Raw genomic sequence first — 72,089 nt, 5'->3', positions numbered from 1 at the left:
CACAGTTCTTTTTGACAGACATTTTAGTGAGGGTCAAACCATCATGGCTTGGTGGAAACTCTGGGTTTATGGTAATGAATGGAATAGCCTACTTGATTTGATGTTTAGTTTGTGAACTTACATTCATATTTTGGTGAAGTATTATTCAATAAATATATTCATAAAGACTTTTTGAATTGTTGCTATTTTTAGAATATTTTTTAAAAATCTCACATACCCCTTGGCATACCTTCAAGTACCCCCAGGGGTACGCGTACCCCCATTTGAGAACCACTGCTCTAGAATGCCTTATCGGCTACCTCGGTAGAAGCAATTAAGTCCCACCTATAAATTCATCCATATACTCTAGCTTTTAAATACTCTGTTTCAAACCAGTTGACCTGCTGCTGGGCCTGGGTCGATAACAAATTTTGCTTGACGATATAGTGACTTACAAATTATTGGCGATAAGCAATATTATTGCCATTATGTTATGGTACCAAATTAACCATTGCTATAATGATAATACATCATAATACTGCTTGTATAGCCTCTTAAATGCAATAAATTTGTATGTATTGTATTTTTAACATATCCAAGTAATTAAAACAAATAATACAGAACCAAAACAATAAATGAAATGACTAAAAGTATTGACAAACAAAGTTGAACTTCAATATTGAACATGTAGGCAGAGGGAGAGTTGAACATTACATAACTGACGAACCAGTTAGGACCTTCTTAAACAAAAGTGCAAAGTAACAATACAATCACTACAGTCCAAACAGATGCATTAACAGGTCATATGCAAAACTAAATTAAGTTTGGCAGATTCCGAGTGAGGAACACTGACATGACAACATGACACTGCACAAAAAGTCAGAGTCAGAAGATGCCATTGTGGTTTGTGCAGCTCTTTGAGGCACTTGTGATCAAGGGTTATATAAATAAACTTTGATTTATTAACTCACACATGCATTAAGACACACTAACTCACATGTGTGCACTAAAACAAACACACAATATGTCACTTAGTAACTCACACACTAACTCCCTCACACATGCACGACGACACATGAACACACACGTGAGCACTGACGCACAAACGCACGCACTAAGTGACTCAGTCCCACTTACTCACGCATGCAAATGCATCACAACTCATTAAGAACTATTTATCAATGTGAACTTCAGTGTTTAATTATGTGTTTATTTGTGTTACAGATTGAGTACAAAGAAGTGAAATAATGTGTGACATATGTCAATGAAATTGACAACGTGTAGGACTATAAAGGCTTTGCTTCTTCCTACTCCTTTTAGGACATGTTAAAATGTGAAACTATAATGTACCATATTGTAACTGTATGCATGTTCGGGAAAAAAACTAAAACATAATATTAACCATAACCATGCACTATCTCACATGAACACACACACATACACTAACATACGCAAACCTATGCACAAAATCACACACAAAACACATTCTACAGTAGCTCAAGTACACAAACACACTAAGTCACACATTAAGTCATACAGTGACGCACACACTAACTCGCACGGAAAAACACACACACACACACCGATTTACATGAAATCCAATCAGGGCCGGCCCGTGGCATAGGCTGTATAGGCAAATGCTAAGGGCGCCGTCCATCAGGGGGCGCCACGCCAGTGCCACAAATGTTGGAGAAAAAAATAAAAATAAAAAAAAGTTGGTACTATTATTTCTAAATACAAAAAATAATCCCACGTTTATTAAAATGTAAAGTAAAGCCTATTTAATAGAAATATTATTTGTTACAACAGCACAAATAGAGAACTCTGTAGGATCCCCTTTTTTTGTAATATATTTGTTAAAAGTCATACTGGTTTGATATCTTGTTTTGTGCAGTGCCTTTTTTATATTGTATTTTTAATTTATTTTATGCAACTTGTTGACACGTTTTATTTTCTGTTTATGTATGTAAAAAATATTGTATTTCATATATTCATTTTTTATTTTTTGTATTCATTTATTTATTCATATTTTTTTTTTATCTTGTTAACTATTCTGATTGTTAATTTGCTTTCTTTAAGTAAAAAAAAAAAGGTCAAAGACAAAGCTATTCGGTTTCTTGTGAGTATATACACTTCACTGCCGATGTGGGGGGGGGGGGGGGGGGGCGCCACCTAAAATCTTGCCTAGGGCGCCAGATTGGTTAGGGCCGGGCCTGAATCCAATGATGCCATGTTACGGTAACTGGGTTGCACGTGACGTCACGTCCAGTTGCAGACAATGGATGTAGCGATAAACGATAAACAATAATAATAATAATAACAAAAACAAAACTCTAAATAGTTAATATCAGACTGTTGCTCATCAAACACTTATTTGGAGCATCCCACAGGTGAACAGGCTAATTGGGAACCGGTGGGTGCCATGATTGGGGCAAGGATTGGGCGAGGGTCACCACTTTGTGAACAAATGTGTGAGCATATTGTCGAACAGTTTAAGGACAACAATTCTCAACGAGCTATTGCAAGGAATTTAGGAATTTCACCATCTCCGGTCCGTAATATAATTAATCAGAGAATCTGGAGAAATCACTGCACGTAAGCGGCAAGGCCGAAAACCAACATTGAATGCCCGTGACCTTCGATCTCTCAGGCGATACCGCATCAAAAAGCGTCATCAGTGTGTAAAGGATATCATCACATGGTTAGTATCACCGTTTTAAATTAAACTGATGGAAAACCGTGACTAATAACTGCACGTATATAAGCTCATAAATTGATTGACGCTAGCTTCAGTGTTAACATGAAAACAAGAAACATTGACGTATTTTCCCATTAAGAAAATACATACCCCAATCTGTTTGAGCAACTACGCTATTTTCAATTGCGCACATTAAACCTACAAGCTGTACTGTTATAGCACAGAACGATCGATCAGAGTAAAACAAAACAGACGTGGTCTTAAGTTAAAGTTAAAGTACCAATAATTGTCACACACACACTAGGTGTGGTGAATTTTTTCCTCTGCATTCGACCCAACCCCTTGTTCATCCCCTGGGAGTTGAGGGGAGCAGTGGGCAGCAGCGGTGCCACGCCCGGGAATCATTTTTGGTGATTTAACTCCCAATTCCAACCCTTGATACTGAGTGCCAAGCAGGGAGGCAATGGGTCCCATTTTAATAGATCTCTGGGCGGACACTCTACCCACTCGTCCAGTGTTTTTCAACCTTTTTTGAGCCAAGGCACATTTTTTGCGTTGAAAAAATCCGGAGGCACACCACCAGCAGAAATCATGAACTCAGTTGACAGTAAAAAGTCACAATTGTTGGATATGACTTTAAACCATAACCAAGCATGCATCACTATAGCTCTTGTCTCAAAGTAGGTGTACTGTTACCACCTGTCACATCATGCCATGACTTATTTTGACTTTTTTGCTGTTTTCCTGTGTCTAGTGTTTTAGTTCTTGTCTTGCGCTCCTATTTTGGTGGCTTTTTCTCTTTTTTTTGGTATTTTCCTGTAGCAGTTTCATGTCATCCTTTGAGCGATATTTCCCGCATCTACTTTGTTTTAGCAATCAAGAATATTTCAGTTGTTTTTATTCTTCTTTGTGTGGACATTGTTGATTGTCATGTCATATTCGGATGTACATTGTGGATGCCGTTTTTGCTCCACAGTAAGTTTTTGCTGTCGTCCAGCATTCTGTTTTTGTTTACTTTGTAGCCAGTTCAGTTTTAGTTTTGTTCTGTATAGCCTTCCCTAAGCTTTAATGACTTTTCTTAAGGGCTTTTTCTTTATTTTTGGTTTAAGCATTAGACACCTTTTTACCTGCATTTACTAAGCAATTAGCTACCGGCTGCCACCTACTGATATGGAAGAGTATTACACGGTTACTCTGCCGAGCTCCAGACAGCACCGACACTCAACAACAACACATTATTTGCAGACTATAATTACTGGTTTGCAAAAAATGTTTTCAACATAAATATGTGAAATTACATAATCTCTCACGGCACACCAGACTGTATCTCACGCCGCGGCACAGTGGTTGAAAAACACTGCACTAGGCCACTGAGTAGGTGCTTACGGTGCGTTCAAGGACCACTGAAAAGAGTAAGACAACCAGAGTAGAACACCCGCCAGAAATAATAAATAATAGATTGTATTCGCAACACACATTTTTCATTTAAATACTTCTTAAAGTGCTAAAGTACAAACCAAAAAAAGTTTAGCCAAACCACTAAAACACTATCAGTGAAGGATAAGAAACATAAAACATGCAAAATAGTGGGTTTTTTCAACGATATGTTTATCTATTTTAGTTCTTTAAAAAAAAAAGAAATCAAAGGATTTCAGTGTGTGTATGAGTACTTTGGCCACAATAACCGTGATATAAAAGTTTCATATCGTTACACCTTCAACTCTAACCCTTGGCCATCATTCCAGCAGCAAAACGGCCTCTAATTTTCAATGCTAACAAAATAAAAAGACTCAAAAATGTAACGTAATAATAAAACAAGATTTAACAACTGGACAGAAGTTATCCTAGATAGCTCATTTTAAAATGTTCCAATAGAAAATGAGATGTTATTCAAAACAATTAATATTTAAAGGGGAACATTATCACCAGACCTATGTAAGCGTCAATATATACCTTGATGTTGCAGAAAAAAGACCATATATTTTTTTAACCGATTTCCGAACTCTAAATGGGTGAATTTTGGCGAATTAAACGCCTTTCTAATATTCGCTCTCTGACGTCACATCGGGAAGCAATCCGCCATTTTCTCAAACACCGAGTCAAATCAGCTCTGTTATTTTCCGTTTTTTTCGAATGTTTTCCGTACCTTGGGGACATCATGCCTCGTCGGTTTGTTGTCGGAGGGTGTAACAACACGAACAGGGACGGATTCAAGTTGCACCAGTGGCCCAAAGATGCGAAAGTGGCAAGAAATTGGACGTTTGTTCCGCACACTTTACCGACGAAAGCTATGCTACGACAGAGATGGCAAGAATGTGTGGATATCCTGCGACACTCAAAGCAGATGCATTTCCAACGATAAAGTCAAAGAAATCTGCCGCCAGACCCCCATTGAATCTGCCGGAGTGTGTGAGCAATTCAGGGACAAAGGACCTCGGTAGCACGGCAAGCAATGGCGGCAGTTTGTTCCCGCAGACGAGCGAGCTAAACCCCCTGGATGTCTTGGCTCACACCGCCCCTTATGCCACCGAAGATGATCAAGAGAAGAATATCGACCCTAGCTTCCCTGGCCTGCTGACATCAACTCCACAACTGCACAGATCAGCTTTCAGGAAAAGAGAGCGATTGAGGGTATGTCTACAGAATATATTAATTGATGAAAATTGGGCTGTCTGCACTCTCAAAGTGCATGTTGTTGCCAAATGTATTTCATGTGCTGTAAACCTAGTTCATAGTTGTTAGTTTCCTTTAATGCCAAACAAACACATACCAATCGTTGGTTAGAAGGCGATCGCCAAATTTGTCCTCGCTTTCTCCCGTGTCGCTGGCTGTCGTGTCGTTTTCGCTTGCATACGGTTCAAACCGATATGGCTCAATAGCTTCAGTTTCTTCTTCAATTTCGTTTTCACTACCTGCCTCCACACTACAACCATCCGTTTCAATACATGCGTAATCTGTTGAATCGCTTAAGCCGCTGAAATCCGAGTCTGAATCCGAGCTAATGTCGCTATATCTTGCTGTTCTTTCCGCCATGTTTGTTTGTATTCACTATGTGACGTCACAGGAAAATGGACGGGTGTTTATAACGATGGTTAAAATCAGGCACTTTGAAGCTTTTTTTAAGGGATATTGCGTGATGGGTAAAATTTTGAAAAGAAACTTCGAAAAATAAAATAAGCCACTGGGAACTGATTTTTAATGGTTTTAACCATTCTGAAATTGTGATAATGTTCCTCTTTAATAATACACAAAAAAGTACCGAAAATTGGAACAGTTGAGTACCGGTATTGATTCACAGGTACCGGTAATTGGTACTGTATCGGTTCAAATGTGAAAGGTACCCATCCCTAACACACACACACACACACACACACACACACACACACACACACACACACACACACACACACACACACACACACACATGCAGGCTGTCAGTGTGTGAGTTTTTGAGTGCACGTGTTCCAGCCAATGCACACAGCCTGCAGTGGATGGCGCGCTGCCAGCCGAGGGCAGATAAGATCTGCAAAGAAACATTACAGAATCACATTCCCATTTCAAATTGCTCAAATGTTTATAGCAACCAGCGTCACAACAGGTGGAGAAAAGGCGACGAGCAGGTCTCTCTCTGCAAGGAGCCGAGCGGTTTGATGCGCAATGACAGCATGTCAAGAGGAGCTGACTCACTCGAGCATGTCTTCAAATATAAAGAAGGTTTTGTTTGAAACGCGCGTGCACACACACACACACACACACACACACACACACACACACACACACACACACACACACACACACACACACACACACACACACACACACACACACACACACACACGCACAAATGAACGAAAGGACCCGATAGATGTGATGAAAGGAGAAAACCTGCTCCTGTTTTCAGTAAACGCCTGCAATAGTGAAGATGTAATGGACAAGATTGTACTTGTAACAGTGGTCATCCTGCAGAGTACAACCTTGCACACGCTGAACTTGAACCAAACCACGTTAAACCCAGATTCCGATCCAACAAAGGTCTTAACTCATTCTCCTTCTATGCCACATCAATATGGAATGCACTCCCAACAGGTGTAAAAGAAAGTGCATCTCCATCCTCCTTCAAAACCGCACTAAAACAACACCTATAGGCAACTTCAACCCCTGACTAACACCCTCCCCCCACCACATCCCACCTCCCCGGATTGTAAATAACCAAATGTAAATAATCAAATGTATTTCTTATGTATATACTTGTTCTTATGCTATCTGAACTCACTATGTTCTCTGCTCGCTGTACATATCCTACCAAGTCAGACCTGCACTGTTTCAATGTCCATTTCTCAGATGATGCAATTGGTGATGACTGAAGTGCTGATATCAACCAAATCCTCCCAACCCCACCCCCCGGATTGTAAATAATGTAAATAATTAAATGTATATACACTGATGATTAACTTGTGTGATGACTGTATTATGATGATAGTATATATTTGTACAATGAATTGATTTACGTGGACCCCGACTTAAACAAGTTGAAAAACTTATTCGGGTGTTACCATTTAGTGGTCAATTGTACGGAATATGTACGGTACTGTGCAATCTACTAATAAAAGTTTCAATCAATCAAAAAAAAAAACAGCGTCCACACAGCTACAGTATATGAGCTGTGCTTAAGGCATCAGAATGTGACTTTATCGCAACATACTATCGCACAGCCACGCCTTTCAATAATTTAAAAACTCCTGTACTATTTTAGAGTGAAATATATGGAACTTATTGCTTATATTTCTTTAAATAAGGGCATGATCTACTGGACTAATTGTGAGCGCCAACATTTTTTTTTTTTTTTTTTTTTTAAATGAAGTATTTTAACTGTTAATCTGTTTTATCTAAATGTAATCTATTTTTTAATAGTTGTAATGTGTCGTTATGTTTAGAACAGCATTTCATGATATTGTGTATATGACCAGAACAGGACAAATACAGTGATCTGTATCTAAATGAGGGACTATAAAAGATTTAACTGATACATAGGAGACAAATTATTTAATAATTAATTGAATTAATTATGAAAAAATAGATAAGCAGTATATAAAATGAATGAATGGATGATGAAAAAATAGCTTCACTGTACATTTGCCTTCAGGAAATTATAGACTTTATAAATCCAAAACCCAAAACCAGTGAAGTTGGCACGTTGTATAAATAAAAACAGAATACAATGATTTGCAAATCGTTTTCAACCTATATTCAATTGAATAGACTGCAAAGACAAAATACTTAACGTTCAAACTGGTAGACTTTATTTTTTGCAAATATTAGCTCATTTGGAATCTGATGCCTGCAACATGTTTCAAAAAAGCTGGCATAAGAAAAAAAAAGACTGAGAAAGTTGAGGAATGCTCATCAAACACTTATTTGGAACAACCCACAGGTGAACAGGCTAATTGGGAACAGGTGGGTGCCATGCTTGGGGAAAGGATGTGGCGAGGGTCACCACTTTGTGAACAAATGTGTGAACAAATTGTCGGTAATATCATAAAAAGGTTCAGAGAATCTGGAGAAATCACTGCACTGCGGCAAGGCCAAAAACCACCATTGAATGCCTGTGACCTTCGATCCCTCAGGCGGTACTGTATCAAAAACAGACATCAGTGTGTAAAGGATATCACCACATGGGCTCAGGAACACTTCAGAAAAACACTGTCAGTAACTACATTTTTTTCGCTACATCTGTAAGTGTAAGTTAAAACTCTACTATGCAAAGCGGAAGCCATTCATCAACAACACCCAGAAACGCCGCTGGCTTCGCTGGGCCCAAGCTCATATAAGATGGACTGATACAAAGTGGAAAAGTCTTCTGTGGTCTGACGAGTCCACATTTAAAATAGTTTTTGGAAACTGTGAATCTCGTGTCCTCCGAACCAAAGAGGTAAAGAACCATCCGGACTGTTACAGACGCAAAGTTCAAAAGCCAGCATCTGTGATGGTATGGGGGTGTATTAGTGCCCAAGGCATTGGTAACTTACACATCTGTGAAGGCACCATCAATGCTGAAAGATACATACAGGTTTTGGAATAACATATGTTGCCATCCAAGCAACTTCTCTTTCATGGCCGCACCTGCTTATTTCAGCAAGACAATGCCAAGCCACATTCTGCCTGTGTTACAACAGCATGGCTTTGTAGTAAAATAGTGTGGGTACTAGACTGGCCTGCCTGTCGTCCAGACCTGTCTCCCGTTGAAAATGTTTGGCGCATTATGAAGTGTCAAATACGACAACGGAGACCCCGGACTGTTGAACAACTAAAGCTGTATATCAAGCAAGAATGGGAAAGAATTCTACCTGAAAAGCTGCAAAAATTGGTCATCTTCAGTTCCCAAACATTTGCTGAGTGTTGTTTAAAGGAAAGGCCATGTAACACAGTGGTAAAAATGTCCTGTGCCAACTTGTGTTGCTGCCATTAAATTATAAGTTAATGATTATTTGAAAAAAAAAAAATGTTTCTCAGTTCGAACATTAAATATATTGTTTTTGCAGTCTATTCAATTGAATATAAGTTGAAAAGGATTTGCAAATCATTGTATTCTGTTTTTATTTACGATTTACACAACGTGCCAACTTAGCTGGTTTTGGGTTTTGTAGCATAATTAATTAACTAGTGTACTCAGAGAGCACAGACTTCAACCAGGCCCTAGCTCCCAGTCGTAAAAAAGTCTTGGATTCAGACAGTCATCCGGATCAGCCATAAATTGTAACCACTCGTTCTTTATCCAATGTTGGACATTTTCTGAAGGTAGATAAAATATCAACCCATAACTTTTTGAGCCGTTCATAGCAGAATGAGAGAAACACGGTGAAGACTCTTGTCAGTCACCCACTGTTTTTGTCTCTGTGGGTGGAGGCGGGGCCGCTAGCTTCAACACATAGAAGTTGAGGCTCCCAACGTAAATATAAAAAATGATCCAGACAAGCCCAAAAATGTAATCACTTGTTTCGTATCCCATTTTGAACATTTCCTGAAAGTTTATGAAAATCCACCCATATTTTTTTCTAACTTATTTTACTATTTAACAGACAAATCCACACCAACAATTACATAAGCTTGTGGTGGAGGGGGAAAAAAAGGACAAATGACTGCATCAAGCATGTACGTATATATTTTTCAAAACCGAATGCGAACCAAAGAACTCCGGCTTATTAGTGATTCTCAGAGCCCAAAAAAAGTCTGCGGGCTATAGAGCGTTTTCTATTCGGGCTCCAGTACTCTGGAATGCCCTCCTGGTAACAGTTAGAGATGCTACCTCAGTAGAAGCATTTAAGTCCCATCTTAAAACTCATTGGTATACTCTAGCCTTTAAATAGACCCCCCTTTTTAGACCAGTTGATCTGCCGTTTCTTTTCCTTTCTCCTCTGCTCCCCCCTATCCCTTGTGGAGGGGGAGAGACACAGGTCCGGTGGCCATGGATGAAGTGCTGCCTGTCCAGAGTCGGGACCCGGGGTGGACCGCTCCCCTGTGCATCGGTTGGGAACATCTCTGCGCTGTTGACCCGTCTCCGCTCGGGATGGTTTCCTGCTGGCCCCACTATGGACTGGACTCTTACTATTATGTTGGATCCACTATGGACTGGACTCTCACAATATTATGTCAGACCCACTCGACATCCATTGCATTCGGTCTCCCCTAGAGGGGGGGGTTACCCACATATGCGGTCCTCTCCAAGGTTTCTCATAGTCATTCACATCGACGTCCCACTGGGGTGAGTTTTTCCTTGCCTTTATGTGGGCTCTGTACCGAGGATGTCGTTGTGGCTTGTGCAGCCCCTTTGAGACACGTGTGATTTAGGGCTATATAAATAAACATTGATTGATTGATTGATTGATTGATTTCCCATCTTGTAATTTCCTCCACTCGCTTGTCTCACGACACACACACTGAACTACCATGACTTGATTAACGTGCACCCCGACTTAAACAAGTTGAAAAACGTATTCGGGTGTTACCATTTAGTGGTCAATTGTACGAAATATGTACTGTACTGTGCAATCTAATAATAAAAGTTTCAATCAATCAAAACGTTTTGCATGATTGTTTTAATTTCCCGCATTATAAAAGCACAAGCAGGGTCTTTTTTTTCTCCCCCCATTTAGCCGACGAAAATAATCCTGTCAGGCTGTATGATTTGTAGTCGACGGTTGTTGTTCATGGCAATTAAGTAACAAGTGGTAACTTTTCTTCTGAATAAATAACAGGTGAGTCATGCATACCTAAGCTGCCGGCTCAGAAACGGCACAAAAACAATCAATCATAAATCATCATGATTGCATGGCAGTGGAATAAAAAGGTCCTGTTTATCTTTTTGTCATTCACAAAAACATGACCCCGCCCCTTTCAGGTAAACCACGTCCCCCAAATGTTGCCAGCTGACCCCCGGCTGCTCCCAACGCATCGCTGACATGTTCCGCTGTCAGCGGCGTTGACATGGGAGAACTAAGAAAATAAAAGCTCCTTACAGGGTGACAATCACCAGATAAGAACAAGTCGTCATATTTTTCTTCCACTGTGGAAATATTTGAAGAGGGGGGACGGGGGGGGCGCTGGAATTGGCTTTGCTGAGATCATTACCTGCCTGCTGGCTCAAGCCATCCCGCTTAAAAGTGACGTTAAGCCTTTACACACACATACACAAACAGGCTTATCATCAGTGTTCACCCATGGCAACACAGGAAGACCTTTCTGTCAGCACAGGAAATCATCCCCGTGCAGGATTTATGTCAAAAACTTTATTGACAGCATCCAGTGATAAGCTCGCACACTTACAGTGCATACTGTACGTGTAGAAATGTGTCTGACCTATGCAGCAGGCTTTCAAAAAATAAACAACGGCTCAGTCATTTGGCCTACGTGACACAGCTGGCAGCATATGCATGAACTGTAAACCCCATCCCTTGTCACATTGACATGTCACACCATTATATATATTCACAAACTCCTTCATTCCGCACTCCATCCAGCATACAACAATAGACGATATTTGTCTACTACCTGACCGCTTCTATGTTAGCTACCTCTCTTTCTTTATAATGTATACTCTGTATTTAATGCTGGCCTTTTTTTTTTTTTTTTTGCTGCAGCTGTTACATCAATCAATCAAAGTTTATTTGTATAGCCCTAAATCACGAGTGTCTCAAAGGGCTGCACAAGCCACAACGACATCCTTGGCTCAGATCCCACATCAGGGCAAGAAAAAAGTCAACCCAATGGGATACAATGAGAAACCTTGGAGGGGACCGCAGATGTGGGGGGCCGATGCAATGGACGTCGAGTGGATCTAGTCAATAGTGTGAGAGTCCAGTCCATAGTTACAGTCCATATTACAGTATATTACAAAGCCCGTTTTCATATGAGTTGGGAAATTGTGTTGGATGTAAATATAAACGGAATACAATGATTTGCAAATCCTTTTCAACCCATATTCAATTGAATGCACTACAAAGACAAGATATTTGATGTTCAAACTCATAAACTTTTTTTTTTTTTGCAAATAATAATTAACTTTGAATTTTATGGCTGCAACACGTGCCAAAGTAGTTGGGAAAGGGCATGTTCACCACTGTGTTTCATGGCCTTTCCTTTTAACAACACTCAGTAAACGTTTGGGAACTGAGGAGTCACATTTTTTAAGCTTCTCAGGTGGAATTCTTTCCCATTCTTGCTTGATGTACAGCTTAAGTTGTTTAACAGTCCGGGGGTCTCCGTTGTGGTATTTTAGGCTTCATGATGCGCCACACATTTTCAATGGGAGACAGGTCTGGACTACAGGCAGGCCAGTCTAGTACCCGCACTCTTTTACTATGAAGCCACATTGATGTAACACGTGGCTTGGCATTGTCTTGCTGAAATAAGCAGGGGCGTCCATGGTAACGTTGCTTGGATGGCAACATATGTTGCGCCAAAACCTGTATGTACCTTTCAGCATTAATGGCGCCTTCACAGATGTGTAAGTTACCCATGTATTGGGCACTAATACACCCCCATACCATCACAGATGCTGGCTTTTCAACTTTGCGCCTGTAACAATTCGGATGGTTCTTTTCCTCTTTGGTCTGGAGGACATGACGTCCATAGTTTCCAAAAACAATTTGAAATGTGGACTCGTCAGACCACAGAACACTTTTCCACTTTGTATCAGTCCATCTTAGATGAGCTCAGGCCCAGCGAAGCCGACGGTGTTTCTGGGTGTTGTTGATAAACGGTTTTTACCTTGCAAAGGAGAGTTTTAACTTGCACTTACAGATGTAGCGACCAACTGTAGTTACTGACAGTGGATTTCTGAAGTGTTCCTGAGCCCATGTGGTGATATCCTTTACACACTGATGTCGCTTGTTGATTCAGTACAGCCTGAGGGATCGAAGGTCACGGGCTTAGCTGCTTACGTGCAGTGATTTCTCCTGATTCTCTGAACCTTTTGATGATATTACGGACTGTAGATGGTAAAATCCCTAAATTCCTTGCAATAGCTGCTTGAGAAAGGTTTTTCTTAAACTGTTCATCAATTTGCTCACGCATTTATTGACAAAGTGGTGACCCTCGCCCCATCCTTGTTTGTGAATGACTTAGCATTTCATGGAATCTACTTTTAAACCCAATCATGGCACCCACCTGTTCCCAATTTGCCTGTTCACCTGTGGGATGTTCCAAATAAGTGTTTGATGAGCATTCCTCAACTTTATCAGTATTTATTGTCACCTTTCCCAACTTCTTTGTCACGTGTTGCTGGCATCAAATTCTAAAGTTAATGATTGTTTGCAACAAAAAAAATGTTTATCAGTTTGAAAATCAAATATGGTGTCTTTGTAGCATATTCAACTGAATATGGGTTGAAAAGGATTTGCAAATCATTGTATTCCGTTTATATTTACATCTAACACAATTTCCCAACTCATATGGAAACAGGGTTTTTACATATACTGTGATATTGTACATGTAAAAATATAATATAGTATAAAAATATTTAAGTTTATATTATATACTGTATATATAATATGTAAATATTACATATATGTTATAATTTATATTGCTACTATGGTACATTTTTACCATTTGTTTTCGCCCTCTTTTTGTGCCCTTGTGTGCGTCATCCTTTCCATCCTTTGTCAATGAGCTACGGTGTGGAACAATTTCCCTTGTGGATCAATAAAGTTTGTCTAAGTCTAAGTCAGTATTAATATGTTGTGCAAAATCATAAAAGGTAGTCATAAATAAGTGAAACTAAAATAAATAATCACTGTTTACTTTTGTCAAAGATCTTCTATATAACAGGAGAATGGCACTTTTTTAAAGACCGTTTCCAAAAATTGCAATACCAAGATCCTCTACATGCCAGGAATGTTTGTCATTTTAAGGACCTACTGTTAAAAAGAAAAAAACAATATTCAAACATCCTGACATGACAAGAGCGCTTTGCAGTTTTTTAAATTGTTACAGCGGTGTGAACAAAGAGCGAGTCAAAGATATTCTATTTGAAAAGAGCCTGATGCTGTTTTTAAGGACCGACCGTACAAAAATGATAGCCGAAGATCATCTATTTGTCAATAGGGGTATGCTTTTTTAAGCACCTACTCTGAAATTGCTAGTCAACGATCCTGTATACGACAAGAACCTTCCGCTGTTCTTAAAGACTTACTTAAAAAAAACAGCAATCAAAGATATTTTATTTGACAGCAGAAATCTGCTGTTTTTAGAGACTTACTGTAAAAAAAATACAAATCAAAGATTGTCTGTTTTACAAACCTAGTCAAAGATCTTATATATGACAGGAGCATTCTGCTGTTTTTAAAAGGTCCACCAGTACTGTAAAAATGCTAGTCAAAGATTATCTATCTGTTTTAAAGGACATAATGTAACAATTGTTAAACATAAATCAAAGTTTTTCTATTTGACAGGAGCAATCTACTGTTTTCAAAGACCCAACTTTAAAAACAAAAAAAAAGTGAACTCTATATGACAAAAGCTCTCGTGTATTTTTAAGGACCAACTGTAAAAAAAAAATTTAAATCATAAATCAAAGTTCTTCTATTTGACAAGAGCCCTCTTCTGTTTTGAAAGGACCTATTGTAAAATATATATATATATATATATATATATATATATATATATATATATATATATATATATATATATATATATATATATATATATATATATTCTATTTGACAGGTGGAATCTGCTGTTTTTAGAGACCTACTGTAAAAAAAAAAAAAAAAAAAAAATACCAAACAAAGGTCTTCTAAGGCTATGTCGACACTAACCCGGATAACCCCTAAAACCAGGGGTCCCGAAACTATGTCCGAATCCGGCCCGCCAGCGTCCAAAATCAGGCCCGCGGGAAGTCCCAAGTATATAAAAAAAAATAAAAATAAAAATAATAAATTTAAAAAATTCTTTCTTTTCTTATCCACTTTGTAACGCTTGCTACTCACGGTGTCTCCTAGCCGCTCAGGCAAATCATATTGTCTAAAAATGAATTTTCTCATTGATAACGTGACCTCATCGCGCACGTGGAAAGTGCGCTATATATATCAAATATACAGTATATATATCTAATATATCTATGTATGCATGCATGCATACATACATATGCATAATAATATATATATACATATGTATGTATGCATGCATGCATATTATATATATACACAGCCCGGCCCGGCCAAATTGTTTTAACCCATTGCGGCCCCCGAGTCAAAAAGTTTGGGGACCCCTGCCTTAAACAAATAATTATTTAGCCTAAGCCCCGTTTCAGCCACACTACACTATCGTTCTTGAATCTCCGGCTCTTAGCTTTGTATGGACTCATTGATCGTTTACAAACTGAGTTCGGAGAGGAAGTGACGCCAGAAAGGCCGCGCTCCACACAGGGAGTGACATCAGAAAGAACACGCCACAGCCAGCTTCATAATAAAGTGGTTTTGTAACTCGGAGCTAACCACTGGAAATATGGAGGGGAGTCATCCAGACATGCCCTTGTTTCTCCTTCCGTCTGTACAGACGCTTGTGGAAATCACACATGAATACCTAAAGAGAAAGCGATTGCAGCTATTTGGGATACAACACATCTCAGACGGCAAGAGAACTTTCCAATGTCCAGGTCAGCTGTGATTCTACTTACCGAAAAACTTTGTCCATTTGTCAAAGGAGAGTCAACGAGAATGTGGGCTCCCATGGATGTGATAAAAAAAGTAGCGTGTGCTTGTATTATCTGGCCGTCGAGGGAAGACTACGGAAAACGGCGAATGCTTTTGGACTGGCAAATCAGACTGTATCAGTTATTGTCCACCATGTATGTCGCGGACTCAACGTCTAGGTCCAGAGTATATAAAGTCACCAAAAACAAATGGACAATGAAGGTGAAGGCAAAAGAGTGAAGAGTGTCCTGACCAGATATCTAGATCCCTAGATTGATTGATGTTAAATGTTCTTTATCACATTGTTTACGTGTCTAATAAAGATTTGATTAATTTATGATGGCTCAAGTGTGATTCACTACAATAGGGCCCCACAGCACACTGGATTTCAGTTAATTGAAATACCACAACACCGGATATTGTTCAGATAAGGTAAATTTAAGAACTTGCATACAAAGCAACACTGGAGGTGACTATGACGTGCGCATTTTCCGCGCATGCGTATTAGGTCGCGTTGCGCTGGTGGACGGCGGACGGAGCTGGAGTCTTAAACGGTGGCATTGTTGTGTGTGGACACAGTTTAGGTTAGGTGGGATTTACCCTGGATAGCTTTATCCGGCTTAGTGTAAACAGGGCCAATCACGTGCGCATTTTCCGCGCATGCGTATTAAGTTGCGTTGCGCCGGCTGACAGAGGGGTTCTTAAACGACCATTGTGTGTGTGTGTGTGTGGACAAGGATAAGGTTAGGTGGGATTTACCCTGGATAACCTTAGCCGGCTTAGTGTAGAAGGGGCCTAATTAAATTACAGACCTAGTCCAAAAGGTGCAGGTCAAAGATCTTCTATACGACAGGAGCACTCTGCTGTTTTAAAAGGTCCAACAGTACTGTCAACAATTGCTCGTACAAAATCATCTACAATCCTCTACAGCTGTTCTTAAGGATATAGTGTTAAAACAAATTTTAAACGTAAATCAAAGTTTTTTTTATTTGACAGAATCATATTAATTTTTTCAAAGGACCTATTGTAATAAAAAAATTAGTTAAATATAATCTATATCATCTATGTTTTGAAGGATCTGCTGAAAAAAAATGCTGGTCAAAAACTCCTCCATATGACAAGAGCCCTCTGTTTTTAACGGAGCTACTAAAGAAAAACACCAATCAAAGATCCACTATAAGACAACACCCGCTGCTGTTTTTAGTGACATAATGTAAAAAAAATATATCAATCAGACATCTTCTAAATGACAGGAGCACACTGCTGTTTTTACAGACTTAGTCCTAGCTTCTACTGCCGTTCTGAAGGACCAACCACAAAAAAAATGCTCGCCAAATATCCTCTTTATGACAAGAGCCCACCTGCAATTTTTAAGGCCAAGTGAAAAAAACACCAAATAATAGATATTCTATTTGACAGAAGCAATCTGCTTTTTTTTTAAGAACCTACTGTCAAAATTGTAGATAAAGATCCCCAATGAGACAACAGCCCGCTGCTGTTTTTAAGGATATATATATATGTTAAAAAAAATAAAAATAGACTAGATGAGGCAATTCCTGAAGGAATTGCATGTGAATGCTCCAATGCTGAAGTTGAACTGAAATGCTGACAGAATTTAGTATGAATGTAAGAATAGTTTGAATGTTGGAATTGTTTGAATTTTGAAGCATTTTAATTTCCAGGTAAACCGGAATTTGGTTTGGAACTTGTGAAAGTATTAGTTTGAATGTCCAGGGTGAGTGGAATGTGTTGAATAGGTTGAAAAATGTGGGAAATTTGAAAGTGTAAAAAATGGAAAATTCATTGTGAATGGGAACAATGTCCCTAAAAACTGAGAATTCTAGGAAATCTGGGAAGTTGTTTTTACAATTGTTGAAAAAGAGCACACAATTTCTGAACAGGTTGAATATTTTGAAGTTGAAACGGTTTGAATCGGATAAAAAAAAATGGGGGAGTTGTGGAACATTCATTTAATGGAAATTTGGGAATTTCGGGAAAAGAGGGAATTTTTGGGGAAAATGCCAAAAAAATTGAATTTTCTGAACGATTGGTGTTGGAATTTTTCAAATCGGTAGAGAAATGTTGAAGTGGGAACATTTTTATTTGAGAAATGGTATTACGGAATTCCTGGAATTTTGGTAAAACCGGGAATTTTTCCAGTTCAAAAAACAACTTTGTTTTTTGTCCTGATTAGGAGAAATGATTTGTCAGGTTGAAGTGGGTTGAAAAATGTGGAAGGAGTAGTCGACAGAAAAAAGTGGGGAAAAAAGGATTTGCAAAAAACGGGAATTCTGCAAATTCCTGGAATTTTTTGGAACTTGAAAAAAATGATAGTTTGAATGTGCAGGATGAGTTGAATATGTTGAAGGTGCAATGAGCTGAATCGGTTGAAAAAATTTGGAAAATGGTGGAAGTTTGAAAAATGGCCAAATTCTTCTGGCTGGGATGATGTCCCGGAAAATCTGGAATTCTGGGAATTTTGTCAAGGGAAAGCCTGCGATTCCCGAATAGGCTGAACAGTTTGAAGTTGGAACGGTTTGAATCGGTGAATGAATCGAATGCTTTGGAGCATTCACTCAAATAAATAAAAAATAAAAAATCCAAGATCTTCTATGAGAGGAGCACTCTTCTGTTTTTGAAGGACCTACTTACTGTAAATGCTCGTCAACAATCCTCTATATGTCAAGAACCCGTTGCTGTTTTTAAAGACCGACTGTAAAAAAAATTTTTTTTAAAAAGACACCGTTCAAAGATCCTCTAAATCAGTGTTTTTCAACCTTTTTTGAGCCAAGGCACATTTTTTGCGTTGAAAAAATGCGGAGGCACTCCATCAGCAGAAATCATTAAAAAACGAAACTCAGTTGACAGTAAAAAGTTGTCGTCGCAATTGTTGGATATGACTTTAAACCATAACCAAGCATGCATCAATGTAGCTCTTGTCTCGAAGTAGGTGTACTGCCATGACTTGTCACATCACGTCCTGACTTATTTTGAGTTGTTTGCCGTTTTCCTGTGTCTAGTGTTTTAGTACTTGTCTTGCGCTCCTATTTTGGTGGCTTTTTTTTCTTTTTTTGGTATTTTCATGTCTTCCTTTGAGGGATATTTCCCGCATCTACTTTGTTTTAGCAATCAAGAATATTTCAGTTGTTTTTATCCTTCTTTGTGGGGACATTGTTGATTGTCATGTCATGTTCGGATGTGCATTGCGGACGCCGTCTTTGCACCACAGTAAGTCGTTGCTGTCGTCCAGCATTCTGTTTTTGTTTACTTTGTAGCCAGTTCAGTTTTAGTTTCGTTCTGCATAGCCTTCCCTAAGCTTCAATGCCTTTTCTTAGGGGCACTCACATTTTGTTTATTTTTGGTTTAAGCATTAGACACCTTTTTACCTGCACGCTGCCTCCCGCTGTTTCCGACATCTACAAAGCAATTAGCACTGGCTGCCACCTACTGACATGGTAGAGTATTACACGGTTACTCTGCCGAGCTCTAGACAGTACAGACACTCAACAACAACACATCATTTGCAGACTATAATTACTGGTTTGCAAAAAATATTTTTAGCCCAAATAGGTGAAATTAGATAATCTCCCACGGCACACCAGACTGTATCTCACAGCACACCGCGGCACAGTGGTTGAAAAACACTGTTCTAAATGACAGGAGCACACTGCAGTTTTTAAGGTCAAACAGTAAATAGTGCTAGTCAAAGATCTCCTATATGACAGGAGTGAGTGGTTGTCTTTAAACGTCCTACAACATAGCAAAAATAATCCTGGTCAAAGATCTTCTATTAAACAGGAATAACGTGCAGTTTTTAGGACCGAGTCAAAGATCATATGTGACAAAACCGTTTTGCTGTTAATTAAGATGCGCACAATAGTGATGGGTCCGGCAACACCGATGCATCGGCACATGCGTCAAGCTCGTAGAGCAAAACCCTGTGTTGGTGCGCGTACCGCTTTTAGAAAGTCACGTGACCGATCATGAGCTGTTTCGGTCACGTGACCGATACGCGAACTGTGTCGAACTGACGCCTGCGCGCCAAACTGTGTTTATAAGGAAGCGCATCTGTCAACGAGATGCTGCTGCCAACAGAATCGCCGCACTTCTGTCGTTGGTCATTTCTAATTTATCGTCGTCGGAGATTTTGCCTCAGGCAAAAAGAAAGATTTCCGCCGTTTTGATCATATATCGGAAAAAAATTTATTTGTGTTCATTTCCTTGTCATTTCATCCTGTTCTCTCAACGTTTCCACTTGATCTATTAGAATTCAAAATCTCTTCAAAATAATTCTTAATTTACTATTCATATTTTCTGCAGGTCAAATGTTGCATTTGTACGACAGAATTGTCGTACATTAACAAATCCACCTCCTCAATGCTGAGGCATTATAGGGCCAGGCATGAAAATGAAGTTCCAGGGACACCCAGGATAATAACTAAGAAGAGAAAATGTCTACAATTTAATACGTTGGAAAAACTGTTTTTTTTGTGTTTTTTTTATAAAAATGTGGAAAAAAAAAAAAAAAAAAAAATTCCCAGTCCACAAGCATCACAACAAGTTCTCTTAGATTTCCATGCTATGATACATGTTCACATTATTTATTGACTGTATCTAAAAAAGATAAAAATATATTTTTATTTAAATGAAGATATGAAATAATCCTAAATGAAATACAATGACTTGGTTTATATTATTGTATATACTAGGTCAGGGGTAGGGAACCTATGGCTCGCGAGCCAGGTGTGGCTCTTTTGATGACTGCATCTGGCTCTCAGATAAATCTTAGCTGACATTGCTTAACACGCTAAGTAATGAATAATTCAGCTGGTAATCACAGTGTTAAAAATAACGTTCAAAATATAATACATTCTCATGCATTTTAATCCATCCGTTTTCTACCGCACCTGTTCAAGAAGTCGCATTAATGCTAAGAAGTATTTTATTTATTATTGGTTAGCTTCAGAATAACAATGTTATTAAAAAAGAATAAGAGACTTATTATACTCTAAAAATGTTGGTCCTACTTAAAAATGCACGCATTTAGTTGTATTCAGTGTTAAAAAATATTATATGGCTCTCACGGAAATAGATTTTAAAATATTTGGCTTTCATGGCTCTCTCAGCCAAAAACGGTTCCCGACCCCTGTACTAGGTCATAAAATTAGTGTCAGTTGAGTCGGTCCATAGGTTGCTTGTAGGGATTTTTAATGTCCAGCAGATGTCAGTATTTAGTGACACAGTATCGACACAATATCAATACAGTTTTGCAATGTGTCGAAACGCTTCATGATGCCTCATCAACCCATCACTAGCGCACAATATATGGCGTGAACACAATGCATACATGAAAACAAATGAAAGCGGCGCAAACAAATTAAGATTAACACAAATCATTGATTAAAACAGTATAATTATAAAAAAAATATGTAAATATAAAGACTTACCAGTAATATTTTCATAATTGTTCCGTCTCTATCTGTGCTCATTAAAATTAATATATTTGATTTGTTCTTTCACCCACGTCCACTAATCCTTGGAGTGTTACCACATGGCTGATGCGCTTCCTGCTTCCTGTTTGTACAGGAAGTAGACACAAAGGGCAACATGAAAGCCCAAACAAACATTAAGTGTGAACGATGTTGGAGGCCATGTATGGTGCATGTTTACTATCACAACAGATGAGGTAATATATTAAGTAATTTCCCATTTTATAAACATTAAATAAGAAGGCAGCCAGGGTTTTCTTACTCTACCGGGTGATTAGCACCGTGCCACTTACAGGACGAGGATGGAACCACGTTTCAAACGTTGACTTCCTCGCGACCTCCTCATTAAACCCTGCAAATATTGACTTCCTACCTTTGAAGACCTGTGTTCATTCATATACATTCAGTAGAGAGATACGGCAGGTTGATTTACAGGCAGGAGTGGAAAGCAGTGTCATTTTCGGACAGACGTGTGCAATCAAAGCAGACAGAGAGGCGGGAAGCACTGCTATTAGCTCCTTAAATGCATTAAGCACAAAGGGTCCCTCAGTGCATTAATAAGGATAAACTGGCACATGATGTACGCTTACAATTTGGATTCATCCGGTGCTTGGAAACTATGCTTTTGAAATTGACTTAAAAAATAAATAATAATGCAAATGTACATTATATGCTTTAAAAACTTTAAATTACCCCGATAAATGCTTGATAAATTTATTTGCAGCACTATGGTGGCTATTATTTTATTTATAGTGTGTTTTTTTATTTTAAATTTAGAATATATATATATATATATATATATATATATATATATATATATATATATATATATATATATATATATATATATGTACAGTCGCGATCAAAAGTTTGCATACACTTGTAAAGAACATAATGTCATGGCTGTCTTGAGTTTCCAATAATTTTTGCAACTCTTATTTTTTTGTGATAGAGTGATTGGAGCACATACTTGTTGGTCACAAAAAACATTCATAAAGTTTGGTTCTTTTATGAATTTATTATGGGTCTACTGAAAATGTGACCAAATCTGCTGGGTCAAAAGTATACATACAGCAATGTTGATATTTGTTTACATGTCCCTTGGCAAGTTTCACGGCAATAAGGCACTTTTGGTAGCCATCCACAAGCTTCTGGCAAGCTTCCGGTTGACTTTTTGACCACTCCTCTTGACAAAATGTGTGCAGTTCAGCTAAATGTGTTGGTTTTTTGACATGGACTTGTTTCTTCAGCATTGTCCACACGTTTAAGTCAGGACTTTGGGAAGGCCATTCTAAAACCTTAATTCTAGCCTGATTTAGCCATTTCTTTACCACTTTTGACGTGTGTTTGGGGTCGTTGTCCTGTTGGAACACCCAACTGTGCCCAAGACCCAACCTCCGGGCTGATGATTTTAGGTTGTCCTGAAGAATTTGGAGGTAATCTTCCTTTTTCATTGTCCCATTTAAAGCACCAGTTCCATTGGCAGCAAAACAGGCCCAGAGCATAATACTACCACCACCATGCTTGACGGTGGGAATGGTGTTCCTGGGATTAAAGGCCTCACTTTTTCTCCTCCAAACATATTGCTGGGTATTGTGGCCAAAAAGCTAAATGTTTGTTTCATCTGACATCACATGGACGAAGATAAGACCTACTGGAGGAAAGTTTGTGGTCAGATGAAACGAACATTGAGCTGTTTGGCCACAATACGAAGCAATATGTTTGGAGGAGAGAAGGTGAGGCCTTTTTTTCCCAAGAACACCACGCCTACCGTCAAGCATGGTGGTGGTAGTATTATGCTATCGGCCTTTTATGCTGCCAATGCAAGTAATGCTTTAAATGGGACAATGAAAAGGAAGATTACCTCCAAATTCTTCAGGACAACCTAAAATCATCAACCCGGAGGTTGGGTCTTGGGCGCAGTTGGGTGTTCCAACAGGACAATGACCCCAAACACACGTCAAAAGTGGTAAATAAATGGCTAAATCAGGCTAGAATTAAGGTTTTGGAATGGCCTTCCCAAAGTCCTGACTTAAACGTGTGGACAATGCTGAAGAAACAAGTCCATGTCAGAAAACCAACAAATCGAGCTGAATTGCACCAATTTTGTCAAGAGGAGTGGTTAAAAACTCAACCAGAAACTTGCCAAAGGTTGTGGATGGCTACCAAAAGCGCCTTATTGCAGTGAAACTTGCCAAGGGACATGTAACCAAATATTAACATTGCTGTATGTATACTTTTGACCCAGCAGATTTGGTCACATTTTCAGTAGACCAATAATAAATTCATAAAAGAACCAAAATTCATGAATGTTTTTTGTGACCAACAAGTATGTGCTCTAATCACTCTATCACAAGAAAATAAGAGTTGTTGAAACTATTGGAAACTCAAGACAGCCATGACTATATGTTCATTACAAGTGTATGTAAACTTTTGATAGTGACTGTAATATATATATATATATATATATATATATATATATATATATATATATATTACAGTCACTATCAAAAGTTTACATACACTTGTAATGAACATATTGTCATGGCTGTCTTGAGTTTCCAATAGTTATATATATATATATATATATATATATATATATATATATATATATATATATATTATTATTATTATTATTTTTTTATTTTATTTTTTTTAATGTTATGATTATTTGTTTGTATTGGCTCTTTTAAAATATTTTGTAGACCTTATTCAATCATGATTTATGAATTCCGGCAATATTGATGTTATGTTTACCTCACACACAAAAGAATGTTGGGTTAAAAAATAACCCAATTTTAACCCAACTGCTGGTTCAGAAAAGGACGAACACTTTATTTGAGTTTTGGGTTAATTTTTTTCAACCCAACTTTTGTGTTGAATTATTTAACCAAAAAGTTGAGTTATGATAACTTAATGTTGGGTTCTTCCCAACCAAACTATATGGAGTTGAATTATTTAACCTAAAAGTTGAGTTATGCTAACTCAATGTTGGTTTATTTATAACCTAACTATTGGGTTGAATTTATTTAACATAAAAGCTGAGTTATGCTCATTACAGTGTTCCAAACCCAACTATTGGATTGTGCAATTTAGCGCTCCTTGACCCAATAGTTGGTTAAAAATTATGTATGATAGTTGAGTATGTTATTATTAATTATTAGTTAGAACATTTCCGCTTTTTTTAGTATATACCGATTTTTTAATACTTTTGTTTTATATTTTTACTGTTATTTTTATATGTAAAAATATAATAAATAATAATAATAATATAATTGCGTAAATGCATAGCCTGGTGTGTCAAAAATGTGGCCTGTACGAAAATATTAATGTTCCGTTACATATTTCACAGTGTTTATAATTGTTGTTGTATTTTTTTCAAATTGATTACTTAGTTATATTGTATTTTTTTGATTATTCAACTAACTAAACTTTGTTTATATTTAAAATGTATTTTATTTGTATTTTGAGAGCTTCTAATATTTTAGCTCTGGGCTGTCTAAACTTTTAAATGCTTAAAAAAAAAAGGAAATAATATATATTTAAAGAACAAATTTTGTGTTATAGTTAACTAAGTATATTATTATTATTTAATTTTTTTTTAAATGTCAGCTTTTTCTCATTACATTTCGATTCGAAGACTTCTATGGAAATGCAAGAACCGAGACTCAGATTTCCCTCGCCCGGACGCGGGTCACCGGGGCCCCCCTCCGGAGCCAGGCCCGGAGTTGGGGCACGATGGCGAGCGCCTGGTGGCCGGGCCTGTCCCCATGGGGCCCGGCCGGGCACAGCCCGAAGAGGCAACGTGGGTCCCCCCTCCAATGGGCTCACCACCCATAGCAGGGGCCATAGAGGTCGGGTGCAATGTGAGCTGGGCGGTAGCCGAAGGCAGGGCACTTGGCGGTCCGATCCTCGGCTACAGAAGCTAGCTCTTGGGACGTGGAACGTCACCTCGCTGGGGGGGAAGGAGCCTGAGCTAGTGCGCGAGGTAGAGAAGTTCCGGTTGGATATAGTCGGACTCACCTCGACGCACAGCAAGGGCTCTGGAACCAGTTCTCTCGAGAGGGGATGGACTCTCTTCCACTCTGGCGTTGCCAGCAGTGAGAGGCGACGGGCTGGGGTGGCAATTCTTGTTGCCCCCCGGCTCAGAGCCTGCATGTTGGAGTTCAACCCGGTGGACGAGAGGGTAGCTTCCCTCCGCCTTCGGGTGGGGGGGACGGGTCCTGACTGTTGTTTGCGCTTACGCGCCAAACAGCAGCTCAGAGTACCCACCCTTTTTGGATTCACTCGAGGGAGTACTTGAGAGTGCTCCCCCGGGTGATTCCCTCGTTCTACTGGGGGACTTCAACGCTCATATTGGCAACGACAATGAAACCTGGAGAGGCGTGATTGGGAAGAATGGCCGCCCGGATCTGAACCCAAGTGGTGTTTTGTTATTGGACTTTTGTGCCCGTCACGGATTGTCCATAACGAACACCATGTTCAAGCATAAGGGTGTCCATATGTGCACTTGGCACCAGGACACCCTAGGCCGCAGTTCTATGATCGACTTTGTAGTTGTGTCATCGGATTTGCGGCCTCATGTTTTGGACACTCGGGTGAAGAGAGGGGCGGAGCTTTCTACCGATCACCACCTGGTGGTGAGTTGGCTGCGATGGTGGGGGAGGATGCCGGACAGACCTGGCAGGCCCAAACGCATTGTGAGGGTTTGCTGGGAACGTCTGGCAGAGTCTCCTGTCAGAGAGAGTTTCAATTCCCACCTCCGGAAGAACTTTGAACATGTCACGAGGGAGGTGCTGGACATTGAGTCCGAGTGGACCATGTTCCGCACCTCTATTGTCGAGGCGGCTGATTGGAGCTGTGGCCGCAAGGTAGTTGGTGCCTGTCGTGGCGGTAATCCTAGAACCCGTTGGTGGACACCGGCGGTGAGGGATGCCGTCAAGCTGAAGAAGGAGTCCTATCGGGTTCTTTTGGCTCATGGGACTCCTGAGGCAGCGGACAGGTACCGACAGGCCAAGCGGTGTGCGGCTTCAGCGGTCGCGGAGGCAAAAACTCGGACATGGGAGGAGTTCGGGGAAGCCATGGAAAACGACTTCCGGACGGCTTCGAAGCGATTCTGGACCACCATCCACCGCCTCAGGAAGGGGAAGCAGTGCACTACCAACACCGTGTATGGTGCGGATGGTGTTCTGCTGACCTCGACTGCGGAAGTTGTGGATCGGTGGAGGGAATACTTCGAAGACCTCCTCAATCCCACCAACACGTCTTCCTATGAGGAAGCAGTGTCTGAGGAATCTGTGGTGGGCTCTCCTATTTCTGGGGCTGAGGTTGCTGAGGTAGTTAAAAAGCTCCTCGGTGGCAAGGCCCCGGGGGTGGATGAGATCCGCCCGGAGTTCCTTAAGGCTCTGGATGCTGTAGGGCTGTCTTGGTTGACAAGACTCTGCAGCATCGCGTGGACATCGGGGGCAGTACCTCTGGATTGGCAGACCGGGGTGGTGGTTCCTCTCTTTAAAAAGGGGAACCGGAGGGTGTGTTCTAACTATCGTGGGATCACACTCCTCAGCCTTCCCGGTAAGGTCTATTCAGGTGTACTGGAGAGGAGGCTACGCCGGATAGTCGAACCTCGGATTCAGGAGGAACAGTGTGGTTTTCGTCCTGGTCGTGGAACTGTGGACCAGCTCTATACTCTCGGCAGGGTCCTTGAGGGTGCATGGGAGTTTGCCCAACCAGTCTACATGTGCTTTGTGGACTTGGAGAAGGCATTCGACCGTGTCCCTCGGGAAGTCCTGTGGGGAGTGCTCAGAGAGTATGGGGTTTCGGACTGTCTGATTGTGGCGGTCCGCTCCCTGTTTGATCAGTGTCAGAGCTTGGTTCGCATTGCCGGCAGTAAGTCGGACACGTTTCCGGTGAGGGTTGGACTCCGCCAAGGCTGCCCTTTGTCACCGATTCTGTTCATAACTTTTATGGACAGAATTTCTAGGCGCAGTCAAGGCGTTGAGGGGATCCGGTTTGGTGGCTGCAGGATTAGGTCTCTGCTTTTTGCAGATGATTTGGTCCTGATGGCTTCATCTGGCCAGGATCTTCAGCTCTCACTGGATCGGTTCGCAGCTGAGTGTGAAGCGACTAGGATGAGAATCAGCACCTCCAAGTCCGAGTCCATGGTTCTCGCCCGGAAAAGGGTGGAGTGCCATCTCCGGGTTGGGGAGGAGATCTTGCCCCAAGTGGAGGAGTTCAAGTACCTCGGAGTCTTGTTCACGAGTGAGGGAAGAGTGGATCGTGAGATCGACAGGCGGATCGGTGCGGCGTCTTCAGTAATGCGGACGCTGTATCGATCCGTTGTGGTGAAGAAGGAGCTGAGCCGGAAGGCAAAGCTCTCAATTTACCGGTCGATCTACGTTCCCATCCTCACCTATGGTCATGAGCTTTGGGTTATGACCGAAAGGACAAGATCACGGGTACAAGCGGCCGAAATGAGTTTCCTCCTCCGGGTGGCGGGGCTCTCCCTTAGAGATAGGGTGAGAAGCTCTGTCATCCGGGGGGAGCTCAAAGTAAAGCCGCTGCTCCTCCGCATCGAGAGGAGCCAGATGAGGTGGTTCGGGCATCTGGTCAGGATGCCACCCGAGCGCCTCCCTAAGGAGGTGTTTAGGGCATGTCCGACCGGTAGGAGGCCACGAGGAAGACCCAGGACACGTTGGGAAGACTATGTCTCCCGGCTGGCCTGGGAACGCCTCGGGATCCCCCGGGAGGAGCTGGACGAAGTGGCTGGGGAGAGGGAAGTCTGGGCTTCCCTGCTTAGGCTGCTGCCCCCGCGACCCGACCTCGGATAAGCGGAAGAAGATGGATGGATGGCATTTCGATTTGTTGCTCTTTTTTGTAAAATTTGTACTGTTGTTTTTTTTTAAATTATTATTTGAAAACACAATTTTTTTATTTTATTTTAGCAGAGACATATACATTTGCACAAAGTATCATTATCGGCTCGGTATCGTCAATACCAGCCTGAATTTTACTCGGTATCGAATCGGACAGAAATCGCACATCACTAGCTGAAACCATATTTAGAAGGTTATTAACAGCTCCAAATTCTCTAGCTATGAATCTATTTGTTTAATAATTATTCATTCTTACTTTGCATAAATTAATTTACCATCAATTAACAGCAATAAACAAGGTTTTACTGTAAAATATGCACAATTTGGGTGCAGATCTGGATAAAAGTGTGTCTTGATCTTTTCCGTTACAGTCTACTTGCATTGGGCCCAAATGGTTCAGCAGCCTGGCGAATGGAGTTGAGGTTGTTGTTTCATGTCCATGACACCGGCGTCACCTCAACCTTCTTTCACTGTCGTACTCGATCCACATAATAGACGCACTGTTCTCTTGACAAGTTGTCAAAAAGGGATACTTATTGCATCCGATCGTGACGTGCGAGGCACGCTTTTGTGTCAGCATGAGGCGCAGCTGGCTGGCAATTAACTTGCACTGCTCACGGCGACACTTCCTTTGTGGCACATGCTCGACATATTTGAATTCCAAGGCAGCGCTATATTTAATCGGCTGTTGCATCTTGGTCATATTGCATTTGTTCATGCTTGCATACTATTGTCCATAACCTACAGCATAAGAGAGACAAGACAGCTTAATTTCCAATGTTTGTATTTTAATATAATAAATAATAATAGTATTGTTTCTTGAATGTAAATGACAGACTCTATGGATACGGTTTGACTTGAAAGAAAGACCAAACAACTGTTTAATGACTTAATAATTTAAAAGCACCTAGAGGAAGATTGAAGTACATAACATTTGTTAAAAAAATACTACCAGGATGGCAAAAGTGTGCATGATTAAATTGCTTAATAATTATAATGATAATGCATTTGGACATAAACAATATAGAGTAGTACATACAATACAATTTCTGAAAGTCTCACCTCCTAGTAGTCAAATTATAAGTCATATTTTGTATCACAATTAATTAGTCAGATGAATTATATATATATATATATATATATATATATATATATATATATATATATATATATATATATATATATATACAGCAACAGTTTGGACACACCTTCTCATTATTCACTGTGTTTTCTTTATTTTCATGACTATTTACATTGTAGATTGTCACTGAAGGCATCAAAACTATGAATGAACACATGTGAAAAAGGTAAAATAACTGAGAACATGTTTTCTATTCTAGTTTCTTCAAAATAGCCACCATTAACTCTGATTACTGTTTTGCACACTCTTGGCATTCTCTCAATGAGCTTCAAGAGGTAGTCACCTGAAATGGTTTTCACTTCACAGATGTGCTTGAACCACTGTGTTTTGGGCAGGTAAAATGTTATAAAGGGTATAACACCTGCGTTTGATTTTGTTTTGGAAAATACATTTTAGAGATAGATTCTTGAAAAAGTGACGTCTTTTCTTTTTGTAGTCGCCTTATAATCGGATCAAAATTATATTTCACAATTGCGCTTGTTGCAGGCAATAAAAAGTAAAGAGTAAAGTTTTTCTGATTCATCTTAAAACATATGTTTTGTGTCTTGAAAACATGTGTCGTCTTATATTCTAGTAGTTCCCTTATATTTGGATCAAAATGGTAATAAACAGTCTTAATTCATCATGCTTGGTGGAAGTAATGATGTTGTTCAACAGAGTACAACTTTGATTTTGTCTTGGCAAACAATGTCAAAAGCAGCTCTTGAAAAAGAGTTGTTTTGTATTCTCATAATCGTCTTATATTGGATCAAAAATATAATTCAGAGTCACACCTGTTGGAGGTAATAATGTTGTTTAAAGAGAGAAGTACCTCTGATTTTGCCCCCAAATTATGTTTTGTTTCCTGAAACATTACGTTGTCTTATATTCTAGTAGTTCCCTTATATTTGGATCAATATGGTAATAAACAGTTTTAATTCATCATGCTTGGTGGAAGTAATAATGTTGTTCAACAGAGTACATTTTTGATTTTGTCTTTGAAAACAATGTCAAAAGCAGGTCTTGAAAAAGAGTTGTCTTGTGTTCTCATAATTGTCTTATATTAGGATCAATAATACAATTCAGAGTCACACTTGTTGGAGGTAATAATGTTGTTTAAAGATAAAAGTTCCCAAAAATTATGTTTTCTTTCCTGAAAAATTATGTCGTCTTATATTCTAGTATTTGCCTTATATTTGGATCAATATGGTTGTAAACAGTTTTAATTCCTCATGCTTGGTGGAAGCAATAATGTTGTTCAACAGAGTACAACTTTGATTTTGTCTTGGCAAACAATGAAAAAAGGCAAGTCTTGAAGAAATGTTGTCTTGTATTCTCATAATCTTACATTAGGATAAATAACATATTTCACAGTTTGTTGGAGGTAATAATGTTGTTCAAAGAGAAAAGTGCCGCTGATTTTGCCCCAAAAGTATGTTTTGTTTCCTGAAAAAATATGTCGTCTTATATTCTAGTATTTGCCTTATATTCGGATCGAGATGACAATGCAGTATTTCACCATTGTGCTTGTGGGAAATTAAATATTGCTCAACAAAGTACAACAAATGTATTTGATTTAGTCTCAAAATAGGTCTTGAAAAAGGGTTGTTTTGTATTGTAATCATCGCCTATTGTTCGAATTAATAATATATTTCACAAATGCACTTGTTGGAGGTAATAATGTTGTTTAAAGAGAAAAGTGTCTCCGATTTTGCCCCAAAAACATGTTTTTGTTTTCCTGAAACATGATGTTGTCTTTTATTCTAGTATGTGCCTTACATTTGGATCAATATGTTAAACGGTTTTAATTCATTATGCTTGGTGGAAGTAATAATGTTGTTCAACAGAGTACAACTTTGATTTTGTCTTTGAAAACAATGTCAAAAGCAGGTCTTGAAAAAGAGTTGTCTTGTGTTCTCATAATTGTCTTATATTAGGATCAATAATAGAATATAGAATAATAATAGTCACACTTGTTGTAGGTAATAATGTTGTTTAAAGAGAAAAGTTCCCAAAAAATATGTTTTGTTTCCTGAAAAATTATGTCGTCTTATATTCTAGTATTTGCCTTATATTTGGATCATTATGGTTATAAACAGTTTTAATTCATCATGCTTGGTGGAAGCAATAATGTTGTTCAACAGAGTAAAACTTTGATTTTGTCTTGGCAAACAATGTCAAAGGCAGGTCTTGAAAAAGTGTTGTGCTGTATTCTCATAATCGTCTTATATTAGGATAAATAACATATTTCACAGTTTGTTGGAGGTAATAATGTCGTTCAAAGAGAAAAGTGCCGCTGATTTTGCCCCAAAAGTATGTTTTGTTTCCTGAAAAATTATGTTGTCTTATATTCTAGTATTTTCCTTATATCCGGATCAATATGACAATGCAGTATATCACCATTGGGCTTGTGGGAAATTAAATAATGCTCAACAAAGTACAACAAATGTATTTTATTTAGTCTCAAAATAGGTCTTGAAAAAGGGTTGTTTTGTATTTTAATCATCGCCTTATGTTCAAATTAATTATATATTTTACAAATGCACTTGTTGGAGGTAATAATGTTGTTTAAAGAGAAAAGTTCCCCAAAAATATGTTTTATTTCCTGAAAAATTATGTCGTCTTATATTCTAGTATTTGCCTTATATTTGGATCAATATGGTAATAAACAGTTTTAATTCATCATGCTTGGTGGAAGCAATAATGTTGTTCAACAGAGTACAACTTTGATTTTGTCTTGGCAAACAATGTCAAAGGCAGGTCTTGAAAAAGTGTTGTGTTGTATTCTCATAATCGTCTTATATTAGGAATAAAAACATATTTCACAGTTTGTTGGAGGTAATAATGTCGTTCAAAGAGAAAAGTGCCGCTGATTTTGCCCCAAAAGTATGTTTTGTTTCCTGAAAAATTATGTTGTCTTATATTCTAGTATTTGCCTTATATTCGGATCGAGATGACAATGCAGTATTTCACCATTGTGCTTGTGGGAAATTAAATATTGCTCAACAAAGTACAACAAATGTATTTGATTTAGTCTCAAAATAGGTCTTGAAAAAGGGTTGTTTTGTATTTTAATCATCGCCTTATGTTTGAATTAATAATATATTTCACAAATGCACTTGTTGGAGGTAATAATGTTGATTAAAGAGAAAAGTGCCTCTGATTTTGCCCCAAAAACATGTTTTTGTTTTCCTGAAACATGATGTCGTCTTTTATTCTAGTATGTGCCTTATATTTGGATCAATATGTTAAACGGTTTTAATTCATTATGCTTGGTGGAAGTAATAATGTTGTTCAACAGAGTGCAACTTTGATTTTGTCTTTGAAAACAATGTCAAAAGCAGGTCTTGAAAAAGAGTTGTCTTTTGTTCTCATAATTGTCTTATATTAGGATCAATAATACAATTCAGAGTCACACTTGTTGGAGGTAATAATGTTGTTTAAAGAGAAAAGTTCCCAAAAAATATGTTTTGTTCCCTGAAAAATTATGTCATCTTATATTCTAGTATTTGCCTTATATTTGGATCAATATGGTTGTAAACCGTTTTAATTCCTCATGCTTGGTGGAAGCAATAATGTTGTTCAACAGAGTACAACTTTGATTTTGTCTTGGCAAACAATGTCAAAGGCAGGTCTTGAAAAAGTGTTGTGTTGTAGTCTCATAATCGTCTTATATTAGGAATAAAAACATATTTCACAGTTTGTTGGAGGTAATAATGTCGTTCAAAGAGAAAAGTGCCGCTGATTTTGCCCCAAAAGTATGTTTTGTTTCCTGAAAAATTATGTTGTCTTATATTCTAGTATTTGCCTTATATTCGGATCAAGATGACAATGCAGTATTTCACCATTGTGCTTGTGGGAAATTAAATATTGCTCAACAAAGTACAACAAATGTATTTGATTTTGTCTCAAAATAGGTCTTGAAAAAGGGTTGTTTTGTATTTTAATCATCGCCTTATGTTCGAATTAATTATATATTTCACAAATGCACTTGTTGGAGGTAATAATGTTTAAAGAGAGAAGTTCCCCAAAAATATGTTTTCTTTCCTGAAAAATTATGTTGTCTTATATTCTAGTATTTGCCTTATATTTGGATCAATACGGTAATAAACAGTTTTAATTCATCATGCTTGGTGGAAGCAATAATGTTGTTCAACAGAGTACAACTTTGATTTTGCCTTGGCAAACAATGTCAAAGGCAGGTCTTGAAAAAGTGTTGTGTTGTATTCTCATAATCGTCTTATATTAGGAATAAAAACATATTTCACAGTTTGTTGGAGGTAATAATGTCGTTCAAAGAGAAAAGTGCCGCTGATTTTGCCCCAAAAGTATGTTTTGTTTCCTGAAAAATTATGTCGTCTTATATTCTAGTATTTGCCTTATATTCGGATCGAGATGACAATGCAGTATTTCACCATTGTGCTTGTGGGAAATTAAATATTGCTCAACAAAGTACAACAAATGTATTTGATTTAGTCTCAAAATAGGTCTTGATAAAGGGTTGTTTTGTATTTTAATCATCGCCTTATGTTCGAATTAATATATATATTTCACAAATGCACTTGTTGGAGGTAATAATGTTGATTAAAGAGAAAAGTGCCTCTGATTTTGCCCCAAAAACATGTTTTTGTTTTCCTGAAACATGATGTCGTTTTTTATTCTAGTATGTGCCTTATATTTGGATCAATATATTAAACGGTTTTAATTCATTATCCTTGGTGGAAGTAATAATGTTGTTCAACAGAGTACAACTTTGATTTTGTCTTTGAAAACAATGTCAAAAGCAGGTCTTGAAAAAGAGTTGTCTTTTGTTCTCATAATTGTCTTACATTAGGATCAATAATACAATTCAGAGTCACACTTGTTGGAGGTAATAATGTTGTTTAAAGAGAAAATTTCCCAAAAAATATGTTTTGTTCCCTGAAAAATTATGTCGTCTTATATTCTAGTATTTGCCTTATATTTGGATCAATATGGTTGTAAACAGTTTTAATTCATCATGCTTGGTGGAAGTAATAATGTTGTTCAACAGAGTACAACTTTGATTTTGTCTTGGCAAACAATGTCAAAGGCAGGTCTTGAAAAAGTGTTGTGTTGTATTCTCATAATCGTCTTATATTAGGAATAAAAACATATTTCACAGTTTGTTGGAGGTAATAATGTCGTTCAAAGAGAAAAGTGCCGCTGATTTTGCCCCAAAAGTATGTTTTGTTTCCTGAAAAATTATGTTGTCTTATATTCTAGTATTTGCCTTATATTCGGATCGAGATGACAATGCAGTATTTCACCATTGTGCTTGTGGGAAATTAAATATTGCTCAACAAAGTACAACAAATGCATTTGATTTAGTCCCAAAATAGGTCTTGAAAAAGGGTTGTTTTGTATTTCAATAATCGCCTTATGTTCGAATTAATAATATATTTCACAAATGCACTTGTTGGAGGTACGGTAATAATGTTTTTTAAAGAGAAAAGTGCCTCTGATTTTGCCCCAAAAACATGTCTTTGTTTTCCTGAAACATGATGTCGTCTTTTATTCTAGTATGTGCCTTACATTTGGATCTATATGTTAAACGGTTTTAATTCATTATGCTTGGTGGAAGTAATAATGTTGTTCAACAGAGTACAACTTTGATTTTGTCTTTGAAAACAATGTCAAAAGCAGGTCTTGAAAAAGAGTTGTCTTGTGTTCTCATAATTGTCTTATATTAGGATCAATAATACAATTCAGAGGCACACTTGTTGGAGGTAATAATGTTGTTTAAAGAGAAAAGTTCCCCAAAAATATGTTTTGTTTCCTGAAAAATTATGTCGTCTTATATTCTAGTATTTGCCTTATATTTGGATCAATATGGTTATAAACAGTTTTAATTCCTCATGCTTGGTGGAAGCAATAATGTTGTTCAACAGAGTACAACTTTGATTTTGTCTTGGCGAACAATGTCAAAGGCAGGTCTTGAAAAAGTGTTGTGTTGTATTCTCATAATCGTCTTATATTAGGAATAAAAACATATTTCACAGTTTGTTGGAGGTAATAATGTCGTTCGAAGAGAAAAGTGCCGCTGATTTTGCCCCAAAAGTATGTTTTGTTTCCTGAAAAATTATGTCGTCTTATATTCTAGTATTTGCCTTATATTCGGATCAAGATGACAATGCAGTATTTCACCATTGTGCTTGTGGGAAATTAAATATTGCTCAAAAATGTACAACAAATGTGTTTGATTTAGTCTCAAAATAGGTCTTGAAAAAGGATTGTTTTGTATTTTAATCATCGCCTTATGTTCGAATTAATAATATATTTCACAAATGCGCTTGTTGGAGGGAAAATTGTCGTTGAATAAGTAAAGTTCCTCTTATTTATCTTAAAAACTTTCCTGAAAAAAGAAGCCTAACTATATATTCAGAGTACAACCCGTAATTACGTATTCAGCCTATAAAAATGAAAACAAATCTGCACTGTAGTACAGTTTTAGCCCTGACTCGGGAGCACAAAGGAGGAGTGTAATATTCGTTGGTGGATTAGCAAACCCATAATTCAGTCCAGCATCCTGCAAGGTCGGTGTGGCTTAACTTGTCACAGCCTCACATGTTTTTGTTTTTTTTAAAAAGAAGCGACTCGCTGCCAGGCGGGTGACGACAGAGTGACACGTCCTCCTGAGCTTCATTCACATCACATGTCCTGAACACGCAGCTCGTGAAGAGGCGACGCTCATGCTTCAAAAAACAATGGGCATCTTTGTCTGAAAGCATCCGCCTTTATTTACTCAAGTCAAAACCGTCCAGAGTCAACATTCAGAAACAACTTCCTCTGTCAAAGGAGTCGTGCTACGCCCACTTAGTGTGTCACTCGGCCACTAATTGCCCGAGCTTAGCCGCCAGGTGAAGGTGCGCGATGGATGTCTAGTGGGTGGCTGGCTGGGTGGATACTTGGGAGAGGAGCGGGGGGAAGGATCAGGGCTCTCAGGCGCAGGGTGACCTGCAAATGAACTTGGACCTGTGAGAAAATAACAGGTTCTCGCTGGTGTCTCTCTCTGGTTCTTACCTCGCAGCACAACAATTAGCCTGCAGGGCCTCTCCTGCACAGACCTGCAAAGTGCACAATGTTGCAACCTTGCCAGGCCAACACATCGGCGTTCTCAGGGGAATGTTTGTCTGCAAACGACAACGGATGCCGCTGATACTATAAGTGCTTAAAAAAAACAACAAAAAAAAACATCCTTGTATCAGTTTCAGTGTATCGGTAACGTTGGCGGGGCAATTATGGTTACGGCTTTGTCTCGAACGTTCAGTCGCAAAATGACGCATCGCATATTTACAACGTGTCCAAAAAAGAGGAGGAAGAGTCAGAGTTTATTTAATCCTACCCCTTTCCGTTTCAAATTAAATATAATAATTGCTGTACATTCATGAGTAGCAGTTTGCAGTACATTATGCAATAACACAAAGCAGTTGAGAATATAAAGTGACTATTTCATTTTCTACTGTTTGGATGACAAATGTATGTCCAAAAGAGTAAAAATGCAGCTAATGCATTGAAAAAAAAATAACTGGGCATTAATACGTTTAATAAACATGATTGAAACTGTGTGGCTGTAGGCGACTACAACATACACAACCGGGCATCCTCAAGTTGTACATCATAAAAAAGCAATATTTAAATACATTTTAAAAAACACCACTTGAGTATTCAATCACACTTCCAAGCAGTGATAGTGGCTGCGTTGTTTAAATGCACACTTATGAAGAATAAGAGTGTTTATTTAAGGCGTTAAAGCTCATCACTCACTGCTAACCAGCACTGTTTGCTTTAGAAATCGTCCACGTCCGGCGATTGCCACTAAAAATACACTTTAGAGACGTCTTCGCTTGCTCGGGGGTCAGAGTGTGAGCCCCTTGAGGTGCGCTACAGGTTGTACAGATAAAGATGACAAATGTCACAAACCGGGACTGCTAAATGCTTTGTTCCCTTCCGTGTGATTTATGACTTGTGACGACTGGAGCTCAATTACACGCGTCTTACAATTATATATATATATATATATATATATATATATATATATATATATATATATATATATATATATATATTAGGGATGTCCGATAATGGCTTTTTGCCGATATCTCATATTCCGATTTTGTCCAACTCTTTAATTACCGATACCGATATCAACCGATATATACAGTCGTGGAATTAACACATTATTACGCCTAATTTGGACAACCAGGTATGGTGAAGATAAGGTACTTTTAAAAAAAAAATTAATGAAATAAAATAAGATAAATAAATTAAAAACATTTTCTTGAATAAAAAAGAAAGTAAAACAATATAAAAACAGTTACATTGAAACTAGTAATTAATGAAAATTAGTAAAATCAACTGTTAAAGGTTAGTACTATTAGTGGACCAGCAGCACGCACAATCATGTGTGCTTACGGACTGTATCCCTTGCAGACTGTATTGATATATATTGATATATTTTGTAGGAACCAGAATATTAATAACAGAAAGAAACAACCCTTTTGTGTGAATGAGTGTGAATGAGTGTAAATGGGGGAGGAAGGTTTTTTGGGTTGGTGCACTAATTGTAAGTGTATCTTGTGTTTATGTTTATTTAATAAAAAAAATAAAAAATAAAAAAAACGATACCGATAATAAAAAAAAACGATACCAATAATTTCCGATATTACATTTTAACGCATTTATGGGCCGATAATATCGGCAGGCCGATATTATCGGACATCTCTACTTGTGGCCATAAACCGGTGAACAAGAGTATGGGTCAAAATGCAGAGATTAATTTCACCACACCTAGTGTGTGTGACAATCATTGGTACTTTAACTTTTAACTTTAATTTTGACGTTCTACTTATACTCAAGAGATGGCAAGAAAGACATGAAAGGACGCTCGTTTACGTCCACTTTTTTTGTCTTAATTTGCGTAAAGATAATGATTAATTCTTCATCTAATCGGGAAGATATAAACATCCCGTCAGTCGGCATCATAGGGAGCAGATATTGTACAGTAAGTGATTGTTTTATTAAGATCTTGTTTAGCACTTAGCAATCATGCTACATACTGAATCGGACATCACTAATATATATATATATGTTTATATATATATATATATATATATATATATATATATATATATATATATATATATATATATATATATATATATATATATATATATTAGTGCTGTCAAGTGATTAGTTTTTTTCACCAGATTAATGACACTCTGAACCTGTGATCAACCATGATTAATCACAGGTTATTATTTGCTTGCATAAACAATTGCTGAGGACTAAACCCCAATATTTGGGTACAAATGCAATTTAGTAGTCAGAACATTATACAGGCAGGTTTTTTAAAATGTTTTACTGGACTGTAAGTCATTGATTTGCTCAAAAAGCAATACTTTTGCAAACAAAGTACAGTTACCAATCGATAATGTAGTAAACACACTCATAAGCAACTTAACATAGTGCACCATTTACTTTTCTTTAGTTCAAACCAGGGGTGTCAAACTCATTTTAGCTCAGGGGCCGGCCGTACGGAGGAAAATCTGTGCACACGAGAGGCCGGACTATTAAAATCATGGCATTAAAACTAAAAAATAAAGACAACTTCAGATTGTTTTCTTTGTCTTACTTTGGCCAAAAATAGAACAAACACATTCTGAAAATATTACAATAAAAATATAGAAAAAAAAATACCTGCAGCGGTAAAGTTTAGATCCATGAAGGAAAGAACAAATAAAAGAATGAATGTTTATAATTGAATACATTTACATATGCGTAAAAATGTGTTGTCTTTTGTATTATTTTTTTTTTAATGAATTAAGTAACGTTTATGACAACCTTTTTCCAAAACACAATATAGAATGTGAGATATAACAGGATAATGCATACATTTATCATTTGTTTTCAAAACGGTTACAAAAAAGTGGGACCCCAAAAAGTTACTGCGGGACCCCCATTTTTATGATTTTGAAAATTCATAGCGCCAACACTGACGGAGTATTGGTGCGTGCAAAACAGCAGCAGGCGGCTGTGGCCTGCGGGCCGGTTCTAATACTAATCAAATATCATCATTTGCGGGCGTTGACTTTGACACCCCTGGTTTAAACAGTTGTTGAAACAAACACGTTTGTTTACCTTGTTCAGATGACAATGCTGATCTCGTTTTTTTTGGTACAAAGTGACCTCAGCTCGTTGTGACTACTTACAAATGTCCACAAATCAAAATCAATTCTAATTTAGTCTGTAGCTGCAAGTTGATGCTCTTGTTTGTGTAGTACAGTTGGTTCATCCTTGCTGTAATTGTGCCTCCCCTAGGTAATGTACGACAGATCAGCTGTGGTGATATGAATGACATCTTCTTGGAGGACTTGGTCTTCACAGATGTTAGATGTCCTAAATGCGGTGGCTGTCCGTTTAGCAAAGGCATATGTTTAACTCAGTGGCGGGCCGTGTGTTTCCCACCTAGGCCTTCAGTGATGTCTGACTTCAATGATTTTATCTCAAAATACCATAATTGATGTCACCACATGACCATTGCTGGAGAAATACTATACAGGAACACATTTACGCACTACTGCACATTGAAACACATCAACAGAGTACAAAACAGGTTATTTTCTGGCGCATTTGAAAATCAATAAACCCGCATCAGCAATTAAAACATATCTTATGTGGTACTGTCAAAATTAAAATTGCAAAAAACAATAAATGTGAAAAAATAACGAAATAAAATATTTGAACTCACAATTCGTATAAGCCAGTGGCACCGATTCGAGTGGAAATGGCGGGCATTTCCCCATTTCATCGCCGACATCTTCTCACAAGATGTAGTTTCTCTTTAAATATCCTTCTTCAAAATGGCCTTGCAAATATATATCTGCCACTGAATCAATGTTTGGTGCTCCTTCTTTGTGGGTCAACACTTCCTGCTTCCTGCTAAGGTGCAACTTGTGATTCCACTCACTTTGGAATGACAAGTGAGTATCCAATCACAGTCTCGTTAACATCAGGCTACTTGGATAGGCTACTGTCAACAACTCGTGATCTGATTGGCTATCGCAACTGTCTCTCAACTCTGTGTTCTCAAATTCATCCGCCAATGGTCCCGGTGAGTTTCCAATCACAGGACGCGTAAATGTCACGTTCAATCTTTGGCCATCCAGAAGGCTTTACTGACAACAACTCGTGATCTGATTGGCTATCGCAACTGTCCATCAACTGTATGTCCCTGATCACTTACAGTGCACAGACGCTTGCATTGTTGATTCTGAAGACCCCGGGCAGATTTGGTACAGCATGGCAACATAAGCCAGCTGAATTCTGATTGGATAAAAACTCTAACCTAAAAACAACAGCACTGGAAGGAGCATAATATGAAATAAAAAGAAAATATGAATACTTTTAGATATTTAGGGAAAGTCAATTAAAAAAAACTTTTATATTTAATCATGATCATGATTTCTGATTATGTTAGGCCAGCAGAAAAGGCCTTGCTGGCCCTGACGGCACACCACTGATTTAACTAAACTGTACTACTTTTGTTGACAACATTGAATCAGTAAACTAGAGATGTCCGATAATATTTGCCTGCCGATAAATGCTTTAAAATGTAATATCGGAAATTATCGGTATCGGTTTCAATAAGTACAATTTATGACTTTTTAAAACGCCGCTGTAAGGAGTGGTACACAGACGTAGGGAGATTTGCGTGCCGGCCCAATCACATAATATCTACGGCTTTTCACACACACAAGTAAATGCAATCCATACTTGGTCAACAGCCATACAGCTCACACTGAGGGTGGCCGTATAAACAACTTTAACACTGTTACAAATATGCGCCACACTGTGAACCCACACCAAACAAGAATGGCAAACACATTTCGGGAGAACATCCGCACCGTAACACAACAGAACAAATACCCAGAATCTCTTGCAGCCCTAACTCTACCGGGACACTACAATATTTTACAGATGTGGCTGTAGGCAACCACCCGGTGTAATTTTTTTCGATCGACTCAACAAGACGGCAGCAGATGAATTTGAAATATCATACCCAGCTCATACCATCTCTGCATGCGCCTTAATTAAACATTGTTGTTTACAATGAAATTGTCAGCAGTATAAATGCTGACTGAGCAGTTTGCTCCTTAGCGCTATTACAACATTGGTTCTGTTGCAGCTGTGTTACAATATACTTATAAATGACCATGTTGTAAAAAAAACAAAAACAAAAAATACAAAAATGTATTTTACTTGAACTAAGCAAAATTATCTGGCAATAGAACAAGAACATTTGGCTTGTCAAGACTTTCCAAAACAAGTAAAATTAGCTAACCTCAATGAACCCAAAAATACCTTAAAATAAGTATGTTCTCACTAATAACAAGTGCACTTTTCTTGATAGAAAAAAGAAAATACCTTTTTTGTCAATATGTTGAAAAATATTCTTAGATTAAGGAAATGCTAGTGCCATTATCTTGACATAATGATATGCGCTCGGCATTACATTTCTTGAAACCAGCAAACTTAGATTAAAAACATAGTTTATTGTTCTTAATGGAAAGGCAACAAGGCAACCACTTGTTACTCTCGGGGTCTACTAGCCGCTCAGGCAAATCATATTGTCTAAAAATGCATTTTCCCATCGATAACATGACATCATCGCGCCAAGTGTGTGCTCTTTCAGTCAATTAGTGCGTGAGGAATATCTATCTATATATATATATATATATATATATATATATATATATATATATATATATATATATATATATATATATATATATTGTTTTTAATTGTAATTTTGCAGAATTTACCGGTACCTGAATGTGCATGAACTATTTCTGTTCAAAATTGTTTGAAATGTCTCATGTTAAATGTTTAAATATTAACTGTCAGTTTACTGTACTGTGCCAACTGTACTACTATATGAATACGTATTTTCTATTGTTTCATTGAAAATAAAACAGCAAAGTCAATTTGGCTGTCATCTGTTTTAATTATGAGACACAATTGTGTCAAAATCAGGATTTTCTTTTTCATGCTTGAAATAAGAAATTATTACTTTAAAAAAGTAGTTTTATACTTGTGAGTGTTGATGACACAGCTTTGCAACAGTTGATATTCTAGTTTCAAGCATGTTTTACTCAATATAGGTCATAAAATCTCAGCAACAAGCTGTAATATCTTACTGAGATCATTTAGGACCAAAACCCTTAAAACAAGTAAAACACTCTAACATAAAATCTGCTTAGTGAGAAGAATTATCTTATCAGACAGAAAATAAGCAAATATCACCCTTATTTGAGATATTTAATCTTACTTAGATTTCAGTTTTTGCAGTGCAGCTTTTTACAATGATAATCTTGAAATGTTGAAGAGTTTACATTTACTGTCACTCATGTAATTCCACCTGTCGAATAAACATGCTCAAGTACTCATTAAAACCGTATTTTCTGAACTACCCTGTAGAGCGCACCAGTATATACTGTAAGCCACACCCACTAAACTTTAGAAGAATAGAAACATATTTTTCCATATATTAGCCACACCGGACTTTGAACCGAAAATATATATGTTGTGAAATGAGCTATTTACACAGAAATATTTTGTAAATGTTTATTTACATACCTTAATTCTTTCCGATCCAAACAGTGCCTGTAACACGGCAGTAAAACGGTTGCTCAAACAAAAGAGAAGTCATCGTCATGGACCCACTAGCTGCTAAACAGACACAACGCGGCGTTGCTCGGTTGGGGGCGTGGCCGCGCCAGCAACCTGAGGGTTCCTGGTTCGATCCCCATCTTCCGCCATCAAGGTCACGTCCGTTGTGTCCTTGAGCAAGACACTTCACCCTTGCACCTGATGGGTCGTGGTTAGGGTCTTGCATGATTGATTGAGACTTTTATTAGTAGGTTGCACAGTGAAGTACATATTCCGTACAATTGACCACTAAATGGTAACACCCGAATACGTTTTTCAACTTGTTTAAGTCGTGTGTGAATGGGTGAATGTGGAAATAGTGTCAAAGCTTTTTGAGTACCTTGAAGGTAGAAAAGCGGTATACAAGTATAAACCATTTACCATAATAACTCCACTGGTGGATTTACTGAGGAATTTGTGAAACTGAAACAATACGAAAATAATGGCATTGTAAGTTGATATTAATAACACAGACACTCGTAAACGTGTTAGCATATTCACTCATGCTAACGGCGCCAGCTTGATTACATTACAATAGCACGTACACATATGCATGAAAACACTACTATCAAACATGTGATGGTTTAGTAATAGACATGTCCGATAATATCGGCCTGCCGATATTATTGGCCGATAAATGCGTTAAAATGTAATATCAGAAATTATCGGTATCGTTTTTTTTTTTTTTATTAAATCAAAAGTTTATCAATATAAATGGCATTTGTACTATTTGGAGACAATACGATACAACTAAATTAAATGATTAAATCAACATAAAAAACACAAGATACACTTACAATTAGTGCACCAAACCAAAAAACCTCCCTCCCCCATTTACACTCATTCACACTCATTCACACAAAAGGGTTGTTTCTTTCTGTTATTAATATTCTTTTTCCTACATTATATGTCAATATAGATCAATACAGTCTGCAAGGGATACAGTCCGTAAGCACACATGATTGTGCGTGCTGCTGGTCCACTAATAGTACTAACCTTTAACAGTTAATTTTACTCATTTTCATTAATTACTAGTTTCTATGTAACTGTTTTTATATTGTTTTACTTTCTTTTTCATTCAAGAAAATGTTTTTTAATTTGTTTATCTTATTTTATTTTATTAATTTTTTTTAAAAGTACTTCACCATACCTGGCTGTCCAAATTAGGGATAATAATGTGTTAATTCCACGACTGTATATACCGGTTGATATCGGTATCGGTAATTAAAGAGTTGGACAATATCGGAATATCGGATATCGGCAAAAAACCATTATCGGACATCCCTATTTAGTAAGTATGAATAGTTTTAGTTACATTGTAAAACTTACAAACGTTGCTTGGAGTAAAGAATAAAGAATCAATACGAGTAGAAACGTTATGGATGATTAAACGACGGAACAGCACTTGTGCTTCCGGTTAAAAGCACTAAACACGTTCACCCCACAGCACCTGAAGTGAGCGAACTCCTCCAATAGATGGCGCCATAGCACAAACAATAACACATTTTTAATGTATTTTATGAAAAATCCATAAATTATCCGCTGTCATGTCTGTGTGATCATGTTTTTTTTTAGTCATGTTTGGTTTTGGACTTTTTGTGCACTTTTGTTTGTTTTGTCACCATAGCAACCATTAGTTTTCACCTGTCACGTCACGCACCTGTTTCACGTTCACACTCTCCACACACCCTTATGACCGTTGCTGCTCTTTTTCATGCTGTTTTCTCGCCCAAGTAAGTTTTCTTTATTCACGCCATAGTTTGCAAGTTTTGTTTCATTGTTCATAGTTTCTGCCTTTGTGCAAGTTTTGTGTTTATAGTCAAGTTTTGTACTTCCGCCCTTGTGCGCGCCTTTTGTTTATTCTTTTTTTGAGTGTTAAAATTAAATATGTATTCACCTGCTCGTCATGTCTGGTCCAAATCATTTGCACCTCGGGAGAACAAACCACGCCATAGTCCCAGTCATGACATCTGCATTGTTTCATAAATTGGAGGTTTCAAAGTGTAGGGAAAATATTTCGGCTTATAGTCCAGAATTTCCGGTAAGTTTATTTTCATTTATTGTTACATGCATTGAGCTTTTGACTACCCGATTTTTTTTTTTTTTTAAATGCATCTGGAATTGAATGCTTTTTAATGCCATTTAAGGGCTTAATTTTTGCAAAATCCATTTAATGACTTTTTTAATGCTTTTTAATGACCTGTGTTAATTTAAGGTACTGCCACAAAAACAACATTTCATCCATCCGAATAAAAACAAACAAAAATTTAAGTTAAGTTAAAGTTAAAGTGCCAATGGTTTGCATTTGACCCATCCCCTTGTTTACCCCCTGGGAGGTGAGGGGAGCAGTGGGCAGCACCGGTGGCCGTGCCCGGGAATTATTTTTGGTGATTTAACCCCCAATTCCAACCCTTGATGCTGAGTGCCTAGCAGGGAGGTAATGGGTTCCATTTTTATAGTCTTTGGTATGACTCGGCCCGGGTTTGAACTCACAACCTACCGATCTCAGGGCGGACACTCCAACCACTAGGCCACTGAATAGGTACAGTATTTCAATTTTAAAGACAACAATCTCAACAAACAAGCTTTATTTATTTACAAATCAGAAAAATACTGCATCTGTGCATACGGAACTCAAAAAGTTTACAAGGCGTAGAGGGGAAGCAAAGTCGGTCACGAGCGGTGTAAAGAAACAAAAACAGCAACGAAAACAACAAAAAGCCTGCAGGCTGAGAATGTCCGACACTTAAAATGTCGACTGTTAGGCAAGCGGCTGTGATTTATTTCCTCTGAGAAATCTCGACAACTTAAAAAGTCGCTAATGGCTTTTTTTTGTGGCAGAAAAGAGGAGCCGTCCTGACACCGCAAAGGACTGGAAGTCTGAGACATATACAAACTATTTATAATCATCCCTTTTCAAACAGCAGTTAAAATACTGCAGTACACATACAGCTTATCATGTACACATATTTCTACAGTATGATACAGTGTATTTGTTGCACCCACAAAAAAATGCTTCCCTTTGAGACCGACAAGGCACAATAGCCATTTGTTATATGTTGATATATCGTTTTTGGCAGTGCTACATGGTTACAGCATAGTAAGGCAATTTCTAATATTTTTGACGTGAGCATCACGTGAGGCAAGATCGGTGACACAATCGGTGGATTCTGCAACAATAAATATCGCGTAGTGACGGGTCAACACACTATTTGTTCTATCGCGTGACTTTTTTTTGTGTGAATAAATAATAAATGAGGTGGTTTCTTTTTCCCTGGAAGGTGACAGCTTCACCGCTGCAATGCAACCTCCAACAGGCAGGGGGAGATATGCACACACAGTGGTAAAAATTGGTCGAAACACGCATGCCTGTGCTATTATTTGCTGACTTGAAATTTCTCTACACTCTCAAAAATAGAATAAAAAGACAAGAACATTTCTGTACCAATAAGGACATTTTTCAAGAATGTTTTCTCCAAAGTATAATATTTGGTCTTTCCAAGGCCAGAAGTATTTATTTGTATAAACCAGTGGTTCTTAACCTGGGTTCGATCGAACCCTAGGGGTTCGGTGAGTCGGCCTCAGGGGTTCGGCGCAGGTCAAAACACACCCGACTCATCGTGTAAATAAAAACTTCTCCCTATCGGCGTATTACGGATACGGCAACAGCAGAAGTCAGGCTGATTTGCAGGTGTGTAATTTGTTATGAGTTTATGCACTGTGTTGGTTTTGGTCTTTGAACAAGGTGATGTTCATGCACGGTTCATTTTGTGCACCAGTAATAAAACATGGTAACACTTTAGTATGGGGAACATATTCACCATTAATTAGTTGCTTATTAACATGCAAATTAGTAACATATTGGCTCTTAACTAGTCATTATTAAGTACTTATTAAGTCATTTGTATGGCCTTATTTTAACCCTAACCTTTTAACCCTGGCCCTAACCCTTTAACCCTAACCCTAACCAAATAACTCTAAATTAAGTCTTTGTTACTTAGAATATGTTCCCCTAGTGTCCAAAAAACTCTAAATTAAGTCTTTGTAACTTAGAATATATTCCCCATACTAAAGTGTTACCAAAAACGTATAGCTTTGTCTTGAATTAAAAAAAAAAAAAAAAACATTTTATTTTTCACTAAAGAAGGGTTCGGTGAATGCGCATATGAAACTGGTGGGGTTCGGTACCTCCAACAAGGTTAAGAACCACTGGTATAAACCAAAAAGAGTAAAAGGTGATATAAAGTACGTACTTAGGTTCCCTCTGCATTACAAATATGTTTAGCTCATTGACAGTACATGTTACTAGTAGTATTTTAGATAAGGCATACTCATAGTAGTTTACCTGACACATGAATCTTGACGAATTAGGGGAATGCACTATCCAGATGGCAGTAGAGTGTTATATATCTTAAAATGTGTTTTGAGGCAAATTTTAACTTTGACTACACCGTCAGTTGCTTTGAAGAACGGTGCTTTCCATCATTTTCAGCAGACTGCATTAACTTTGTCTTCCACCCAGGTGAAATACACCCAAGAATTGGGCCCGTATGAATATTTTCCCCACTGTAATATCAATAACACATTTTTCTATTGCCGTCATCTCTATCCTATTCACTTTTATTCCTCATTTTTAAACGATCGTGTTTTATCTTCAATTGCATCCTTCATGATTTGACCTACTGTTGTGTAATGAGCTCTGGCTTGGGCCGATAACACGTTTTGCTGAGCAAATTATTGCAGATAAAAAAAATATTATTGTCAGCTTTATTTCGAGACCAACTCAAGCACGAAAAATAATAATAAAGAAAGTTACCTTTCCGAATGGAATACTTTTTTTTTTTTTTACCATTAGTATTTTTTTACCATTGTAAGTGGAAGGTCAATACTTTTTTAATTATCACAAGTAAACAAACATAAAAATAACATGGACTCTCAATTTCTGTTAGAAAAAATTAAACTGGCTCATTCTGTTTGAAGCCGATATATTCTAGTCCCGCCTTCGCCCACGGAGACAAAGATTGTGGATGGATGACAAGAGGGTTCACTCTGTTAATTTAATTCTGCTATTGAACAAATGGGCTCAGGTGCTCAAAGCAATGCACCGAGTGAACCCTCTCGCAGAGCAACAGACGAAGATGATCATTGGTCATTTTTCAAAATTTCTTTTAATTATTGTTCCATTAATTAATGTATTGATCGGCCCAGGCCCAATAGAGTGTTTATTCTCTTATTTAATGAAGGGTTCAAGCCCAAGTTTGCGTCATCCTGGCACTATCAACTATTTGAGAGGCGAAGCATTTAATAATAAGTTACAAAGATGTCAAAAATGTCTTACAAAAAGATACCCACTGTGTCCTTTTAGGTAAACCACTGGTACCGCTATTTTTGAGAGTGTAAAAAAAAAAAAAAAAAAAAAATTCCCGCAGTAACTTCCCGGTGTTTTGCCGAATAATGCTGAATTTAGTGGACCGGCAAGCAGGTGTGTCTAAAATCTGAGCAAGATTGGCTGCAAAACATGGCCGCCATCAAGCAAAACGTCGACTTGTCCATTTGTCTACGTGTGCGCCTTTGTTTTGTGTTTATATTTCCGAGAGTGGCACAAAAAGCCAGCCCGTGTGACAAGGATTGCGTGTTTGTGGGTCACAAACGACCTTAAAGGCATGGCACGTTTCCTTTACAGCGATCCTGAGGCACTATTTGTTTCCAGGTGTTGTGGTATCAGTCTTTGGTGGTGTTGCTGCTGCTGCTTAGCTCTCTGCAGGAGTCTCTGAGGTTATTAGGAGAGGCGCCGCTCGCTCCCCGAACACCCGCGCCGTACCGTGACTTTGCGGGGTCGCGTTAGGGCCGTAGCTTAGGTCTTCGGGCTGGAGTTGAAGCGTGGTTTGGGTTTTTGTCACGCCCCCCAGCTGCTCTTCCTCCTGCTTCAGCCGCCGCTCTTCGGCTTCGATTTCCTCGGTGGTGGGGATGGAGTTCTTCTTGGGTCTTCCCTTAGGCTTGGTGGGCGCCTCCTGACCTCCTTTGAGCACCTAAAGGAACACACACACAAGCTGCTTTAATAAATGGTTGTGCATGATCGTTGTTAAGAGAAGATTGCTGGCTGCCCTTTTTGCACTCATTTATCTTTGCAGTTAACAATCTCACTTGTTGACCTTCTACCAAGTGTTTGCTCACCATCACTCACGGGCTACTTTTGCCCTCGGGTCCTTTTTTTACCCCGACCGACTTGTTTGGACGTGTCCTCAACACAGAAATACAGTGGAATGCAAAATTTGACCGGCATATAAACTATGAATGAACACATGTGGAGTTATGTACTTAACAAAAAAGGTGAATTAACTGAAAACATGTTTTATATTCTAGTTTCTTCAAAATAGCCACCCTTTGCTCTGATTATACATATACATATATATATATATATATATATATATATATATATATATATATATATATATATATATATATATATATATATATATATATATATATATATGTACAGACACACATATATATATATACAAACATACATATATATATATACAGTATATATATATATATATATATATATATGTCTGTAAATACATATATATATATATATATATATTTACAGACATACATATACATACATACATACATACATATGTATATATATATATAAAGACATACATGTGGGCTTTGTACCGAGGATGTCGTTGTGGCTTGTGCAGCCCTTTGAGACACTTGTGATTTAGGGCTATATAAATAAAGATTGATTGATTGATGATATATATATACATACATATATATATATATGTATATATATAAAGACATACATATATATATATATAAATATGTCTGTATATATATATATATATATATATATATATCCTCCGGGTACTCCGGATTCCTCCCACCTCCAAAGACATACACCTGGGGATAAGTTGATTGGCAACACTTAATGGTCCCTAGTGTGGGAATGTGAGTGTAAATGTTGTCTGTCTATCTGTGTTGGCCCTGCGATGAGGTGGCGACTTGTCCAGGGTGTACCCCGCCTTCCGCCCGATTGTAGCTGAGATAGGCTCCAGCGCCCCCTGCGACCCCAAAGGGAATAAGCGGTAGAAAATGTATGTATGTATGTATATATATATATATATATATACATATACACACACACACACACACACACACACACACACACACACACACACATACATATATACTGTTATACATACATACATACATATACACATATATCTATACATATAAAATGGCATTTTTAAACAAAATTGTCATAAATACTGAAATTAAATATAAATCTATTGATACCTCATGCCCGAAGGCCTCAGCTTACACGTGACCCAAATGCAAGGACAAGCGATATAGACAATTTTACCAGATTACTTTACCGTATTTTTCGGAGTATAAGTCGCTCCGGAGTATAAGTCGCTCCAGTGTATAAGTCGCACCGGCCAAAAATGCATAATAAAGAAGGAAAAAAACATATATAAGTCGCATTTTTTGGGGAAATGTATTTAATAAAACCCAACACCAAGAATAGACATTTGAAAGGCAATTTAAAATAGATAAAGAATAGTGAACAACAGGCTTAATAAGTGTACGTTATATGACGCATAAATAACCAACTGAGAACGTGCCAGGTATGTTAATGTAACATATTATGGTAAGAGTCATTCAAATAACTATAACATATAGAACATGCTATACATTTACCAAACAATCTGTCACTCCTAATCGCTAAATCCAATTAAATTTTATACGTCTAGTCTCTTACCTGAATGAGCTAAATAATATTATTTGATATTTTACGGTAATGTGTTAATAATTTCACACATAAGTCGCTCCTGAGTATAAGTCGCACCCCCGGCCAAACTATGAAAAAAACTGCGACTTATAGTCAGAAAAATACGGTAATTTAAATTACTTTGTATAGCAAAACTTTAAAAAAATAAAAAATCTATATATATATATAAAAATATATGCTTTAGATATTTACCATCTTTTTCCACTTCATGCGCCTGTTTTGGTACCAGGTCTTCACCTGCAGCTGTGTGAGGCCGAGGGACTGAGCCAAGTCCAACCTGAAAGACAAACAGATTTCAGTTCAATTAACATTCTTTTCCGCTACTCAAACAAGATCCAATCTTTCCTTTTCTTCTTCTTCTTCATTTCAATGCGATGAAAGGTACAACCGCCAACACCAAAGTGTGCAACAGTTCATAGGTTAGTGCGGGTATACGTGGAGAAGTACAGACAACAGTAACCACCTGCCATGAACACGCGAACACGAACATCTGCAGTCTGCTGAAACATCTGCAGCGGGGTCGGTAATGAAATCAGCGGCTGCTGAGCAGACGCTTCCATGATGCGTCCACCACGTGTGTGTGTGTGTGTGTGTGTGTGTGTGTGTGTTACATGACTCACAGCGCTACTGGCTGCCGTGCAATCGGATACCTCAGACGATTTTCGCAGGAGACAAACGTTATTCAGGACGGCTCATATAACTTGGAAGACCTGATCTCGCAATAGGAAACAATGCTTGAAAAAAAATCCGGAATCCAGACGGTGATCCGGATCAGCCCCAAAATCTCATCATTGCAAACCCCTGCAAAAACACAACTTTTTGTCACAGACAAAGTCTGCTTGCGCAAGCAATTAGGCATTTTAATTTACTAACGCACAACCTTTATACTGGGACAAAGGTGGCGATTGTCTTGTGTGTTGGGTGGAACCGAGCATAATTAATGGTAGTCACAATGATGATGGCAGCCGTGACATTGCATACAATCACTACTGTTTTGCACACGACACCATTTTAGCATGCACACACTCTAACGGCTGACAGTATGTCATTATACCCAAACTTTACTTGGATATACTTGACAGCTGTCAAAACAATAATGGCTCTGTGTTTACTTATTTTCAGTGGATAGTAAATCAATATGGCTATTCAAGCTGTACACTGACTTCTCTATTCTATTGGATCGCTCCTTGAATAAATAAATACCATAAATAGGGATGGGTACCGAATTTGGCACTTTTATCGACAAAAACCTAATTCCGTCTGTACTACTGGGTAGCAATTCACGTAAAATCAAACCGTAACTTATGTCGATACTTTTGATACTTATCCGATTTTGGCGGGAAAACTGGCGTATTCGAAGTGAACTGCTTTCAGGTAATGTTACATTTGTCCATGCTAAAAAAGTAAGCATGCCCATACTTGCCAACCCTCCCGATTTTTCCGGGAGACTCCCGAATTTCAGTGCCCCTTCCCGAAAATCTCCCGGGGCAACAATTCTCCCGAATTTCACCCGGACAACAATATTGAGGGCGTGCCGTGATGGCACTGCCTTTAGAGTCCTCTACAATCTGTCGTCACGTCCACTTTTTCTCCATACAAACAGCGTGCCGGCCCAGTCACATGTTGTATGAGGTTTCTACAGACACACGTACGAGACTGCAAGACATACTTGGTCAACAGCCATACAGGTCACACTGAGTGTGGCCGTATAAACAACTTTAACACTGTTACAAATATGCGCCACACTGTGAACCCACACCAAACAAGAATGTCAAACACATTTCGGGAGAACATCCGCACCGTAACACAACATAAACACAACAGCACAAATACCCAGAATCCTTTGCAGCCCTAACTCTTCCGGGCTACAATATACACCTCAACCGCCCCCATCTCCCGAATTCGGAGGTCTCAAGGTTGGCAAGTATGATAGATGCCTGATAGATGGCGCTCAAAAGTAAGGCTCCACTTTTCAAAATGCCCTAGCTCAATGCAAGCTTACATTGGATATGCCATAGACATGCAACAGATATTAGCATTAGCGTATTTTTGTGCCGATTTCAACACCTAAATTTGGTAACCAAAACCACGACTAACTGCATGTTACAATCAAACAGCTGGTGTGTAATGAATACTATATCTACAGCATTTTTTCTCAAACTGTGGTATGTGTACCACTCGTGGTACGCCAAAGAATCACTTAATTAAATATCCAAACACAGTGTTCATGTTCAAACTGTGTGCAGTGTTACAGTGGCCAAAAAATACTAAATGTACTTGTTCAATAAAAACTCTGCCTTGTTTTTAATTAATACTTAGGCTACGACACTACTGTATTTTAATGTTGGCCATTATGGTGGTACTTGGAGAGCCAAGTGTTTCCTGAGGTGGTCGAAAACTACTGATCTACAGCACAAACTCTTTAACAAAAGACAAGACGGACACATTCAACTTAATGGCAAAGACTACTCCCTGATTACAGCAACACAACGAGGACAAAATTAAATGAATGCATACTTGCAATAGAAAAAATATATATAACAACTGGACAGTACAGTTAGCGTTATCAGTTCAGTGTTCAATGTTAAAAAAAAAAAAAAAAAAGATTTGTATTATTTAAAATCAAGATGTATTAATACATGAACACACACAGAAGTACCACAAATTGGTACCGGAATTTGTTAGCGTCATAAACATGCTCGCTGAAATACGAGGGCTGTACTCACAAGTGATATGATACCAAAACAACATGAAACATTTTATGTTATATGTTAAACATAAATTCTCAAAGATCTAATAAATCTGCTCCAGACACACACAAATACAAACACGTTCAATAGGTACTAATTATAGTTTTAAATACAGGAAACAATGGAAAATACAAATACATGAAAAATGTTTTTGAAGACTCCTGTTTCACCATCATACTTTCTGGAATTCAATAATGTTTCCCACATTTTTTTTTAACAAAGTGCTGGCACTCACTCCTTCTTAGGGCCCTATATTATGGCTTATTTTGCAGTCATGGGACTGAAGGTGGAATTCTTTATTTGGGCACTTAATTTTGTGGAATAAACTCATTTGTCACACTATGCGATATTCAGCTGTACGGAAACTGGGGCGAAATTTCAGCATCCATCTTTGTTGAAAACCGAATCATACGGGAAAACAAGGTATCGCGGCGGGTTATTAATACTCGGAGACTGACAGAATGATGTCATCGTCAGGACCAAATCCTGCAGCCCAGCCGGGCGTAAACAGACGGCGGTTTTGATCACTGAGCTGTGTTGTGATTTCAAATAAGACAGAGTGACTTTCTCAACACCTCTAGGCAAGTTAAAATGAGATATTTAATGAAAAAAATGAAGGGATTTTCCCCACCACACACACACACATACAGTATATGTAACGAGCATACAGTAAGAAAAGAACGAAGAAGTAAAGACTAGTGATGGATGTGACGTCACTTTATTGTATGAAATGTTTTCTTTCTATACACCTGCTGCTCCATAATTAGCCATACATTGGCTAAAAGTGTCTCCATTTTGTGGAAAATGCAGAAATTACTAAATCAAAATTCACTTAGAACGATTTACTTAGCTCTTTTATTGCCGCATTTACAGCATTGCGCTGAAGTTTGGGGGCAAGGACACTATAGAACCACTATTTAAGCTCCAGAAAAAGGCAATTACAATTATACATTATGCAACCTATAGAGCACATACCAATGATCTGTTCATAATGAGTAACTTTCTTAAACTACATGATATAATCCAATACAGTAGCCTTCAAGTTATGTTTATGGCCTCACAAAGGGCTCCACATGAACTCAGGGGTGTCCTGAAATTCAAACATAACATGGTGAATTCCACATTCAAGGCTCAAACGTTATCCATAGCGTCCAAAACTAATGTAAAGCATCCAAACAACAGAAGAATAAGCGATTATTACATTTTAACAGAAGTGTAGATAGAACTTGTCAAAAGAGAAAGTGAGCACATATTAACAGTAAATGAACAAGTAGATTAATAATTAATTTTCTACCACTTGTCCTTAATAACGTTGACAAAATAATAGAATGGAAAATGACACAATATGTTACTGCATACGTCAGCAGACTAAATTAGAAGCCTTTGTTTGCTTACTTACTAAGCTTGAAACTGTGGGACAATGTGAGCGGAGAAATTAAACGGTCTTCTAGCCCAGTCTTTTTCAACCACTGTGCCGCGGCACACTAGTGTGCCGTAAAATACAGTCTGGTGTGCCGTGGGAGATTATCTAATTTCACCTATTTGGGTTAAAAATATTTTTTGCAAACCAGTAATTCTAGTCTGCAAATTATGTGCTGTTGTTGAGTGTCGGTGCTGTCTGGAGCTCGGCAGAGTAACCGTGTAGTACTCTTCCATATCAGTAGGTGGCAGCAGGTAGCTAATTGCTTTGTAGATGTCGGAAACAGCGGGAGGCAGTGTGAAGGTAAAAAGGTGTAATGCTTAAACCAAAAATAAAACAAAAGGTGAGTGCCCCTAAGAAAAGGCATTGAAGCTTAGGGAAGGCTATGCAGAATAAAACTAAAACTGAACTGGCCACAAAGTAAACAAAAACAGAATGCTGGACGACAGCAAAGACTTACTGCGGAGCAAAGACGGCGTCCACAATGTAATCCAATCCAATCCACTTTATTTATATAGCACATTTGTGAATGTGTGTGTGAATGGGTAAATGTGGAAGTAGTGTCAAAGCGCTTTGAGTACCTTAAAGGTAGAAAAGCGCTATACAAGTACAACCCATTTATTTATCATATTTAAACAACATAATGTTTCCAAAGTGCTGCACAACAATATTAAACACAATTAAAAACAATATAAAATAAATATGATTAAAAACAATTTCAAAGGGTAAAACCAATTAAAACAGTAAATAGAAATCAACATTTTAAAAACACAGAGGACAACAGAGGACCACACAACTCACGTAGTGTTAAAAGCTAGAGAATAAAAGTGGGTCTTAAGACGAGACTTAAAACACTCCACTGTGGGAGCAGTTCGAACATGGAGGGGCAGAGTGTTCCAGAGCTTAGGGCCAACCACAGAGAAGGCCCTGTCTCCCCTGGTTTTAAGTCTCGTCTTGGACACCACGAGCAATGTACATCCGAACATGACATGACAATCAACAATGTCCCCACAAAGAAGGATAAAAACAACTGAAATATTCTTGATTGCTAAAACAAAGCAGATGCGGGAAATATCGCTCAAAGGACGACATGAAACTGCTACAGGAAAATACCAAAAAAAGAGAAAAAGCCACCAAAATAGGAGCGCAAGACAAGAACTAAAACACTACACACAGGAAAACAGCCACAAACTCCAAATAAGTCAGGGTGTGATGTGACAGGTGGTGACAGTACACCTACTTTGAGACAAGAGCTATAATGATGCATGCTAGGTTATGGTTTAAAGTCATATCCAACAATTGCGACAACTTTTTACTACCAACTGAGTTTCGTTTTTTAATGATTTCCGCTGGTGGTGTGCCTCCGCATTTTTTCAATGCAAAAAATGTGCCTTGGCTCAAAAAAGGTTGAAAAACACTGTTCTAGCCTAAGAGTGTTCAACCTTGTGGTAAAAAAAATGTGTTGTTGGGAAACTATCAAAAACAGGACTAGTTGTTTGGACTATCTCAACTGTGGGACACAGGTGCAAAATAACTCACTGTGGAATAAGGGACATAACACACCAGACAAGATGGAGCTAATCTCATGGTCGCTCACTACTATGGACAAAGTGTTTTCCAGTTTATGTTAATCTTGTTCTGAAATTGTCATGTATCCATCAAATCTGCTGTTGAAACTTGGACTTTATAACCAACATGATTGTAAATTAGGGGCGGGACATGGATAAGCATTCTTGCTTTTTTTCCCCGTATCCCTTTTCGGTGGGTGCCGTTGCACGTCTGTCAAATTACAAAGAGTGATGAAGTGTTGCTATATATGTCTGCCGGAATAAATACATTAATTAATTCATTTTCATTCATTCATTCACAATACACTTGCTTGCATTGGCCGCCGTCCTCCTATTCATGAATGTGTCTGTGTTCCTTTCCTCTCCCGCACTCCCTATTTTACCGTTCAAGCGCTCAGAGGTGAGAGCATTACTCGTGTCTGAACTAGAACGCTGAGGTAATACTGTCGGCTTCGCGGCCAAAAAATTGGCATCACACGAGACGCTCCCTGCGGGACGGATAAAAAAAAAAAAATTTACAACGCTAACTTGAACCACGGCTTGATAATTGCATTTGTGGCTTTGTTTTGAAGTGTGTGTGTGTGTGTGTGTGTGTGTGTGTGTGTGTGTGTGTGTGTGTTGCACGTTTAAAATGTCCTCTATGCCAGGTATGCAGGTTTATCAAAACGACACGCTCGACTTGGTGCTCGTGCACCGAGCTTAGTTTTGATTGACACCCTAAAAGTCGTTGCCATTTTTAGGCGCGGTACCGTGTTTAGTCAAGTTCCAGTAAAGTGGGAATGGAGCACAACTGTTTACAAGGCTACTTCCTGGTTCCAGGAGGACAACAATTAAGACGGGCGGTGCTGAATACATTTTTGCATTCTTAACCTTTGTGCCAGATTCTCGCCATAATTGCACCACAACTCGACAAACTGTTCCAGTTTCTCTTAATCCTACAACTATAAAGGCTTCATAGCTCCATTACACTGTATACGCACATAGGCACCGATACCGGGGGTGCTTCGGGGCCCGAGCACCCACGGACAATGCCGAGCACCCACGTGGGATCGATGGCAACTTTCAATCTTTAAAATAATTTTTTTTTTAAATCAATCTTGATGTTGTTAATTTTGTGGCGATTTTGGTCCGTTTTACATAATATAAAAGTCACAAATCATCCATCCATTTTCTACCGCTTGTCTCTTTCGGGGTGGCCGGGGGTGCAGGAGCCTATCTCAGCTGCATTCGGGCGGAAGGCGGGGTACACCCCGGACAAGTCGCCACCTCATCGCAGGGCCAACACGGATAGACAGACAATATTCACACTCACATTCACACTCTAGGGCCAATTTAGTGTTGCCAATCAACCTATCCCCAGGTGCAATTAACAAAGCCACATCACAAAATCTTATTTCGTTTTTTTTTCTTTTTTATTATGTTTATAAACTCAGGAAATATGTCCCCTGGACACACGACAAATTTCAGGTACATGTTTATATTAGAGATGTCCAATGATGGCTTTTTTGCCGATATCCGATATTCCGATATTGTCCAACTCTTAATTGCCGATACCGATATATACAGTCGTGGAAATAACACATTATTATGCCTAATTTTGTTGTGATGCCCTACTGGATTCATTAAACAATGTAACGAGGTTTTCCAAAATAAATCAACTCAAGTTATGGAAAAAAATGCCAACATGGCACTGCCATATTTATTATTGAAGTCAAAAAGTGCATTATTTTTTTTAACATGCCTCAAAACAGCAGCTTGGAATTTGGGACATGCTCTCCCTGAGAGAGCATGAGGAGGTTGAGGTGGGCGGGGTTGGGGGCGTGGGTTTCGGGGAGTAGCGGGGGTTGTATATTGTAGCGTCCCGGAAGAGTTAGTGCTGCAAGGGATTCTGGGTATTTGTTCAGTTGTGTTTATGTTGTGTTACGGTGCGGATGTTCTCCCGAAATGTGTTTGTCATTCTTGTTTGGTGTGGGTTCACAGTGTGGCGCATATATGTAACAGTGTTAAAGTTGTTTATACGGCCACCCTCAGTGTGACCTGTATGGCTGTTGACCAAGTATGCTATGCATTCACTTATGTGTGTGAAAAGCCGCAGATATTATATTATTGGGCCGGCACGCAAAGGCAGTGCCTTTACGGTTTATTGGCGATCTGTACTTCTCCCTACGTCCGTGTACCACTTCGTACAGCGGCGTTTTAAAAAGTCATACATTTTACTTTTTGAAACCGATACCGATAATTTCCGATATTAAATTTTAAAGCATTTATCGGCCGATAATATCGGCAGTCCAACATTATCGGACATCTCTAGTTTATACTTAGCAAACGCAGGCGGGATAAAACTTGTTTGCTGTACGTTTGACACGCCTGCTGTAAAGTGTTGCTTTCCATCATTTTCATCAGACCGCATTGCAATATGGTTAACCCCCCACCTCTTCCTCTCACGCGAGATCCACCTAGGAATGGGGGTGTCGTATGACTCCCTTCCCTACAGAAAAAGTGAGGAATGACACCCACCTGTCCGGCGTGGAAAGGTACTTCTGCTTCTGGAACTTCTTCTCCAGGCCCATCAGCTGCAGCTCGGTGAAGATGGTGCGGCTGCGACGGGCCTTCTTGAGGCGCGGCGTGCCGCGCTCCGCCTCCGACTCGCTGCTGACGCTGAGCGCCGTCTGGCTGCAGGGCGACGCCTCGGAGCCGCAGCCGTGCTGCGGCGACAGCAGGGGCAGGTGCGGCGGGAGTCCGCCCGGGGACGGCGGCCGGGGGAGGCTGGGAGGCTGCCGCGTGATGACGGAGAGGAGCGGGTAGGCGCGAAGTGGCGAGGGCCCTGAGGGGACAAACAGAATATAAAAGTCACACACAGCCGCAAAGTGCAACGCCTCTTATGATACCCTCAATTAATAAAAGTGCAATTATTGATCGGGTGTAATTGCTCAATTATTAATTGTCTGTGAAAAGTGTTTTACTTCTGACCTCCTTCTTGTTAAGGGCAGCGACCCCGATGACGCAGGCTTGTGTTTTACACCACTTGCTCTTGACCCTTCACATGAATGATTATTTTACACACACACACACACACACACACACACACACACACACACACACACACACACACTGAATCAGCTCCAATAAAACCTCAACAACCCAGTCAAATACAACTTATTTGCTCTCTTGTATAATGCATACACACACACACACATGCGCGCACACACACACACACACATACACACACACACTAAGTCGTGCCCTCTGTGTGAGCGCACAGGAGCAGCGAGACGCCAGAATCAATAAAAAGTAACACTTGTCTGGAGCCGCCAGGGAGGAAGAGGAGGGGGTCGGAGCTCGAGGGGTTGGCTGAATGCATGTGGCAGCCCAATAAAAGTCGACGTCATAAAGAATCCAACAGAAATATTTTAAGAAAAGTCATACCGAGTTACATTTACAAACAAAAAGTTGGGACTATTGAGGGCAGCGCTATGAAAGAGACTAAGGGGAAAAAAAACAAAAAACATTGCAATTCTACAAGAATAAAGTAGGAATCAGAAAGGCATCATTTCTAAAAATGGATATCCTAATTCCCCATCTTAAAGAGACATCTCTTGGCAAAATTAGAAAAGACTGGGAAGCAGAATTTGGCAAGGTTTTGGATGACAATGACTGGAAATCTGCATCGATACAAATAAATGATAGCACATTTTGTTCAAAGCTTAATCTAATACAGTTTAAGGTTGTCCATTGCATATATTTTACTAACTTTAAACTTTCCAATATTGTGCTAACATTGCAGACATGTGTAATCAATGTCAATTGACTCCTGCAAACATTGCACACATGTTCTGGTCCTGTCCCTGTCTGAAAGCCTACTGGACTAATATTTTTAAACATCTTGCAGATGCACTAAATTTTAAGTATACACCTTGTGCAGGATTGGCTATTTTTGGAATTCCACCAAACTATCAAAAAATCAAGCAGACTTTTAGGGATAGTATCACCTTTGCACCATTTATAGCTCGTAGAAGGATTTTATTGGAGTGGAAATCACAGTTTGCCCCCAAGGCCTCTCTATGGTTTAAGGACCTCATGTTTTCCTTAGATTTTGAGAAAATCAAATATAATCTGAGGGGTACACCAAAACAATTTGACTTGACCTGGGGTTGTATGATTAGTTACATAGCTACCGTAAATTAAAGCCACTATAGGATAAATGTGACACTCACTGTAGACAATGAACCTTCCCCCTTACCTTAATTATTTTTTTATTTTTATTTATTCAGTGACACTTCTCTGTATGTTAGTGAACTTTTTTTATTTTCTTTTAGTCGGTTCGTGTGATTCTCTTTCTGCTTGTGGTGAAGAGGAAGGCAGTACATTGCTATCCACTGTGACTGAAATGTGGACTGGGGGGGGTGTTATTCTTATTTTATTTTGTAATGTTTTATTAATTATTTTTTTTGTGTGTAATTTATTTTATTTTATTTTTTTATTCTTTATTAATTTTATTTTATTTTTGTGTGCGGGTGTGTGGAGGGGGGACAAAAAGTCTGTTTTCTCAGTACCAGTATTATGATTTCCCTATCAAATGAATAAATGAACATTATAAAAAAAAAGTATAAAATAGGAATGATGACAAATTATGGGTCTTTTTACATCAAAGTTGTATTATTATCATTACCATTATCATTGTTAATTAAATTGTATTAATTAAAGAGTAATACTACAAGAAGACGTATATTTTTTTTGTTAAAGTAAAAAGTTCGGATTTTACAAGAATTAAGTTATCAAAAGAAAAAAGTAAAAATTTTAGAAGAAAAAAAAAAGAATAAGATGTACAAAGTTTAAATATTGCAAGTACAAATTAACTATTTTGATAAAAAGTTTTGATTATATGCTAATTTATTTGCAATACCAAAGAAAAAACAACATTGTTTTAGAGATCAGATGATTTAATGTTGTAATATTACAAAAAAAAACCCATCCATTTTACACCAGTGAAGTCAGAATATAAAAAGGGGGAAAAAAATAATAAGAATAAAGTAAATAATTTTAGGTGAAATGTTGTGCCAAACGCATTGTAATTTTATTTTAAAAAATGGGTCATAATCTTTTTTAAAAATGGTAGTAAAAAGGCAGTAATTAAAAAAAGTATAAAATAAGTATCTAAGCTGGTAGAGAGGCCGTGCCAGAAACCTGAGTGTTCCTGGTTCGAACCTCCGAGTCATGTCCGTTGTGTCCTTGAGCAAGACACTTCACCCTTGGGTATTTCCCATGGGTCGTGGTTAGGGCCTTGCATGGCAGCTCCCACCATCAGTGTGTGTATTGTGTGTGAATGGGTGAATGTGGAAATAGTGTCAAAGCGCTTTCAGTACCTTAAAAGGTAGAAAAGTGCTATACAAGTATAACCCATTACATTACATTTGATTACATTAAAAATGAAGTATTATTCATGATCATTTGTATTTATTTTAATTAATTTATTATATCATTTTGAAAATAGGTGGAAAATGAATCCAATGAATAATGTAAAATTCCGCAAAAAAAGTTCAGTAAATAGAAAACAAATTTAAAATACAATAATTTAAAAAAAAAAAAATGATTCTATGAGAATAAAAGTGCATTATTGCAAGGACATTGAGATATAATTGTACAAAAACTATATACAGAAAGGTGCAGTGTACTTATTGAATAGGTATGCACTTTGCAGTGCATAATCTGACATTAGATAGAAGCTGTCATGACGAGTATTACCATTATTATTGTTATGGATTAAATTGTAATATTGCAAGAAAATGTTGCCATTTTCCAGGATTTTTTTCAAATTACATTAAAGAGTTATGATTTTACAATAATTTTATTGTAATATCTCAAGAAAAAGTAACTATTTTAGAAAAAATATATATTTAAAATTTTAGGTGAACAATGTTGTATGATTACGATAAAGAGCAGCTATTAAACGACAATTAAAGAGACTATTACAACAGTAATTTTGGAATATGAGAAGAAAAAACAATTGTGAGAAAAGTCAATCATTTTAGGTGAAGTTTTTGTGCCGAAAAGTTATAATTTTAATAGAATGATTTTACAGTATTACAAAAAAATAAAAAATAAAAAAGGTAGTCATTTTACATAAAAAAGCATAAGTGTATTTTACAATTTGAAAAATATCCCCCGTGACCCCAAAGGAAATAAACGGTAGAAATGGATGGATGGATGGATGGATAATAAGTATTTTGATTGTATTACTTCATTAGAAATAAAGTATTATCCATGATAATTTTTATTTAATTCACTTAACTATTTATTTAAAAAAAAAAATAATGTTGGAAAATAAGATGTAATTTAACAGGAATAAGGTCATAATATTCCATTAAAAATAAATGATTTTGCAAGTTAAAGTTCAGTAAATAAAAAAAATATAATAATGTTTACAATATTGTTGCATTCATACAAAAAAGTAGTCATTCTTTGAGAATTAAAGTGCATTATTATAAGGACAATAAAACAACAATATAGTGGTAGTGCACCTATTGAAGATATAAAGCGCTCATCATTAGATGGAAGCTGCCAGGCCGAGCATCATGACAGAGCCTGCGGCTGATGATGACATCATGTCAAGGTGTTGAGGTCATTACTAATCCTCCAATATCAGATTCCAACAAGTAGAGACAAGATCATTGTTTAGTCATTTTCTTGTGCACAACTACTAGTTATATTTGATCACAATGTGTTTCACACCATCAATCACTCACATTGGACCAATGTAGTGAAAAGACTGAAAAAAGATGCCTGTGCAGTATTTAAATAATACCAGCAAAAGAAAAATGTGTTGAAATGTCCACATAATGTATAGGAAAGTTGACTCTCATGAGCTCACATCAGACACGTTGTTGTTGACAAGCACTCGTCCCGTCAATAGGCTACAAATAAACTGTTTAAGGAGCTGCAAAGAGCACAACGCCGCCTCGTGCAACAGATACTCTTGATAATCAAGGTCGCCATGTAGGAAATGCTTATGCTAACCATTACGCCTAAGAATAGATCAAAACGTTTCAATTTCTTTTGATTTTATTACCAACGCCATCAACAACATTTCATCTACTGGACACAAACGTGTTTAGTGTCGCGTCCGTGCAAGAAGTTAGTAGGAAATGCTACAGAAAAAAATATTTCCAAAAGTGATTCTAATAAATACATTTTGAATTTTTTTTTTTTTTTACACATTACAACCGTACATAATGTTGTTAACAAATAGAAACAAATGACTTATTTAATATGAAGTATATTTGAAATTAAGTATCTGTCGTCATGGCCCTGTTGTGACTCTGGGATATTTATCATCATTATTTTATGTAATTCTTTTTAACTATTTTTTTTTAGATTATTTTTTATTAATTTATTGTTATTATTTATTTATTAATTGTATTAAAAAAAATTCTTAATGTTGATGGTGCAAATTGTGTTTGCTGTGTTACATTTATTTACATTTTTTTCTACAAAAGGGCATGTATTTCCCAAGCTTTTATTTGTTTTATTTGAGAATAATATATATATATATATATATATATATATATATATATATATATATATATATATATATATATATATATATATTAATTGTATTTATTTTTTACATCAAAACTTGTAAATATTATATACATACAATATACACAAATATCTCAATAATATACAAAACAATTTGAAAAACGTTTGTCTTTGTTTTGCCAATAAAATGAGATGAAATAATAGAAATTAATACTTGTCACTGTCTCCACATTGAAAAATATAATGTACATAAAAATGTTTTCCAAAATAAAACTAAAATAATGCATTATTATTGAATCTCCACTTTTAAATATATATTAGAGAAAAGACACATATGTAATATTAATATATAGACAGACGTGTTGTCTTTGTTTTCTTAATAAAAAGTAAAAAAAAAAAATGCATAGTAATTTTCTAGAAAATAAAGTGAAGTTTGTAGCAAATCCAATAAATCCACAGCTTTTCAAATATTATTTTTATGTTCTTTTTTGCAACTGCATGACAAAAGTATTTTTAGTCCATTTGTGTTTTTAAATGCAAATGTTGCTAAAGCTGCATTTTTATTTTATTTATTTATTTTTTTGAGTAGGGACAGGGGGTCAGATCTTCTACTGAAAGTTAAAAACTATTGTTGAGCAAAACTTAAATAAAAAAATAAAAAAATGTTGGCGTTGGAATGGAAGCGAAATGTAAACATGACAACAGGTCACGTAGCTTATTAAATCTTTTAAGTGTGGAAACAAACAGCAAAGTGCAGAGTTGCTAAATCACGTCGACTCATCGTGTCTTAGCTGAATGAATAAGGTTAGTTCATTCAACCCAGTCTTAACTGAAAAGTGTGTGCATACCTCACTGTGTGTTGACAAGGGTGTAATCAAGCCTAACAAGGCTGCATTATGCTAAATGGGAGGCTTTATTGTGTGACACATTTAGGCTTTAAGACGGGATGAAAAGTCGTACCACTTTGAGCCCTGCATACACAAACACACACTCCCACTTCTACTTCATTTCATTTTTTTCACCACACTGTCAGGTCAGATAAGGGTTGCAGTACAGTGAATAGTAATCTTGCACAATAAGAGCAAACTAAGTAATGCAAGGTGCCATTATGTTGTTTAGTGTCAGCACGTTTTGATGCAAACAGTAGTTAATGGTCACATTGGCGGCATAGGAGTGATTTAGCGGCCTCTGCTGGCGGCAGAGGGTCATTGCAGCCCCTCTTGATCACTACTTACTGCCTTCTGCCATATCAAGCACTAAAGTCAATGGATGTTAGGAATATAGTGTGTCTCACACCCCTGCAGATCCAAATACGAGGCGTCCCGGAGCGGGTTACTCTATCCAACGGAACCCTCAATCATATCAGAGGGATGAGGCCTCCTATTTTTGACCGCCGCCATAACCCTATTCCAAAACCTGCAGTGTCATTATCAAATTGCAGTAGTTGTTATTGCAGATTTCACGGCAATTAGCTTTAATGGGTACATACTCGAAACATTTACAGCTGTATATCACTCACACTATTTTTTTGTAATAACTAATTTGAAACCCCACTTAAATAGTCATAGTTATTTATTAATCACACTAAAAAATTACAATACAAATGAAAAACTGACTTTAAACACCCCTATTTTCATTTAATACAAGTGTTTTGTTTTATGACTATGGATAAACCCTTTTAAAAAAATAATCGCAATGTTATATTATTTCATTGCTATTATGCCACAGGTCAATAAAACTACAAACCACGGGCCAAAAGTGTCCACTGAGCCAAACTCTGGCCAACCATTGTTTACATTTAATATGTGTATTAATGTTTTATGGTTAGGAATAACCACCTTTTAAAAATATGTTGTAAACAAATCACGTCTAAGATGCAGGCCATAAACACTCAGTAACCAGAAAGCCATGTTTCCTAGTTAGTATTATTTTCATATGCCTTGAGCCTATGATAGAAATAGTCCACAAATGACTCCTGCTTTACGTATTCACAAGATTACAAAAAGCAATTACTTGCTTGATATCTAACAAAACATTCTTGCAACATTCATCATCTGGAAATATTTTCTTTTCTTACTTTTTTGTTCCGCGTTTGATTGTATTATTGTAATACGCAACGGACCAGAAAAATAACCCAGACGCGGTCCACTAATGGCCCCCACACCGGATTTTTGGACACCCCTTAATTTAATGTTCTAGTTTGTTGAATTTAAAACGAAAAAGAAAAGACGCGCTCTTTCAAAGTTATCTCGCCTACGATGTTTCATAAACGCTGACAAAATAAATGTCATTTCCAGTCGTTTATCATCAGAAGAAGCCCTCAAGCACTCTTCCCTGTCAGTTGTTTTCAACACTAAATACTTAACTGCAGTGATTTACAGCATCCTAAGTGAGTCAGCAGGCAGTAGAAATGTCATAATTCAAATACATTTCCATTTCATTGTCAATATGATGGATGCAGTGTCAATAAGCCCAATTGTGCACATTGATTTTTTTTCTATAAAAGCAACTTTAAAGATAGTTTTTACACCACAAACAGCTATCATAGACTTACTTAGAAAATCCACTAATTATGCACAAACATTACTTTAATATGGTTATTTTTGCATGAATCAGGTGGGTTAAATGGGATTTCTTACCCGAACAAGAGTGCAGAGGCTTCGGCCGCACAATGAGCGACGGACACACGGAGTAAAGGGAGAACTTCTCAAAGTAATCACAAGCCTCCTTGGAGAGAATCTCGTCTATCATGAAGGTCTTGTAGCGCCGCCTGGCAGCCTTCAGCTGGCCCGGGGAGGAGAGCCTCACCTCGGCTTGGCAGTGCATGGCGGCTCGCTCTGTGGTGGTGGTGGTGGTAGTGTCGATACAAGACAGTGCACCTTGCGCATGTATAAAACAACAACTATAGGAGAGGTTACGACACTACACAATCATTGTGTGAATGTTCTGTGTTGTGTTGCGGAGTAGAAGAGTGAATGAGACATGTACTCACAACCACGTCTTTATAAACATCTCTCTCGCCTCCATTAGTACACGCCCTCCGCCATAATGGACACTCAATCACACCGACGCCATACTCCCATTCATTCACCCAAATCAACACCTCTTCCTATTTATGACTGGTTACTTTTGCACATAAAAAAATAATCTAAAATTATTTTAATGTATAGGGACTTATGTGTAATTTATTGTATTTGTTCGTTTTGGTGGTATCATATTTATTGTAACAATGGGGAACTTCATTAGGTACACTAATGAGAGCCAATACAAGAGGTGTTGTAAAGTCAGAGAAATATGAAATGATTACATTTAAATCAGGTTAAATATTACTAACAAATTAAAAATGCTATTAATGTCAATATTTGTTTTACTTATTATATATAGAAAATAGATTGATGGATGGATATTAAACATGCCTGTTAAATGATAAAACAGAATGTTTAACATTTAAGTGCTTCTGTTTCAAAGTTTTAATGATCAGTTTTTATCCCAACTATAAAATATTAAAAAATAAATGTAGAATTCTACTGTTTTGACCCTTTATCTGGAACAGGTTAAAGTTATTTAAAACATTAGTAACACATGATGTCTAACAGCTGTCGCTGCTGACAGAAGCAACATGTATGTTTGTTATATCATTTCATAGCTGGTGTTATATACAGGTAAAAGCCAGTAAATTAGAATATTTTGAAAAACTTGATTTATTTCAGTAATTGCATTCACAAGGTGTAACTTGTACATTATATTTATTCATTGCACACAGACTGATGCATTCAAATGTTTATTTCATTTAATTTTGATGATTTGAAGTGGCAACAAATGAAAATCCAAAATTCCGTGTGTCACAAAATTAGAATATTACTTAAGGCTAATACAAAAAAGGGATTTTTAGAAATGTTGGCCAACTGAAAAGTATGAAAATGAAAAATATGAGCATGTACAATACTCAATACTTGGTTGGAGCTCCTTTTGCCTCAATTACTGCGTTAATGCGGCGTGGCATGGAGTCGATGAGTTTCTGGCACTGCTCAGGTGTTATGAGAGCCCAGGTTGCTCTGATAGTGGCCTTCAACTCTTCTGCGTTTTTGGGTCTGGCATTCTGCATCTTCCTTTTCACAATACCCCACAGATTTTCTATGGGGCTAAGGTCAGGGGAGTTGGCGGGCCAATTTAGAACAGAAATACCATAGTCCGTAAACCAGGCACGGGTAGATTTTGCGCTGTGTGCAGGCGCCAAGTCCTGTTGGAACTTGAAATCTCCATCTCCATAGAGCAGGTCAGCAGCAGGAAGCATGAAGTGCTCTAAAACTTGCTGGTAGACGGCTGCGTTGACCCTGGATCTCAGGAAACAGAGTGGACCGACACCAGCAGATGACATGGCACCCCAAACCATCACTGATGGTGGAAACTTTACACTAGACTTCAGGCAACGTGGATCCTGTGCCTCTCCTGTCTTCCTCCAGACTCTGGGACCTCGATTTCCAAAGGAAATGCAAAATGTGCATGGTTGGGTGATGGTTTGGGGTGCCATGTCATCTGCTGGTGTCGGTCCACTCTGTTTCCTGAGATCCAGGGTCAACGCAGCCGTCTACCAGGAAGTTTTAGAGCACTTCATGCTTCCTGCTGCTGACCTGCTCTATGGAGATGGAGATTTCAAGTTCCAACAGGACTTGGCGCCTGCACACAGCGCAAAATCTACCCGTGCCTGGTTTACGGACCATGGTATTTCTGTTCTAAATTGGCCCGCCAACTCCCCTGGCCTTAGCCCCATAGAAAATCTGTGGGGTATTGTGAAAAGGAAGATGCAGAATGCCAGACCCAAAAACGCAGAAGAGTTGAAGGCCACTATCAGAGCAACCTGGGCTCTCATAACACCTGAGCAGTGCCAGAAAGTCATCGACTCCATGCCACGCCGCATTAACGCAGTAATTGAGGCAAAAGGAGCTCCAACCAAGTATTGAGTATTGTACATGCTCGTATTTTTCATTTTCATACTTTTCAGTTGGCCAACATTTCTAAAAATCCCTTTTTTGTATTAGCCTTAAGTAATATTCTAATTTTGTGACACACGGAATTTTGGATTTTCATTTGTTGCCACTTCAAATCATCAAAATTAAATGAAATAAACATTTGAATGCATCAGTCTGTGTGCAATGAATAAATATAATGTACAAGTTACACCTTTTGAATGCAATTACTGAAATAAATCAAGTTTTTCAAAATATTCTAATTTACTGGCTTTTACCTGTATATATACACATATATATATATATATACACATACACACACACACATACATATGTATAATACATATATATACATGTTATACATGTGTGTAAATATTATACATATGTATATAAAAAACACATATATTTATATATACACACACATAGGTATAATATATATATATACATATTATACTTATGTATATGTGTGTAAATATAATATATATATGTATATATATATATATATAAAACACATACATATACACACATACAGTATATATATATACAGTATACATACATACATGTATACATGTTATAATGTGTAAATATATAATATATATATATATAAAACACATACATATATATATATATATATATACACACACACATACATGTGTAATATATATACATACATGTTATACATGTGTGTGTGTAAATATATATATATATATATATATATATATATATATATATATATATATATATATATATATTAAATACTCGTACATTTTTTTTATTTAATCTATACTGTAATGTTTTTGGCCCATCTATAAATTAACCAAGCAAGAATCATAAATGCATGCTGTTGTTTTGACCCTATATCTCAGAGATGTTAAAAGTGATTAATATACTAATAAAATAAATACATGCTATCAATATATTTTTTGGTATTGATTCGATATGAAACATCTAAATGATCTTACCATGCTTGTTTTCATACATGTTTTATAGGTCATTTATATTTCAATGGTCTAGCAGTGTATTTTTTCCATTAAAACTGTTTTTGTCTAATCCAGGGGTCGGGAACCTTTTTGGCTGAGCGAGCCATGAAAGCCAAATATTTAAAAATGTATTTCCATGAGAGCCATTTAATATTTTTTAACACTGAATACAACTAAATGCGTGCATTTTTAAGAAAGACCAACATTTTTAGAATATAATACGTCTCTTATTCTTTTTAATAACATTGTTATTCTGAAGCTAACCAATAATAGATAAAATATTTCTTACCATTAATGCGACTTCTTGAACAGGTGCGGTAGAAAACGGATGGATGGATTACAATGCGTGAGAATGTTTTATATTTTGAACGTTATTTTTAACAATTATACATTACTTATCATGTTAAGCAATGTCAGATGATCAAAATGATTATACAATACTTATTGCAATGGCTTAGCAGTGCATTTCTCACACTACTCAGTGGCCTAGTGGCTAGTGTCCGTCCTGAGATCGGTAGGTTGGGAGTTCAAACCCCGGCCGAGTCATACCAAAGACTATAAAAATGGGACCCATTACCTCCCTGCTTGGCACTCAGCATCAAGGGTTGGAATTGGGGGTTAAATCACCAAAAATGATTCCCGGGCGCAGCCACCGCTGCTGCCCACTGCTCCCCTCACCTCCCAGGGGGTGATCAAGGGTGATGGGTCAAATGCAGAGAATAATTTCGCCATACCTAGTGTGTGTGTGACAATCATTGGTACTTTAACTTTAACTTTATATGGATCACTGTCTTCGTCCCATAAACTTAAAATTACAATTAATACATATTTAGAGTAAAATAAATGCTATTTTCGATCATAATGTATTGATTAAATAATAAACATGTAAAATTATACAGGAGAAAAAAAAATATATATTTTTAAGTGAATTTATTTTCAATGGCATAGCTGCATAGTCTACCAATTATACCACTGATTTTGTCCCATAGCTTGGTTTTCTTTTTTTGAAAAACAAAAAATGTTTTTTGAGAGGTGTGGAGGGGGAGGGGGCGAGGGACGAGGAGGAAGCTTGTACACAACTCTCGAACAATTACATTAAACAATTTTTTTTTTCATTCATATTATACTGATTGCTGAAGTGCAATTAACAAGTACTGTCTATGATCTCATTACTGTACTGCAAGTTAACAAAAGGTGTTCAGTCAGGAACAACTGTACACTGCAAAAAGTTGTACGCCTGCAACAATCTCATATCCACTGCAACTTGAGACTAAGGCTCAATTCATCAGCATCAAACTATTGAAGATTAAATGGTAAATGTATGTTTCATCAGATTTTGGTCGTGTGTGCGTGTGCAGTGGGAGTTTTGGGGCAGGGCGTGTGTTCGGGTCTTGAGGGTAGGGCTGGGGTGTGCATGGAAGTGGATCCAGCAGCTACCGAAACGAGCAGGCGGTCTTATCTGCACGGCTGCTCCAGAGCAGCAGGAGACGCCAAGCAGATCAAGCAATTAAAGGAGTAATGCCACCACATGCACACTTGTCATAATAATGATAATAATAACAATAAAGCGGGAGAGCCTTCCTCCTGACACCCTGCAAAGGATAGAACTGATTAAGCACTGGATCCGGTTTGGGTACAATTCTGAAAACACAAAAAGGAAATGTTAATATCATAAATAAACATGGTTAGTGTAAATGCAGCTTTACAGGATGGATTTGAGCTTTCCTGGAAGGGTCCAGTTTATGACCTCATAGTGTTAGACGGTACTGGGTTTGGATCATCACTTTGTCACGGAGACACCTGGGCAGGGATGCTGAGGGAATGAGAGCAACATGAGATGCGGATCAAAGTCATTCCTATTCTGGGAGGATTGTCCCGGAATAGGAAGGTGGTGCGCGGGGGGGGACTTAACTGCGGCCATGTTTGGGTAACAAGAAACACCTCCACATAATTGCAACGCGTCGACGTGAACAGAGTGGGTGACAAATCCGCGT

General features: G+C 37.8%; 1 protein-coding gene across 2 annotated transcripts; it reads right to left on the bottom strand.

Annotated features, from left to right (window-relative positions):
- Positions 1 to 45,646: 45,646 nt before the first annotated feature.
- Positions 45,647 to 67,106, bottom strand: barx2 (BARX homeobox 2). 2 transcript variants are annotated; one of them, XM_061972695.1, is made up of 4 exons: positions 66,788 to 67,106; positions 59,130 to 59,436; positions 51,067 to 51,151; positions 45,647 to 49,102 (listed from the first exon to the last, which is right to left on the bottom strand). In XM_061972695.1, the coding sequence occupies exons 1-4, from the start codon at positions 66,972 to 66,974 to the stop codon at positions 48,824 to 48,826; spliced, it is 858 nt and encodes a 285-aa protein (XP_061828679.1). In that variant the 5' UTR covers positions 66,975 to 67,106; the 3' UTR covers positions 45,647 to 48,823. The 2 variants fall into 2 exon arrangements, with proteins under 2 accessions (XP_061828679.1, XP_061828680.1); XM_061972696.1 differs by lacking the exon at positions 45,647 to 49,102 and adding an exon at positions 49,750 to 50,143.
- Between the last annotated feature and the right edge of the window lie 4,983 nt (positions 67,107 to 72,089).

Source organism: Nerophis lumbriciformis, linkage group LG17 (genome assembly GCF_033978685.3).
Source record: "Nerophis lumbriciformis linkage group LG17, RoL_Nlum_v2.1, whole genome shotgun sequence".
In the NCBI taxonomy this organism is placed as follows: domain Eukaryota; kingdom Metazoa; phylum Chordata; class Actinopteri; order Syngnathiformes; family Syngnathidae; genus Nerophis; species Nerophis lumbriciformis.
Note: the sequence above shows the minus strand (reverse complement) of the source record. Positions and strands in the feature narration are given on the sequence as shown.

Coding starts and splice junctions, on each gene's coding strand:
- barx2 (XM_061972695.1), bottom strand. CDS start 66,974: ATGCACTGCCAAGCCGAGGTGAGGCTCTCCTCCCCGGGCCAGCTGAAG. Junction 59,437..66,787: donor GCCTCTGCACTCTTGTTCGG/GTAAGAAATCCC, acceptor TTGTCCCCTCAG/GGCCCTCGCCACTTCGCGCC. Junction 49,103..51,066: donor GCATGAAGTGGAAAAAGATG/GTAAATATCTAA, acceptor GTGTTCCTTTAG/GTGCTCAAAGGAGGTCAGGA.